We start from the raw sequence: 70198 nt of genomic DNA on the forward strand, positions 1-70198 counted from the left end.
ACACTGTAGTCTTTTAAGAACAGTGATGTTATCAAATTTGATTTTTAAAGCAACGACTCTAACAAGAATGTGGAAAATCTGTTTGGGTGAGTGAGAAATGGTGGTAGAAGGGTCCCTTTGGTTCCTCTGAGAATATGGTAGATAAGGTCTGGGAGTACTATCGGGACCAGGAAAATAGAGGCAAGACACTGGGTCTAAGAGATATATCATAGGCAAACTTTACTCTTCTTGAACCTAATTGGTTCAAAATAAGAGTGGGCAGTAAAGGGTTACATATCGGGCCTGGATTGCTCAAACCCTGCACATTCCAAAGGAAGGCATGTGTTCAGAACTGGCCTTTGGCTAGCTCTTGGAGATAACCTCTGTACCATCGAAATATTCTGCCTGAAAATAGTGTGTTCTTTTCTGTTTTGTTTTGTTTTGTTTTGGTTTGTTTTATTCCTGAAGCCTTATGTTTTTTGTGAGGTTGGACATGGAGGATGATGCTAGAATCTGAGTAACTATACGACTGACCCCCAATAGTAACGCTGGACACCATGGCTTTGATGAGCTTTCTTGATTAACAACACTTTACAGAATATTCTTCTTCTTTGGGGGGAGAATTAAGTGTGTCTTGTGCTCCTTCACTGGGGGAAGAGAATTGGAAATTTGCACTTGATTTCTCCTGGATTTTACCCAATTACATTTTCCCTTTGCTGATTTTATATTATTTTATTGTAATAAACCATAACCATGAAGATAATAACTTTTCTGAGTCCTCTATGTCCTTGCAGTGAATAATTGAGCCCATCTTGGGGACCCTGAACCAGAGGATGACAGAGAGTTCCAAATCATTCCTCCTGAGAAACCAAGAGAAGTGGGCACCACTGAATAAAATAGGAATCATAGGAGAAATAACAAATGTGAATTTCTGAAAACCAGGGTAAATTGCTCAGAGTCAAACACAGTAATTTCAAATTATTAAAGTAGAAGAACATTTCCATTCTAGAAACTTTCCCAAGGCTACTCTCTAGTAGTTACTTTCAACACCACTGGTAGCCACTATTCTGACTTCTGTATCCACAGATTAGTTTAGCCTCGAATTTCATATAAATAAATCATATTCTATATACTCATCTATGACCACCTTTTTTTGTTCAACGTTATGAGTTTCATCTGCATTTTTCTGTATATGGATAACTTATTTCTCTTTATTGCTAAGTGCTAATCCATTGTAAGAATAAATGATAAACAATTGTATATGAGGCTTAATAATGGCATCCCCATGATGTCTGTGTCCTAATACTGGGAACCTACCATTATGTTGCCATACATTCGAAAGGGACTTTGCAGATATGATTAAAGATCTTGAGATGGGGATTATTCTGGATTATCCTGGTAGATCCAATGTAACCTCAGAAATCTTTATAATAAGGAAGTAGGAGGTGAAAACAAGGGAAAAGTTGATGTGACAACAGAAGCAAAGATTGAAGTGACATAGTTATGACCTAACGAATGCCATAGCCTCTAGAAACTGGAAGAGACAAGAAATAGAAAGAACCTTGATTTTAGCCTCAAAGGACTTGTTTCAAACTCCTGACCTCTAGAATTGTAAGAGAATAAAGAAGTGTTGTTTTAAGCCACAAAGTTTATGGTAATTTGTTGTAGCAACATCAAAATATTAATACAAATAGTTTACCCATTTTTCTGTTGATGGACATAAAAGGCTATTCCAAGTTTGGAGTAACTGTGAATAACATTGCTGTGAACATTTTTTTCACAGTGCGTTTGATAGAAAATTTTCACTTATCTGGTGGAGGGTGGAATAAGAATTAAATTTCTGGGTCATAAAATAGTGGGATGACTATATTAATAGAAATCAGTAATTTTCCCAAGTGGTTGTACCATTTTATACTCACCAGTTCCTCCACATCTGTACAAACATTTCATATTTTTAGTTTTTTAAAAATATTACATACTTTGATATGTAGTTTTAATTTGCATTTCTTTGAGTGCTAATGTTTTTGAACACATTTTTATATGTGTATGGACTACTTGGCTATCATTTTGAGATTTGGGGGAAAACCATGGGCATCCTAGAAAAAAAAGTACACATATAATTGAAAAACATCTTCACATGATTTCGGGGGTTTCATGGGAACTTGACACCTTTGGCTAAGGTTTGACCTTGACTGCTGATGTTTTCTCCACATCTTGCCCCATACTTTGTGTTCTAGAGATCTTGATTATCTTGAAGTGTCATATCTCTAGTCCTTTAAAATATGCTGTCTCCTTCAGACCCCATACTCTCCACCATACACATAGCTCGCCAATTTTCTCTTCCAGGAAGTTTACTTGGATAATTCAATCTCTTCTTTGTATGTATCTCTTAATACCCTACCCCTCTTTGGTTATCAAACTTAGTGTAGTCACTATAATTATATGTGTATTTTGAACATCTTGACATCAATGACTCTATAATAGTCATGTTAAAGCTTATGGCTGACATTCAAATATTTGCTGAATGAGTAAATGGAAGACAAAACACGTAATTTGAAAAATCATATCGCCACTAGTGATTTTTCTGTAATTCTGAATTTCCAGAATTCAATGACTCGTGTAGCTAATGCAGTTTAAAAATGTGTTTTATTTGTTTTGTCTTTAAATACCCTAGACAGTTTGAGAGGGCAGGGGGGGATGTCTTATGACAAACTAGTTGCAATGATTTGATTCGATTTTGAATTTGAATCTTTTTTTTTTTTTTTTTTTTGCTTTTTATAGAAGTCTCTTCATAGTTGCATTATGGTCTATATCCCAAAGAAATATAATTTTTGTTTAAGATATATGTTTGTCTCTGAATAATATAAATTCATTAAGTCAGTTTTCACGTTGTTGTTTTTAATGGTGCAAAATAGGTGTTCAGTGAATCCTTGTTAACTGAGACTTTTTGTCAGATCATTGACCAGATAATGCCTGAGTAATATCTAGTCTGACAAATGTTATCGTCTGACATTAAAACTTGAGCCAGCTTTCTTTTGCTCCCTCAAAAGTCAATAGACAAGCTAAAGGCAGAAATACACCAGAAACTAGTCTTCCTAAAGAGCATGGCAACAATTCTGCCGTCAGCTGTTAAGCTTGTGCTAGTTCCACGGAAAGAAAAGGTTACTCCTCACTTGTGGCGAATGTCATGTTCTCCCTCACCAGGGAGAGTGTAGGCTGCTGGGTATTGTTCCTTCCAAGCAAATGCAGTTCTGATTTGAAAAGAAAAATTCCAGCTGGAGTTCAAGCACAGGGCCTCCTTAGGGCTGAACTATTATTGCCATTCTCTGCACCAAGGCACAATGATTCTATCTATTTACTCATTCATCAAATTAAATGTATTGAAGGCTCTACAGCAAATCGTGAGCTGAGCAGAATGGGTAAAGGAAAATGAAAGAAGCATCCATGGTCTTTGAGACCTATACCAATAACTACTAAACAAAGAACTGCTTGCAATAATTTTCTAACCATGCACATGGACTCATTGCTGATAACTTTACGTTGAGAGTCAACAAGAGAAAGTTTTGAAATGAGAGAGATCTAAATTTATCATTTTCTTTTGTTGAAACACATCCTCTTTATTTTTCTCTTCCTTCAAATGTCAGAATACAGTCACTGTATTTTCACATGTTTGCTTCATGAGGAATTCTCTTTTCACCTTTAGTTCTTTCTTGGTGCTTTGACCCATTAGCTCCATCAGCTTGCTTTTTTCTTCTTCTGTCTTGCTCTGAAAGGCTCCCTTCTCTCCTCAAATAGCTCCTTTTCCTACTACTTTAGAACCACCGAGCTAGCTGTATCTGGAGGAAATGCTTTTAAAAGGCTCATTTATCAAATCTATTCTGCCATTTCTAGATGGTAAGTGTGACTGAGCTGAAGAATTTAAAGTAGGCCAGCCAGCAATATTTTTGCCCATCCAAGACAATTTCCCAACATTTCTGACAACAGAATTGAGCTCTAAAAAATAAAAAATAAACCTCTTAAGGCCCAGTGTTGGCAGGGTATGAAAGCTAACTGAGGATATGAGAAACAAGTTGTCATAATTCTCCTACTCAAAATTGTTAGGATGCTAACGTGAACTCCTAGTGTCCTTAATGATAGTTTTCTCTGGATTTTGACTTGACATCATAACTAAGGCAGAATCTTGGTGCATCATAAAAAATTGTAACAAAACATCAAGTTTAAGGTAGAAATACATTTTAACTGTCTTATCAATCATAAACCAATAATATTTATTGCAACATTAACAAAATGTTGGGGGAAGAGAGCTGTTTCTAAATACAAGGGAATATTGAATCACTCACTCTTAGACATTCATCTAGTTTGATAAGTACACATATGACTGTAAAAGTAGCAAAAAATGGACAGTTTCATGTAAGCAGTAGTATATGTGACTCATCTAAATCTCTGTACACAGCTCCAAGAAGAGTTTTTGTAGATTTTCTCCCAAATCGGTGTACCAGTGACATTGAAAAGTGTTGCAGTATGTTTTATTATTTTTGAAGAATTTCATGCTAATAAGCATTATGGTCATTAGTATTCTTGTGTTACTGCATAAACTGCCTATAGAAAGTGTTTTGATTCACAATTATAATTACCAAGTGTAAAATTAACAAATGGTATGTTTTTAAATTATTTTACATGAGTTCCTCTAAAAATCAAACAATATGAAATAATCACATAGGGTCATTTTTCTGGAAAGCCTCAGCATGCAAAACAGGATTTCAATATCTAGACCAAACGCTGGAAAGGGGAGGGGATGGCAGAGGTGTATGTGGATTGGACTCAGCACAGGACTAACGTTGGGTACAGTACAGAACTCCAGCTCACACAAGGCATAATTCTGATGAAAAGGTTCTTTCATAATTGCATACTATGCAGACAAAATACTACTTTTTTGGACACCTAAAATTAGATGTTTACTTATTCCTTAATTAGAAGGCCTGGGTTAAAGTGTGAGAATAGCTATTAGATTAGATCATGGCTTCAATGGAAATGTCAAAAGTTAAATCTTTTGTTACCTGGCTTTCCACCCCTGAAATGAGGAAATCATATTTGACAATCTAAAAAGTCTGGCACAACCTCCAACAAACGAGAAGATACACAAATGTGTACACAGGCATTTCATTATGTGAACAGATTTATGTGGATCGGAACATTTTTGTCTGGCTGTTGCTCAGGTAGGCAACACCGTTCCCGCGTTCCTCTGTTTCATTCATGGATGTGTTACTGCATAACTGAGGAAAGGGAAGCCACTTTTAGGGATAGGCTTTATTCTGAGATAAAGATGAAGAAGCAGAGTTAAAGAGCAGAGCCAGAGTTCTGTCTTCTCCCTCAGGACTAATGTTCAGCGATTGTGTAAAGCCCAAGCACAAGTACGCCAGAGAATATAATGACAAAGTGTGGCACACTCCTCTCTTCTGCTCACAACTTACCACTATTCTGATCCACAGGGCTCCTTTGCTTTGGGAGTATTTTGGAATAGCTAAGACAAGATATTCATCTCAACATGGCTAAAACAATATAGGAAACTGATTGCTTGTGGAATGACTTAAGCCAGGGCAGATAGACTCTGTTTCATATTGTTTCTCAGTCCTGTTTCTTTAGTATTGGCCTCACTTTGGCAGGATCTTTCCCTGTCACTTTAAGATGGCTGGACGCTGAGGACAAGTTCTTGTTGCATAACCAGCATCACAGAAAATCTCTTTCAGTGCTTTCCACAGAAGAAGAAAGAGCCTTTTCTTTCCCAGAGGCCACAGGAAGCATTACCCAGTGTCTCACTGCCTCTGAATGAATTACATGCCGATCTCTGAACCAGTCCCCATGAGCAAGGATTGGGACACACAGATATCATTAAATCAAGAGTTGACTGGGGTCTATACTTGAAGCTTGAAGGTAAAGGGCAAATCCTTTTTGAAGCCTTCTCAATGAAAATGGGGATAGGATGGATTTGCTAAAGTGTAGTTAGGGTAGGATATGAAGAAAGGGAGAACCAGATGCTGTTGACAAAACCAAAAAGTTTCCATTTTAGCTACTTTTATGTAGGTTTTGGTGTTCTTCTGTTATGTAGGTTCTGGTGACAACTAGTAGGTTTCCCCAAACAACATATGGGTAAAGGGAGGCTAGAGAAGGAGAAAAGAAACTCTGTAGCCCATTCATGATGACCCTAGATGATAGAATGGTTTGTGAAAACATTAGAGACAACCATTGTGAACTCCTAGAAGTAAGGAAGAAATCAGTTTAGTGTCTAAATGCTGAATACTATATGGTTAGAAGTTTAAGTCCTCCAGGGGCACCTGGGTGGCTCAGTCGGTTAAGCATCCGACTTCGGCTCAAATCATGATCTCTTGAGAGATCGAGTTCGAGCCCCACGTCAGGCTCTGTGCTGACAGCTCAAAGCCTGGAGCCTGGTTCCGATTCTGTGTCTCCCTCTTTCTCTGCCCCTCCCCGACTCGCGCTCTGGCTCTCTCTCTCTCTCTCTCTCAAAAGTAAATAAACACTAAAAAAAGTTTAAGTCCTCCAAACAGGAGAATGTGGTCTTCAAAAGCAGCAATTATATAGGCAAATTAAATATAACATTTTCCCCACCCCCCATTATCTCCCCAACATCTCTCCTCACTTATGCTCTCCACCAGTGCTGCCCAGTAGAAATACAACACAAATACAAATGCAGTCACATACATAATTAAAAGATTATTTTCAATGTTTATTTTGAGAGGGAGCATGTGAGCAGAGGAAGGGGAGAGAGGAAGGGGGATGGAAGTGGGCTCCATGCTGACAAAAGAGTCCCATGTAGAGCTCAAACTCACTAACGGAACTGTGAGATGATGACCTGAGCCAAAGCCAGTCACTTACCTAACTGAGCCGCCCAGGCGCCCCCATAATTTAAAGTTATTAAGTAGTCACATTAAAAAATAAAAAGATAAAATTAATTTTAATAACATTTTAACTTAATATATTTAAAATATTTTATTTCAATATGCCATTAATTTTAAAACCCACTTGAGATATTTCTTTTGTACTGTCTTTGAAATCCAATGTGTAGCCAAATTATAAGTGCTGAACAGCCACCTGTGGGCCTGCACCTACTGTATGGGACTGTGCAACTCCATGACCTACTCATATTAAACTACTTCTTCTTCCCGATGTTTACATTCTTCTCTAACTTTTTTGTCCATTGGATTGTACTTAGGTATCATTGCATCCAGAAAGCCTTCCCCAAGTCCTATACAGGTTATGTGGCTATTCTATGACCCTGTGCTTACCCAGTCATACACATGGTAATGATCATGACGGAGTTTTACACTCCACAAGCCAAAGATTTAATGACACACACACAAAATTAGAAAGTATTATATACACACACACACACACACACACATATATACACATACATATATAAATATGTATATATATGCATACATATATACATATATATACACACACATATTTACACATATTCATATATATGTATATGTTTTTCTTTATTATTTATATTATGGTTAAATAAACATAAAATTTACCATCTTAACCATTTTTAAGTGTGCAGTTCAGTGGTATTAAATACATTCAGTCTTGTGCAATCATCACTACCATCTATCCCCATAACTCTTTTCATCTTGTATAATTGGAACTCTATACCTTTTAAACACTAACTCCCCGTTCTCCCATCCCTACCTACCCCATCCTGGCAACCACCATTATACTTTCTGTTTCTATGATTTAGGTTACTCTAAGTACCTCATATGAGTGGAATCATACAGCAGTTTTCTTTTTATTGCTGGGTATTTCCACATAGCTTAGGATCCTCAAGTTTCATCCATATTGTAGCATATTACACAATTTCCTTTCTTTTTGAGGCAGAATAATATTCCATTGCATGTATATACCACATTTTGCTTCTCCATTTTCATCAATTGGTGGGTACTTGGATTGTTTCCATGCTTTAGCTATTATGAATGATGCTTCTAAAAACATAGGTGTATAAATATCTCTTTAAGAACCTCCCTTCAAATCTTTTGGATATATGCACTGAAGTGGAATTGCTGAACCATAAGTTAATTCTATTTTTTAAATTTATTTTATACAGTTAGTTGTCATCAAGATATAGTCACATAATTACTAGTTTCATTACTATTAGCTAGTCTTTCATTTATTTTTTTTAATTAAAATATAATTGACACATGGTAATTCTATTTTTAAGTTCTTGAGGAACTATCATACTGTTTTCACAGCACCTGTACCATTTGAATTTCCCACCAACAGTGCACAAGGGTTCCAGTTTCTCCAAATCCTTGCCAAAATTTGTTGTATATTCTATTGTTTTGCTAGTAACCTTCCTAACAGGTGTGAAATAGTATTTCATTGTATTTTGATTTACATTTCTGTAATGATTAGTGTTGTTGAGTATCTTTTCATCTACTTATTGGCCATTTGTATATCTGGGGAAATATCTGTTCAAGTCCTCTGCCCTTTTTTGGACTGGATTGTTTATATTTTTGTTGTTAAGTTTTAGGAGTTCTCTGTATATTCTGGGTATTGATCCTTTATCAGATATATAATTTGTAAATATTTTCTCCCATTTTGTAGGTTGCCTTTTTATTCTGTGGATGGGGTCTTTTGATGTACAAAAAGTTTAAATTTTTATAAAATCCAGTTTATCTACTTTCTTCTTTTTTAACCTATACCTTTGGAGTCATATTTAAAAAAAATCATGGCCAAATTGAAATTCAATGCTGTGAAGCTTTCATCCTATGTTTTGTTTTGAGAGTTTTATTGTTTTACATTTGGATTCTTGATCCATTTTCAGTTAATTTTTATACATGGCATTGGGTGAGTGTCCAACTTCATTCTTTTGCATGTGGATATCCAGTTTTCCTGGCACCATTTGTTGAAAAGACTGTCCCTTTCCCATTAAATGGTCTTGGCATCCTTCTCAGAAATCATTTCATTATATGTGAGAGTTTCTTTCTGGGCTCTGTATTCTATTCCATATTCCTTTATATCTGTCTTTATGTCAATACCACACCAATGTTGCAGTGTTTTAATTACAGTGGAAATCAGGAAGTGTAAATCCTCTAATTTGCTCTTCTTTTTCATGATTGTTTTGGCTATTTGAAGTCCTTTGAGATTTTATGTGAATTTTAGGATGGCTTTTTCTGTTTCTTCAAATAGCTTCATTGGGATTTTTGTAAAGATTTCATTAAATCTGTAAGTTACCTTGGGTGATAACAACATTTTAACAATATTAAGTCTTCCAATCAATGAACATGATGTATGATTCCACTTATTTGTGTCTTCCTCCAAATGAGAAAAATCTGTTGAAGACCATAAACTTGCGGCCAAAGATTTTGTCTTCTTCACTATCGCATGCACAGAAGTAAGTCCATGGAGCAGAGTAAATATACAATATATGAGTGGAATGAAGAGGAAAAGATTACAAGTCTAAACTAGCTTGAACTCATCCAAAGCCAGTAGTATGGCTTTAATAGCATAAAGCTTCTCTATGGGGACATTGTATTCTTTCCTCAATGGCAAACAAATTAAAGTCTGTCAATATCTGTTCTTCCCCAATTCATGAGTGGTTCACAATGAATGTAACACAATTTAGGTAATATTTCTTAATTTCAATATATTTATAAGAGTATTTAAAAATATTCATATCTAGTCATGTGAGGAATAACTAAATCTCAGAGTTTTTTGTTTTGTTTTGTTTTGTTTTTCCATTTATTATAGGCCAGGTGCTGTGCTAAGTGGTCCACATGGCATTATATGACCTGATGTCAACACATACCAAATAACACTTTGTGAACAATTTTTTTTTAACTTCAGTTGAAGTAAAATATACTATAGTGCTAAGAACAGATTAAGATACAAATGACCTGTATTTATATCCCAGGTTTAGTCTTACTAGTAATTTGAGTTTGGCCAACTTTCTTAATGTTACAGGTTATCATTAAGAAATATTAAGTTCCCTCCACCTCCCACTGAAAAGAATGAAATTTTGCCATCACTTGCCTGTAGGCCTGACCAAGTATCTCGCTTTGGCCAACACGATATTAGCAGAGTTGGCACAAGCAGAAGCTTGAGAAACACCTAAGAATTGTTTATATCTTGCAATTGTGCCATTTCCAAAAGAAAAGTATTCCCAGGCTAACCGACTGGACCCTGGAAAATGAAGAGAAACTTACAGAGTAGAGGTTAGTTATTCTGGCCAAACCTACCCGAGCAGACCTTCAGTCACCCAACAGCAGAACCTCCCAGCTTAATCCAGCCAAGATCAGCTACCCCTCAGATGACTGACATAATTAAGAAAATAATATTATTGTAAATTTTAGCAATAGAATTTGGGGGGTATTTTTAATGCAATGCTTTTTTGTGGCAACAGTTATTTCCACATTTGTGAAACAGAGATAATAACCACACACACCTCATGGTCATATTGTGAAAGTTAAATGGGTTGTTTCATATAAAGCCTTAGAAGAATTCCTGGCATCTGGAAAGCACTAAGTATATTAGTTATTATTTTAAAAATTAATAGGTGGCCAGAGACTTTTAAGTAACTTGCTCAAAATTAGTTGATAGTAAATGATGATAAATGATTGAAATATGATTCTGATTTTACTAGGTTACCTCAAATACCTAAAACGTTGAGCTTTCAGAATGTGCTGGAAAACTGGAGAACATCATTAATGAAAACTATTCTTGGGAAGTGGAACAGGTCACAATATAAACAGGATGGGCTTTTGAGTCAGACAGAACTTAAATTCATTTACTGGATAAACATTTAAGTGTTTCTGGGAGGCAACAATTCTGGGCATGACGAATGTGAAGGCAAATTCAAGGTTTCCATCTTAAATAAGAGCAAAGAGGAGATCAGGCCTTTCCTCTGTCCCTTATTATCAGTGTGATCTTGGGTAATTTACTTAATGTTTCTAAGCATTGGTTTCCTGACCTGCAAAATGAGGACAGTATTAATCTGTTCCTGATAGGCTTTTGTGAGGATTAAGTGAAATGACTTATGTAACATGGGCTATTGCATCCTAGGCAATCAGAAAATACTAGTTTTTCTTCTCTCTTTTGTTTTTTTCCCCTTTTCTCACAAGAGTACTTTCCCAGTTCTTTATGTATCTCATGATGAGTAAGTAAAATTAAATTCTCTCACAGCACCTCACAAGAGAACTAATTAAAAAGATGCTTTGGGAGAATTACTTAAGTACACTCAATTGTAATTATGGAATTCAAATCCCAAGTAAATAAAAACAATTTAATCAAAATTAAGTTGTATGATGTGATCACAAGTGGTTCCATCAAACTGTAAGGACAGTTATTTTCATTTAGACTTTATGGTATCGCTCACTGTGTATCTCTCTTCTTGTCTCATCCTATTCTCCAACTCAAAGGACTTGAGAAAGAACATAAGTTTATCACTTCAACAACTCATTTGAAAACTTTTAAATGCTTTTCTCTAGTTCTGCAATTAATGTTACAGTTAGTTCACTCAATATTCATGTTCAACTCCTTTTTCCATGCCTTCCTCTATTCTAGAGGATAGAAATTTACATAAATGTTTCCTAGCCTTTCCTCGTCTCACAGCAAGGACAAGCCATGAAACACAGTCTAGTCCAGTGAGTTATAAAGGGAAGTCTGTGGAAGAATTTTATTGTTCTGTTGAAAATGGACCATCCTTTCTTTTTTCCTGCTTTGAACATAATTCTGATGTCTGGAGTTTCCATAATCATCTTAAGCCAAAAAGAAATGGACAATATAAAGAGAAAGGACTCAGTTCCTTGATGATATCAAGGGATGACATATTCAATATTTAAGAACAATTATGGTCAGTTAATTAAACCTTACAAACCACTGTGCATCAGTCCTGAAATCACTGATAGGTTTTAACAAATTTGGACAGGATTTCTGAACTTCTTAAGAAAATTAGGTGTACTCTTGTTTTCAGCCAAAAACATTCTGAATAGAATCAAATGTACCCACAGAATCTACAGATGATGCATCACTATGGGAAAAGAATTATGTAAATGCTTTACAGCCAGAAAATGTCTTTAAAAATATTATCAGCAGCATCTATTAGACTAATAACTATTAATTAATAATAGACTAATAGCATTAAATTGAAATACCTCAGATGAAAAAGGAAAATTAAATTGATATTTTATTTATTTTTTTTTTAAATTTTTTTTTCAGCGTTTATTTATTTTTGGGACAGAGAGAGACAGAGCATGAACGGGGGAGGGGCAGAGAGACAGGGAGACACAGAATCGGAAACAGGCTCCAGGCTCTGAGCCATCAGCCCAGAGCCCGACGCGGGGCTTGAACTCACGGATCGCGAGATCGTGACCTGGCTGAAGTCGGACGCTTTACCTACTGCGCCACCCAGGCGCCCCTAAATTAATATTTTAAACACCATGGTTTGTAAAACATTTTGAACTTCTAGGGATTTTCAGAATCATGAGTGAAAATGAAGAAAGGATATCAACTTTGCAAGTGTGCATTCTATAGTTAACAATGTTGAACTGTGTATTTCAAAATTGTTGGGAGGGTAGATCTCATGTTATGTTTTTACCACAATAAAAGACAAATGGAGGAGGAGTTTCATTTAAAGAAGCACTTACTGGAGCACCTGGGTGGCTCAGTTGGTTAAGTGGCGAACTTCAGCTCAGGTCATGATCTCGTGATTCATGGGTTCGAGCCCGGCGTCAGGCTCTGTGCTAACAGCTCGGAGCCTGGAGCCTGCTTCAGATTCTGTGTCTCCCTCTTTCTCTCCCCTGCTCCACTTTGTTTCTCTTTCTCTCTCAAAACAAACAAACAAACAAACAAACACACATTAAAAAAAACACTTTTAAAGATGCACTTGCTTGAAGAATGGTAAAATTTAATACATCACCTGAAAAAAATCAAACATCACCAAGTCTTCCTACAATTTGTTTCTCTTTACATCTCAAATCTCTTCAATGTGAATGTGCTGCTTCAGCCAGCAGTCAGCATTAACTGCATATTGCATTGGTCACGCCCTTTTTTAATTGCTAGGACCATTCTGTCTGCACCTTCAAGAGCGGAGATGGTGGGGCCCTGTGAAGAGCAAGACTCTGGTAAAAGACACCCCTGAACTTGACTCCCACCTCTGATTCTTTAGCTGCTACTTATCCTTGGGCATGTTTCTTCAGCTCTTCTAACCCTCACATTTCTTCTCCTGCAGTTTGGAGATGATAAGGTCCACCTCTTTGTTCTCAATAAACATAATTATTTTAAGCACAAAGGACAGTGCCTGCATGGAGAAAGAACTCCCTTAGTCTTGGTTTCATTTCACTCTCAATTTGAATTGCCAGTAACTGCACAGGAATGTCTGATGAATTGACTCCTGCACTTCGAAGTCCAGAGAAGGAGAAAGTTTCTCAAAGCCTTTTCTGATGCCACAATGCCACAAGGAAGTCATCTCTTCTTTACAGCATTTATTAACCATCTTCCTGTACATCACAATAGGCATATAGCCCGTGGTGTACTGTGTATTGCCTTTTACACAGGTGTCCTCTGATGGAGTATAGGCTCTACCAAGTGATTATTACTGCAAGTGATTGTTATTCATCCTCCTGAGGTCCCTATCGTCTCACACCATACTTTTCCTAGAGAACTTAAATATTTTTGACAAAATGTGTCTGCTTGTAGAGACAGACATCATGATTTCAAATATGCCAAAGCCACCTACCTAGATGTTTCAAATAGAAAAGATCTTCCAATTGAAACAACACATTAAAGCCCAAGTGTGTCCCTAAATCTCAGAAGGGAACTAGAGCCTGTTTGAAAATCAGACACCCTATTTTTCTCCTAAAGTAATAAATCTGTAGCTCTACCAAGTATCATCTTCCTGGTTCTATAATAAGGTTCCAACATGAGTTCTTTATTGAAAATTATTATCACCTGGGAAACAAATTTTAAATTATTTGCACATGGGAAATATCTTTGAAAGGAGCTACAATTTAAAATTTCATACATCTTCAAATAAATAATTTCAAAAGAATATTTTTTTAACCCAGAGAAAATGAATCTGATGAGATACTTAAGATTTTTAAATGTTTTTCTGAAAAATACTCACAAAAAAGCATTAATCAAGTTTTTATTTTTATTAACTCATTTCCTACAAAATTTTCTCTCTACTTATGTCAGTTCTGGTATCATATAAAGTTGGAATTTCTGTAGCTCAATATATGAAATAGACATTTTAAGAATTTGACTAGATTATTGTGTTTCTTGATGTACAATGACTACTGTTTATTTAGAAATTAGTAAAAGTCAAACAAGGTGTAAGAATACGATTCTCTAAGTGGCATAATTCTAAGAGGAAGTGGGGGGGAATCATTTTAAAAAGGGTCTAGATTGCAGATCACTCAGAAATATGTTATAAATTAACATATTAATGAATGTATATACTATATATAATTCCAATGTTTACATAAAAGTAGGTCTTGCTGTTAGCTTATGCAAGGTGGTAGCATTTTCCCTAATATTGGCAACCTGTTTTCCTGCCCTCTATAGACTGACTAGCTTACAGCATTCATTACTTAGCACTTTTTAAAAGCATTAAATATCAACAATAGTACACTGCAAACATTATCCTTTTACTTTTTTTTTTATTTTTTAATTTTTATTTATTTATTTTTTTACTTATGTTCTCCCTAACGGGTGCCTCACCCAAAACAGAAGACGATATTCAAGCATTTACTCTGGAACTGATTCCACTTGTCATTCAGCCCACTCCAGACACAAACTGACTGCCCGATTCAATATTATCCCTAACAGGAAGATGATTAGTTGAAGATTGCTGAAGCCACACTATCAAATAAACCACACTCAATTTAGAAAATCATTAACCTTAGCATGAATTTTAAGCAGACTACAAAATAATATACAAATTGAATTAGAGGACATTTGCAGTCTTTCTTCCCTACGGGCTTGGTAAAACCCATACCGTGTGTGGTTAAGCAATTGTTTCTGTTCTGGGTCTATGCACGCTTTCTCTTTATCGCCTGTCACTTGTGTCTGTGCTCTTCTTGGCTCTTCTTCAGGGCTGGTGATTGTCCCTGTGTCAGCCTCTTGGAATTTCTCATTTGAAAAGCTCAGTCATTAAAGTGCAGATTTTCATCCTTTGTGTCTAGCTATCTCTTCACCTGTCTGCTGCTTGTATAATCTGTGTGAATGCCAGAATCACAGATCTACAATTCAGTGCTGGGTCCTCCGTGGGAATGCTTGGCTCTGAAATGTCTTCTTCACTGTGGTCAGGGTTATTTTAAGACTTCTTGTGTTTTGGAAGTGTGAGAACATTGTTGAGTGCATCCCTATTGCTTCCTTTCTGTGATCCATTATGAATTTAACTCCATCATTCATCCAGCAGATATTTATCAAGCACTTACTCTATGTCAGATGCTGCATCAGATTCTAAAATTATAGCATGAAATCAGAGAGAAATCCTTGTTTTTCTACCCACGCCAGAGGCAAATAAATTGACTGCCATGTATGACGTCATGAAGCCCAACTTCTAGTAATGACAAAAGACAATAACAATTAGATAAGTAAAATACCCAGTATAGCAGAGTTTGATGAATACTGTAGACAAAAAAAAAAAAATAGAGAAAAGTGATTGATAGGGCCATGGTGACAGCGGTTGCAAATGTTAACAGAGAAGTGAGGGAAATGCCCTAATCTTGCTGAAGCAGACAAGGGAAGATTTTTTTTTTTTCAACGTTTATTTATTTTGGGGACAGAGAGAGACAGAGCATGAACGGGGGAGGGGCAGAGAGGGAGGGAGACAGAGAATCGGAAACAGGCTCCAGGCTCCAAGCCATCAGCCCAGAGCCTGACGCGGGGCTCGAACTCACGGACCGCGAGATCGTGACCTGGCTGAAGTCGGACGCTCAACCGACTGCGCCACCCAGGCGCCCCGGGAAGATTTTTTATATTGCTAATTACTGCACTGGGTTTTTTCTACTCGTTTCATGTGACATCACCTTCTGCTATATATTAAGAAATAAGCTGTGTGTGCCTCCCTGATTTGAGGAGCAAGACAGGAAACACGCCTTGATTCCTATTATATCCTCACAACACTGACTTCAGAAACAGTGTGTTTACCGTAGTGAAAAGTCACTCGTGGAATCTGATTAACCACCTGTGTAAAAATCATCTGGGATATTTGCTGAAAATTCAGATTTATCAGCTACATTCCAAATCTACATATCAGATCTCTAAGAGTGGTATCTAACATTAGGTAAATGGCTTCTAGCAGCCTTAGGCCCAGTCAGGCAAGGTCCAGCCCAGGCTTTGCACTTCAAGCAGCCTCATCCTGCAGGATAAAGCAGGCTGGTTTCTCTGAGAAACAATCTCTGAGATTTAGCTTCCTTCAGGAGGTTTAGGAGGGAGAGCAAGCCCTTGTGATTAACAACCGTGGAAGGCAGGGAAAGAAAGCAAGATTGGGTAGAGGGAAGGCCAAGTTATAATTCATCGGGTGTGGCAGCCTTGGCTGACCACAAGGGGAGCTCTGGAGTTTAAATCAGTGTTGTCCCACATGGGGAGGAAATGGGAAGACTTTATATCCCCAACTTAATCAGCGTTAAATGAGCTGCTTGGGGAAGGACATGACCTTGGGCTAGCTATCTGTCCATAGGTGAGGCCATCCCAGAAATGTTGCAAGTCTTTCTTTGATGGGAGATCTGCCTGATACATCCTCAGGCCCCACACATGGGACAGGCCCCCTGTCTCTGCCCTGTCTCACACGTTAATACCTGTGGGCTCAAGAGGAGAAGGACACGTAAAGCCTTCAACCATCCCCTTCTTAGACTACACTCTGGATACTCAGGACACTGGAATTTCTTGCTCAAACAGTTCTCAAACCTACATACAGGGCCTGTTTGGGCCCCTTCCTCAGAGCTGACAGTGCCATCAATGTGTGGTCAATGTGCAGCTGCCCACAGGTGTGGACAGAGCTCACACATGCAGCCTAACATTGCTACATGCTTATGTTCTACACTCACGGTGCTGAACTGGGATGGGAAGAAAATGAGGCAGGCCACCAGCCCAGGAGTCCCAAACTATTCGGTTCAAACATGGACTTTCAGGTTGTCCTGCAGAGATATGTGTCCCAGAAGGATGCTAGAGCATATTCTATTAAGAGTTTCTTAGTGTGATTGATAACTTTTTTATTATTTAGGTATACGGTATAAGGTATGTGCCTCTCCGTTTGCACTTTTTCTGCGGCCCCTATGAATATAATTTGCAGGCCTAAACAAAATAATTTAGTGAGAGAAAAATAAAATGTTAGAAATTATTTCTTTTAATCACACCCTTTAAATTATCAGAGATCAGCATGGTTAGGCACTGTGGTAGTGGATTACTCTGAAGAAGTAATCTATTAAGTAGTAGTGGGAACTTCTAGGTCTTTCCTACTAACTTCAAGGAAAGAAATGTTTGTATTCTTTTTTATTTTTAAAAAAAAATTTTTTTTTTCAACGTTTATTTATTTTTGGGACAGGGAGAGACAGAGCATGAACGGGGGAGGGTCAGAGAGAGAGGGAGACAGAGAATCGGAAATAGGCTCCAGGCTCTGAGCCATCAGCCCAGAGCCTGACGCGGGGCTCGAACTCACGGACCGCAAGATCGTGACCTGGCTGAAGTCGGACGCTTAACCGACTGCGCCACCCAGGCGCCCCAGAAATGTTTGTATTCTAAATATTCATTATGCTGATTTCATTTACATTAGGGGCCGAACTAATGCTTGGCAGATTGGAGGATTGTGAATATCCTATTAATACATAATTCCACTTGCCTCCTAAGTGATTTTCTACAGAAGCTCCCTCAAAACCTGTACTTAGTTTAATATTTCAAGATCACTTTTTTTTTTTTTTAAGAGAGAGAGAGAGAGAGAGAGAGAGAGAGAGAGAGAGAGAGAACACGCAGAGCCTGGTCTGGGGCTTGATCTCACAATCATGAGATTATGACCTGAGTGGAAATCAAGAGTGGGATGCTTCACCAACTGGGCTACCCAGGCACCCCTCCAGGGTCACTTTTATCCTTAAGTGAGAAGTGTAGAAACAGCAAGAGTGTATTTCCCCACTTGAGGTTTGTGGTTGAGAAGATGCCACTGCCCCTGCAGAGGAGGCCCTGCTAAAAATGTGGTGACCTCCTTGCAATTTTGTCTTCTCTTCTAAGAATTAAAATAAATGTTTTTGTTTTGTTTTGTTTTTGCTGGTAGCTGGGGAAATAAGTGCCTTAGTCCTGAAAGGGTGATTGGGGTATAGACTTGACCGCATATACTTATTGATCCATCAATCCATTCATACATCCATTGATCCACCCTTTCTTATTCACCCAACATATATTCATTGAGAAGTATGTGTTAGTTACTGTCTTGGAGGTTGGAGATATACACGAGCTGCTCTCATGGAGGCCACATTCCAATAGGGGAACAGATGCTCAATTTCAGGTGGTGATAAATGCTTTGAAGAAGCACAAAGCAAGGTAAAAGGGACAGAAAATGACAGAGAATGCCACTTATATACTGCACTCAGGGATGAGATTTCTACCCAGGTTCTTTTTATTATTATTATTATTATTATTAATTTTTAATTTTCTTATTTTTGACCCTTTTCACCCATTTCTCCATACCCCACCCCCTACCTCTGTCAACCACAAGTGTGTTCTATTTATGAGCTTATTGTTTTCTTCTTCTTTTTTTTTTTTTTGGTAGTTTTTTGTTTTGTTTGCTTTGGGTTTTGAATTCTATATATTATAAAAGAAATATCATATGTTTTTTGTCTTTCTATCCCTGACTTATATCACTAAGCATAAGACCCTTGTGGTTCATTGATGTTGTTGCAAATGGCAGAATTTCATTCTTTTTTATGGCTGTACAATATTCCAGTGTGTGTGCATGTGTGTGTGTGTGTGTGTGTGTGTGTGTGTGTGTGTGTGTGTGCATATACATCACTTCTACCACTTCTTCTTTATCCATTTATCCATTGATAGACATTTAGATTGTTTCAATACCTTGGCTATTGGATATAGTGCTGCTATGAACATAAGATGCCTATAACTCGTTGAGTTAATGTTTTTATTTTCTTCAGATAAATATCCAGAAATGGAATTGGTAAAAAACATGGTTGTTACATTTTTAATTCTTTAAAGAAATCAATACTGTTTCCTGTAGTGACTGCACCAATTTACAGTCCCACCAACAGTGCACAAGGGTTCCCTTTTCTCCACATTCTCACCAACACTTATTATATCTTGTTTTCTTGGTAATAGCCATTCTGACAGCTGTGAAGTGATATCTAATTATGGTTTTGATTTGCATTTCCCTAATGATTAGTGATGGTGAGCATCTTTTCATGTACCTCATGGCCATTTGTATTTTCTCTTTGGAAAAAAAAAAAAAACAACTGTCTCTGCCCAGTTGAATTCGATAGTTTAGTTTTTTGGTTTTGAATTGTATGTGGTCTTTATATATTTTGAATATTTATCTCTAATCAGATATATAATTTGTAATATATTCTCATATATATCAATATATTCTCAATATATATCTCAAAACAGATATATTAATTTGCAATATATTTTATCTTTTTTTTTTTTTTTTTTCTGTGTGGAAGCTTTTTAGTTTGATATAATCCCACCTATTTTTTGTTTGTTTGTTTGGTTTTGGTTTTGTTGCCTTTGTTCTTGGTGCTCCTTACTGGGGTACCTGGGTGGCTCAGTCGGTTAAGCATCTGACTTCAGCTTGGGTCATGATCTAGGGCTTTGTGAGTTCATGCCCTGCGTTGGGCTCTGTGCTCACAGCTCAGAGCCTGGAGCCTGCTTTGGATTCTGTGTCTCCCTCTCTCTGCCACCTGCCCACTCACACTCTGTCTCTCTCTCTCTCTCTCTCAAAACGTTAAAAAAAATTTTTTTTTTAAAAATCATTACGAAGTCTAATGTTAAGGAGCTTACTGCCTGTGTTTTTTTTCTGGGAGGTTCATAGCTGCAGTTCTCATATTCAAGTCTTTCAACCAAATTTAGTTAATTTTTAAGTAAGATCTAAGATAGTTTCATTATTTCACATGTTACTGTCCAATTTTCCCAGCGCCCTTTATTGAAGAGACTGTCCTTACCCCACTGTATATTCTTGGCCCCTTTGTCCTAAATTAAGTCACCATATATGCATGAGTTTTATCAGAGCTCTTTATCCTTGTCCATTGATCTGTGTTTTTATGACAATACCATACTATTTTATTTACTATCGCCTTGTAATAGAGTTTCAAATCAGGGAGCATGATGTCTCCAGCTTTACTCTTATTTCTCAATATTACTTTGGGTATGCAGTGTCTTTTGTGGTTCCATACAAATTTTAGGACTGTTCTATTTTCTTGAAAACTACTATTGGAATTTTGATAGGAATTGTGTTGAATCTGTAGATTGCTCTGGGTAATATGGATATTTTAACAATATTAATTCTTCTATAAGCATGAAATATCTTTCTGTTTATTTGTGTCTTCAATTTGATTCCATAATATCTTGTAGTGTTCAATAGACAGGTCTTTTACTTCCTTAGTTTAAGTTATTCCTAGGTATTTTATTCTTTTTGATACAATCATAAGTGGGGTTCTTTTAAATTTCTGTTTCTAATAGTTTGTTAACAGCATGTAGAAATATATCAGATTTCTGTGTATTGATTTGGTATCCTGCAACATTACTAAATTCATTTATTAGTTTGAGCAGTTTTTGATGGAGTCTTTAGGGTTTTCTATATATTACTATATTATTAATTGTCATCTACAAATAATGACAGTTCCATTTCTTCCTTTCCAGTTTGGCTACTTTTTATTTTTTCTTGCCTAATTGCTCAGGCTTCCAAAACTATGATGAATTAAATTGGCAAGATTGGGCATCCTTATCTTATTCTCCATCTTAAGGAAATACTTTAAACTTTTCACTATTGACTATGATATTAGCTTGTTATATGTGCTTTTTGTTATGTTGAAGTACCTTCTCTTTATCCCACTTTGTTCAGAAACCTATAATTTTATCATAAATCAATGTTGACTTTTATCAAATGCTTTTTCTGCATCTATTGAGATTATCATATAATTTTTATCCTTTATTTTGTTAATGTGGTATATCACATTGAATGATTTATGGATGTTGAACCATTTTTGCATCCCACTTGATCATTTTGTATGATTCTTTTAATGTATTATTGAATTAGGTTTTCTAATATTTTGTTGAGGACTTAACTTTACATTTTAAGGAGATTTAAAAAAAAGAACAAATGTAGCCCAAGGTTAGTAGAAGGAAAGAAATAGTAAAGATTAGAGCAGGAAAAATTAAATACAGATAACAAACAAAAAAGATGATTCAAATAATTAAAATCAGAAAGGAAAAAGAAAATATTACAACTAATACTACAGCAATACAAAGGATCATAAGAAACTACCATTAACAATTACATGCCAACAACTTGGACAACCTACAAGAAATAGATAAATTCCTAGGAACATACAACCACCCAAGACTGAATCATGAAGAAATAGAAAATCTGAGCATGGGTAAGGAGGTTGAATTAATAGTCAAAAACCTCCCAACAAACAAAAGTCCAAGACCTGATGGCTTCATTGGTGAATTTTCCCAAACATTCAACAAATACCAATTTTTCTCAAATACATCTAAAAAATAGAAGAGGAGAAAACTTTTCCAGATCAATTTTGTGGAGCCAGTGTTACCCTGATACCAAAACCAAACAAGCAACACCAAAAATTACAGGTCAGTATTCCTGATGAATATTGATGCAGAAATCCTCATTGCATTTTTTTTAATGATAATGAATTGAGGTTTGTTTGACTTTTTTGTCTTTTTAAACCTTGATTTTTAAGGTAAACCTTCTTATTTTAGGAGACTTAAAAGATTTCTCACCAAATAAAATAATAAAAAGAAAATTTAAATTCCCTAAAAACTCATCACCCCAAGTATCCATAATTAACATTTCAGTGACTGTTCTTTCAGACATACATACACATGTAGAAATATAGAAATATATGCATTTTCCCAAATATTGTGCTCTTTATGTTTTTGTATTTCTTTATTCAAAAATATGGGCATCCTTTCGTAAACACACATTTATACATTATTCTTTCTGTTATATGGTATTTTATTATATAGGGGTAGCTTTTCTTGATTTTTTTCCCCCAAATCCTCTAGAAAATACATTTTTCTGGTCACAAGTATCATTTGCATCGATTCTAGTTAACTACATAAAGGGAAATAAAACAACTAAATATTTGGTTTTCAAAGTGTTGTAATTGGTAATGTGCTGCATGTTATTATTATTTAACCTTATTTTATTATTTGTATATGTTTTAATATGAAAACCCCAAAAATCAATTTTATTTCTAGACTAATGTAATTTCTACATTTATTTTTAGGACTAGCTAAAACAATGAAAAATTTTGCTTTCAATGTGTTACAGTTGGGAACATGTTGAATATTACTATTTTTTAATCTTATTTTTTTTAATATGAAATTTATTGTCAAATTGGTTTCCATACAACACCCAGTGCTCATCCCAACAGGTGCCCTCCTCAATACCCATCACCCACCCTCCCCTCCCTCCCACCCCCCATCAACCCTCAGTTTGTTCAGTTTTTAAGAGTCTCTTATGTTTTGGCTGCCTCCTTCTCTAACCTTTTTTTTTTTTTTCCTTCCCCTCCCCTGTGGTCTTCTGCTAAGTTTCTCAGGGTCCACATAGTAACCTTATTTTATTACTTGTATATGTTTTAATAGAAAAACTCAGAAAAATCAATTTTATTTCTAGACTTGTAATTTCTACATTTATTTTTACCTTACTGACTTGAAATTGTTAATAAAACTTTTTTTTTAAGTGTAAAATTCTGGGCATAAATCTTAGGCTGAAAGAAATTCCTGCTAACTCATCACATTAAATTGTAAAATGAAGAAACCACTTAGACTGAAACAAATTAAGTAATTTTCTGGTGCACTACCATTGATGCTTTATGTTTATAATGAAAAAGAAAACAAGTTTCATAATCAACGGTTTTGCAAGCTATTGCCCTGTGATTAGTCAAGAAAGTACCTCATTATCTAAATCACTTTTTGGAAAAAAAAAGTAAGCTAGATTATGCTGAGATTCAGTAGAAATCCACAAATTACAGCAACTTAGTTGAGTTTAAGTTACTTGTGACTCGGGTTTTTTTTCAATCTATTTTTCCCTAATTATAAAAATAATTTCTCTGAAAAAAAGTTGGATCCTTAACATGAGGTTGCATTTATCAGAAGTTTTAAGGTATTCCTCCCTAGTTACACAGATTTAAATGCCATGTTGTAAGTCATTTTAGCCAATTTATTTATTTCAAATGGAAGGCTGTACAAATGACACCTCCTTCCTCATATAGCATATAAGCCCAAATTTTCTACTACTGATTGGCATACATGCATTGTCCTTTGTGAGAGAAGCAATTCACGAGCTCTTTAGCCAAACAGAAAAAGCAAAGAATCTATGTTCACAACACATTCACTATATAATTTAATCCAGAGTACCTGTGGACTACAGTTTGAGAAACTTTCTGTGGCATTTAGAAATAGTCTTTTAGCTAATTCCTCTGTAGGGCCAGGGATGCCCTCTGGATAGCATAGAGTCTCTCAGTTGCCATATTTCCTATCCTTTCAATCCATGCCTGATAAAATTGGAGGCTTGTTCTGCTCTGCACCTGTGTTGAAGAAGCTCTGACAGTCAGCCTAAGAGTTAATGACTTCTTTGATCCCATTACTGCTGCACTTCATTCCCTGGCTGTGAAATAGATAAAGCACCTGGATCCACAGTGATGACATCTGTCTGACCTATTATATCACCATCTGCCATCTGCGATTGCCCCCGAGCCATGCCTTTTGGATGAGTTTGATGCCCACACTCTGCTGTACATTTTCACGCACCAATCTCAGTCCATCAAGTGATAACCTGAATTTTGCTTGACTTTTGTCTCATCCCCTATTTACTGAAATACTCATTCAGATGAAGCAAGAGTATTGACCCTCTTTTCTACAACTTTTGCCCTGTTAAGTCTCTATTGACAAATATTAATAAATTTATCCCTGAATCCCCTCATGTTATGAAAAATATCTAATCAATAAGAATAATGGATTAATGAAGTGTCTTATTAAATTCACTAATTATCTAGCTAAGAAGAGGATCTTGAAATAAGAGAAGTCATGTGTTTGCTTGCTTGTTTTCAAGAGAAACAATTTCATGAGAACCTTCCCAGAATTGGAAAATACAGGTGACTTGGTAAATTTGAGTGCTTGGGCAATCTGGTGGAGGCCTGAAGTGAGGGGTGTAGAAAAGAGCAGATACACATATGATGTTGGGAAAAAAGAATTGATACAATATCCAACACTAAGTATCTCTTTTTGAGCTCTTTCCCATTGTTTCTGAGACTCTTCTCTCAATAAATCTGGATAAAAAACAATTGTATCCCTCTAAGAAATCTATTCTCTTCACCTTGGCAACTGTGGATCCACTTCTAGAAGACTGGAATTTAATTTCATAGAGAAGGTAAAACAAAGATGCTGTGAACTGAAGGACACAAGTCACAAATGCAAGCAAAATTCCCATACTGAAAGAAAAGAGTTGGAAATAAACAATTGCATATTGAATATTGACACTCTCAATTGTCTTGCCCAACTAGGTTACTAGTTCTCTGCCAGCACATTTCTCCCAAGACCTGGAAGATCTTTCTCTGAAGATTCGGATCAACCAAAGGGAAAATGTTAATTATTCATGTGTGAATATTTGTGAGGCAGAGTAATCTTTGGATTGTATCGGGATTCTCTTTTTTAAATTTCCCTGTATTCTTCTGATCTTATTTTATAAGCACATACATATACTCATCTGTAATAAAAATAAACATTTATTGAGTAAATATGTCTGTGGGACACTGTGCTAAGCAACTTAAATTTTATTAATATTATAGTTATTGTTATTTAAAGTTTGTACCTCTTACTTCCCTTCACCTATTTTGTCAATTCTTCCACTCCCCCTTCTTTTCCACAGGCACTAGTTTATTCTTTGTATTTATGAGTCTGTTTCTGTATTTTGTTTGTTAATTCATTTGTTTTTTAGATTCCACATATAAGTGAAATCATATGGCATTTGTCTTTCTTTAATGGACTTACTTAACTTAGCATAATACCCTCTAGGTCCATCCATGTTGTCACAAATGGCAAGATTTCATTCTTTTTTGTGGCTGAGTAACATTCCAGTGTGTGTGTGTGTGTGTGTGTGTGTGTGTGTGTGTGTAAATACACATCTGTATCCATTCACGTATCAATGGACATTTAAGTTGTTTCCATATCTCAACTATTGTAAATAATGATGCAATAAAATAGGGGTGTATAGGTGTTTTCATTTTCTTTGGTAAATACCCAGTAATGGCATTATTGGATCATGTGGTATTTATATTTTTAATCATTCGAGGACCTCCATACTGTTTTCCACAGGAGTTGCACCAATTTATATTACCACCAACATTGCACAGGGTTTCCATTTCTTCACATCCATGCCAACATTTGTTATTTCTTGTCTTTTTGATAATAGCCATTCTGACTGGTGTGAAGTGATATCCTATTGTGGTTTTGATTTGAATTTCCCTGATGATTAGGGATGTTAACCATCTTTTCAAGTGTTTGTTGGCTGTCTGTATATCTTCTTCAGAAAAATATCTATTCAGTCCTCTTCCCATTTTATAATTGTATTATTTGTGGGGTTTTGGTGTTGTATGAATTCCTTACATATTTCAAATACCCCTTATCTGATATATTATTTGCAAAGTTTTTCTCCCACTCAGTAAGTTGCCTCTTTGTTTTGTTGATGGTTCATGTACTGTGCAAAACCTTTCTATTTTGGTGTAGTCCTAACAGTTTAATTTTGCTTTTGTTTCCACTGCTTGAGGAGACATTTCCATACATATATTGCTAAGGCCAATTTTGAAGAGACATGTTTATGTTAAATTCATCATATTTTTAAATTTTTACAGTAATCTTATAAATTAATCGCTTCTTAATTTTTCACTTAATATTTGAAGAAACAGGGTCTTAGAGGTTAAATTGTTCAACATCAGGTAACTAAGTGATAGAGTGAGGTTTGAACCCAATCTGTCTGGCTCCAAGTTTGCATTCTTAATGCCCCTAAAATGCCTTAGATAATTTTAAAATTTATTGGGGAAAAAAAAGAAGGAGGTAAGCCAAGAAACAGATTCTTCCCTGAGAACAAGCTGATGGTTACCAGAGGGGAGTTGGCAGGGGGATAGGTAAAATAGGTGATGGGGATTAAGGAGTACGCTTGCTATGATGAGCAGTACGGAAGTGTTGAATCACTATCTTGTGCACTGAAACTAACGTTACGCTGTAGGTTAGCTAACTAAAATTTAAATAAAAACTTCAATCAATCCTTAAAAAAATAAATAAATGAAAAGGAGGTGCTTTTAAACCCCTCAATTGTTCCCTCTTTTTATTTTCATATCTCACCTTAATAAATTTCAAAGTATATTCCATAACCACTTTTTATTTCCCCAATTTCCAGTCTCATAATTTGTTTTTGTTGTTTGTTTATGTCCTACTTGATACTTGACTCAGATTTGATTGATTTAATTGGGTAGAAATGCTGTAGGGTGTTGGTGACACCACTTAGGCCCTGTCTGGAGAAAGTCTTGTTAGAATATGGCAAATGTGCTCAGAGAAATGAATGCTCAGAAGGATGCTACAGGTGGTTGTGTCCTTATCTCTTTACCTGATTCACCTATAAAACCACATATTCAATTCATACAATAAAATACTGGAGTCATTAACTATCATATTTCCAAATAATATATGAATAATGTTATAAAATTTTCATAAGATAATGTTACTATAATTACAAGACCTAGAACCATATGATTCCAAGTCTTAAGTAACACCATATATGGTATATATGGGGTGAATGAATATGTGTGTGTGTGTGCTACAACTTTGTTAAAATAACATTTGTTACATAGAATACAAGGTGTCAGGTGGTGAGTCATGGTTCAACAATAGACCACAAGAGAAACTGAAATATGGAAGTTTATTACTCACAGGTCCTAGAGGAAGTACCTGATATGCGTGGAGCAGCCACATGGGAAGTTAAAGGCAGCGTACAGACAAAAAGAGAGGCAGGATCTGGGCCACATGCCTTTATTAAGATCTGTGAGTGGAGTGCTTTGGTATTCCCAGGCTAAAGCTGGATCTATCCATTAAAACCAAAAAAGCGAGGTTTTGGTAAATCCCATAGAGGTCCTATCTACGGGGCACATAAAGGGAAGGTATTGAGAGGCAGAAGAGACTATTGGTGACAGGGCTGTTGGGGAAGTCACATCAGGAATTTATATCACTTGTGACTCTATAGGTTGCTATGTAGGATATGTGTTTGCATGAAGGGGCTCAGTTTAAGATCCCTGTAGGCTGCTTGGTCAAACAAAAGGGATGCCAGGGCAGCAATACCTTGGAATAGCTTTTCTAGACTCTTGACAATGTGTGGAACTGTTGACATTAATCCTGATGCAGGCAGATCACTTCCAAGTAAAGCAAAAAACTAAACTAAACAATAAGCTCCCTACATGTTCAAAATTTCCAACAAGATTTTGGTGCCCTTTGTTTAAAGGTAAACAAACCAGTAAGAGTCCTTGAATATCCAATGAAAAATTTTAATATGACAGATAGGAACAGAACAAACAACCAGAAAAAGCTATTAGAAGGAACAGATGATACTAACCTGGAAGAAGATAATTTGAAAAATGGGGAAAAAACAACAAAACTACCCTTAATATCCTGAGAGAAATAAGAAAAGGTACTGCATCCATTAAAAATAACAGAATATAATTAAAAGGATATATTCAGAGAACAAAAAACCCTTAAACATTAAAACATAATGATAGAAAAAGAAGACTCAATAGGAAGTTGAAGGATAAAGTCAGGGAAAACCACCAGAAAGTAGAACAAAAGATGAAAAGATTTTTAAAAAAGAGAGGGAGAGAAGGTAATTAAAGAACAAACCCAGAAAATCTTTTATTAGGGTATCAGAAATAAAGAGCAGAGGAAAAAACAGCATGAAATTGTCAAAAATATCTCAGGAATACTTTTAAAAACTGCAAAGAATATAAACATTCAGTTTGAAAGAGCACATAAAATGACCACAGACGTGGAGAAAAAATAGACCTAATTCAAGGCACTAGTAACATGTAAAAGAAGAAGAAGAAGAAGAAGAAGAAGAAGAAGAAGAAGAAGAAGAAGAAGAAGAAGAACAACAACAACAACAACAACAACAAGAGATGGGTCTATATGCTTTATAGGAAGAAAGAGTCTAGATGCAAAGCAAAACAACTGGAAGCTAAAGAGAAGCATTAAACACCCGTTGGACAAAGTACAGACATTATCAAAGCAGGTAGATTCTAGAAAAATTTACCTTCCATGTGTCCTTTTGATAAACCCCTTGAGAAAAGCCCCAAGAAAACAAAGGAGGAAATTGAGTAAGTAGGAGACAGATACGGAAAGAAGGAGATACATCAGAAAAGTGAAGGGAATTTGGGGGTTGATGGTGATGAATGAGAGATCCCATGTGGACACTTGTCCTTTATGCATGGAGAGCTATCAATCCAGATAAACACGTCAATAAATAGTCTCTGAGAGGGTTTTCTAAATTACATAAAATCTGAAGAAGATCTGATGCTTTTGAATGTATTAAAAATGTTTCAGCAACTATAGGGAATTTCTAATAAATCAGCATAATAGTGCTTGACTTCAAAGTGTTTAGTATCTAGTAGAAAAGGAGAGAATCTGTATTAAAGACTAAAGGCAATGTATAGTATCAGGTAAAATCATGTTAAAAGAAATAATAAAAACAAATAATTAAATCAAAGTAGCATGGGGATAGGAAAAACAGAACAATAATAAGTTAAACAAGAACACTTATATCCTGTTTGCCATATTTGACTCTGAAAAACTGTGATGCCTTTCAAAAATTCCATTAATTCTCCAAGATTTTCTGTGACTGGAGATTTTCCAAAGAATTTTCTTTGGTCTTTGAAGATATCCCAAAAGAGTGCCAAGCATGCTTTGAATTGTATGAATATTGTAGAGGAGACTGTTCATATGAGGAAAAAACATTTAGATGCATTAGGACAGGTATGTTTGTTTAAGAAATCTCCTCACTATTTTATAATAAATCATATAAAAATAATGGAAGCACAGAATTTTAGAGTCAATATTTAGTATATTAATTTCCTCATTTTGTTGAAGGTGAACTTGATATAATCGCTTTCCATAACTTCCACAATTCACTCAAAACTCTGAAAACAGCACCTGTAGGAGCCTCACCAGAGACAAAAATTCTCCAATTATTTTCCTCCTTCAAATTCAGGAGACAGCAGGGGAATGGGAGTATAACAAAAACTCAGAAAATTAAAAATATATACATACCTATTACACTTAAAAGATTAACTATAGGACAGAAGAGGTTACTAAGTTGTAGAAACCACAGAAGGTGTTTCTGCAAATAAATATACATCAATCATCCAATATAAAGGGATTTCATCACACCGATATTTACCAATCAGGGATATTACAAAATAATAATTAAGACACACTCTCCCTCTAGAGTGGATAAGGTGATGATGAAGTTTTTTGTATCAGTGTATCAGTGAATAGGTGAGAATTTTTTTTTTTTTGGTTCCACATTATGGCCAGAAATGAATACATGAACACATTTAATGAAAAGCTACTATTTAATTAAGGAATTTCTTTCTAGAATGACAGCTCACAATTTTGCCAAAGTCTAAGAATAGTGTTCCTTTTATCCAAGTTAAAATTCAAGTCTAGAGAATTTTTTGCATTTGCCAAGAAAGCACTCAAATTTTGCACATTTTTCCTCAAAAGTTGTCTGCTAACTATAAACATTTTAGACCATAAAGGAAATAGAAGCTCTTACATGAATGACAGCTCTCAGTTACCCTCCTAGGTTTTTTTTTTTTTTTTTTAATTTTTTTTTTCAACGTTTATTTATTTTTGGGACAGAGAGAGACAGAGCATGAACGGGCGAGGGGCAGAGAGAGAGGGAGACACAGAATCGGAAACAGGCTCCAGGCTCTGAGCCATCAGCCCAGAGCCCGATGCGGGGCTCGAACTCACGGACCGTGAGATCGTGACCTGGTTGAAGTCAGACGCTTAACCGACTACGCCACCCAGGCGCCCCACCCTCCTAGGTTTTTAAACAATTGAAGAGCAAATGGAAAGGGCAAAGGCTGAACTCATACCAAATTTTTTCTTCATACCATACTTCTAAAATAATAAGAAAAATAAGGGAAGGGGAGACCATGTATTTTCAAAAGACAGCATATCTGCCAATGACTTTGAGGAAAAGATGCCTATTATTTGTTTTTCTCAAAACGAAGACATTTACAGGGGCACCTGGGTGGTTCAGTCAGTTAAGTATCTGACTCTCAATTCCAGGTCAGGTCATGATCTCACAGTTTGTGACATTGAGCTCTGTTGTGGGCTCTGCACTGACAGTGAAGACCTGCTTGGGATTCTCTCCCTCTCTCTGCTCCTCCCATGTGCATTCTTGCTCTCTCAAAATATAGAAACAAACATGAAAAAAAAATTTTTAAAAGAAGACATTTACAAATACTGGGGATCGAGGCAAAGATCCACAATCATTCTGTTCCCAAGTAACAACCTTGAGGTTTGGACAAGTGGAGAACTGAGTTTCTGAGTTTCAAAGTGCCCCCTGGTGGAAATCAGCAGTCATTGCTATCTCTCATAATTTTGTTTCATTTGCTTACTTGATACCTGGTACCTTAAGATTTATGAAGGTTTCTGATGAAAGCTAGCCAGTGAATCACATCAACAAAATAATTATGATTTATCAGCCACCTGGTTTTATGTGATGGCGCCACTGATACATGCAATCATTTTACTTTCAATCACCGCATCCTTAATATTTAGCATAGTGCCTGGCACAAAGCAGAAGATAGATTTTTTTTTTTTTCAACTACCACAATGATTACACAGTCACCTAAGCTAGAAATCTAAAGACAACATTCATTCTTCTCTTCTTCATACCCAGTATCCAGTAACCTAGTGCCATTAATTGTACTTCTGAAACTTGATTCAATCCAGACCTACTCCATTTTGCTGCCCAGGTTTAAGCCCACATAATCCCATCTCTGGTCATTAGCAATGGCCCCCAATAGTCCAGTCTGACCCATCCTTAACTGCTAGCAGAGGAATATTCAAAGAGAAACTAACTGTCCTCTTGGCCTTAAATATAGATATATATATACACACACACACACACAGATGGACTTTCAGTAGAGCAGAGTGAAGATGTTACCACATCCTCTCCCCAGAAGAAAACTGTAAAACTAGGTAAAATATTTAAAAACAAACATTTAAGAGCTCTAGAAATCAATGAATGCTCATCAGCTTAAATAATACCTTCTCAGTAGCTGTCGGTATTTAACGTTCTAGGTATTCATTTTGGTGAGCATTATTTTTTTAAATATTTTTACTTATTTTTTGAGAGAGAGTGTGAGTGAGGGAGGGGCAGAGAGAGAGAGAGAGAGAGAGAGAGAGAGAGAGACACCAAATTAGAAGCAGACTCCAGGCTGTGAGCTGTCAGCACAGAGCCCGATGCGGGGCTCAAAATCAGGAACCTTGAGATCATGACCTGAGCTGAAGCTGGATACTCAACTGACCAAGCCACCCAGGTGCCCCGGTGAGCATTATTTAAAATAAAAGAATAGCACCATGATTATCACTGTATTGTATCAGGTATTGTACACCTGAAACTAATATAACACTGTGTGTTAATTATACTGGAATTTAAAATAATAAAAAAAAATAGCACGATTGAATTAAATTTGGGGGCTCCTACTAAAAATTTTTAAAATCTTATCAATAGGTACATTTTTTTTTTAATTTTTTTTTTCAACGTTTATTTATTTTTGGGACAGAGAGAGACAGAGCATGAACAGGGGAGGGGCAGAGAGAGAGGGAGACACAGAATCGGAAACAGGCTCCAGGCTCTGAGCCATCAGCCCAGAGCCCGACGCGGGGCTCGAACTCCCGGACCGCGAGATCGTGACCTGGCTGAAGTCGGACGCTTAACTGACTGCGCCACCCAGGCGCCCCTCAATAGGTACATTTTAATGGGGCACCTGAGTGGCTCAGTTGGTTAAGTGTCTGACTTAAATTTAAAAAATAATAAAGTTATGCTTTAAGAAATGTTCACTAAAATAAAAAAAGAAATAACAAGTGTTAACAAGAATGTGAAGAAAAAGAAACCCTCATGTACTGTTGGTAAGAATATAAACTGGTACAACCACTGCGCAAAACAGTGTGGAGGTAGGGCACCTGGTGGCTCATTTGCTTCAGTTCCAACTCCTGATTTCAGTTCAGGTCATGATCTCACAGTGAGATCCAGCCCTGCATCTGGCTGGGCACTGGGCATTGATTCTGCTCAAGATGCTCCCTCTCCCTCTCTTTCTTCCTCCTCCTCTGTCCCTCCCCCACTCGCCCGTACTCACACTCTCACTGTCTCTCTCCAAAAAATTAATTAATTTTAAAAAAGTATGGAGGTTTCTCAGAATATTAAAAATAGAAATACCATACAATCCAGCAATTCCACTACTGGGTATTTGCCCAAAGAAAACAAAAAACACTAATTAAAAAGATATATCCACCTTTATGTTTACTGTACATTATTTACAATAGCCAAGATATGAAAGCAACTTGTGTCCATTAACAAATGAGTGGATAAAGAAAATGTACTATAGATAGATAGATAGATAGATAGATAGATGAAAAAAAGGAATCTTGCCATTTGTGACAACATGGATGGACCTGGAGGGTATTATACTAAGTGAAATAAGTCCGACTGAGAAAGACAAATACCATATGATTTCACTTACATGTAGAATTTAAAACAAAACAGATGAATAAATGGAAAGAATCAGATATATAAATACAGAGGACCGAATGTTGCCAGACAGGAGGGAGGTGGGGGGCAGGCAAAATGGGTGAAGGAGAATGGGAGATAGTGGCTTCCAGTAAGGAATGACTAAGTCATAGGAATAAAAGGTACAGCATAGGGAACATAGTCAATTGTATTAGGATAACACTGCATGGCGAGAGGCGGTAGCTACATTTGTGATGAGCATAGCATAATTATAGAGATGTGGAATCAGTATAATGTACACCTGAAACTAACATTGTGCCAACTATACTAAAAAAAAAAAGGGGGGGGGGGGGGCGGGGTGGCGCAGTCGGTTAAGCGTCTGACTTCAGCCAGGTCACGATCTCGCGGTCCGTGAGTTCGAGCCCCGCGTCAGGCTCTGGGCGGATGGCTCAGAGCCTGGAGCCTGTTTCTGATTCTGTGTCTCCCTCTCTCTCTGCCCCTCCCCTGTTCATGCTCTGTCTCTCTCTGTCCCAAAAAAAATAAATAAACGTTAAAAAAAAATTAAAAAAAAAATTCTATCAGTACTGATTTAATGCATTCAGATTTTATTCATGAAGTAAAGAAGGCCACGTAGGTATTTAACAGGGAAAATTCATGGTAAATATCCTATGAAAGATTCTGTTTTTAAACTTCTTCTTTTAACAAAATTATAAATGGGTTTAAATGTATATGGTGAGAATTGAGAAGTGAATAAAGAAGGAAGGTTTTTCCATGACAATGATACAAAAAAAATAATTCTTATTTTACTTTCCTCTTTTCTGCTCCCTGTTCCCAGTGAATGCATAATATTATACAAAATACTACCTGGCAAATTGGGGTCGGCATCTATGCTGTTATTAAACACATTTTAGCAAGAGTGAGTTTGAAGAGTTCATGTTTTACTTTGAGACCACCGTGTCACAGACATGCCTGTTGTGCAGTGACAGCGAGCTGCTAACACATAGCCCCCTCCCAACTCCAGTAGATATTTAAAAACGGGTCTGACTCTGAATGTGCTTTCTACATTTTGAGTATAGGAATAGTTGCCATCCAGTAAATTGAGTTGTTTTGTGTTCTCTGATTTAAAAAGTTAAGACTTTTTCACTCTGAGCAAAAGTTTAACACGTATGTTTATTTATTTTATTTTTATTTTGATGGGAGTGGGGAGGCAGGCAGAGGGAGAGCATCCCAAGCAGGCTCCATGCCCAGCATGGAGCCCTATTTGGGGCCCAATCTCACAACCCTGGGATCATGGTCTGAGCAGAAATCAAGAGTTAGACTCTTAACTGACTGAGCCACCCAGGTGCCCTAAGTTTAACACATATGTTTAAAGTGTAGATCCCATAAGTCTCAAGGTACTTTTTCATTTCTCTTTTAATAACGTCATTGACTCATTGGTTGTTCAGAAGCATGTCGGTTATTTTCTGCATATCTGTGATGCTACTGATTGTAGCCATCAATACAGAAATATAATTTCTTGTCCAGTAATATATACCTCAAAATATTGATATGAAAAAGAACCATACATGTTGAAGTCTCAAAGAATTGTTTATTGTTGCAACTCCAATCAAAGATACGACTTCAGTGAAAAACAAGTCTTATAATTAACTTCGTGACATACTTTGTGATGATCCTATTGTGTAGATTATAATTCTCACCCTGACGCCTAAATCATATTTTCTTGTTCATCGCCGTGATCTTGCATAAGTACAAACGTGTGATGCCAATAACCCCATCAGGGATACTCTGTTGATTATGGAGAATAATCAGAGCCCTTTGTATTCCCTTGTGACCTCATTCCTGCTTTTTTTTTTTTTCTCCCTAACCAAATAACCTGGCTCTTCCCTTCTCTCAAGTATTAGATCAATAATTGACTCATTCCAGTTACCTAACCAAACCACGTTGCTTCATACCTTTGTGCATTTATTTGAGCTCTTTTCTAATAATACTCCCACCCTGGCTTTATTTAGATTCTCTCACAGGGGCTTGGGCATAGGAACCAAGCACGAACTTGGTTTTTTGGAATTGAGTCTATGAACAGAGTTCCTATGAGGGAGAATGACTTCACGTTAAGAGAGGTAGATAACCTTAAGTATCAAAACCTTGGAAGGCACTGAACTATTCATTTAGCATTGATCATTTCATTTTGTTTCCCAGACTTCAGTCACTGGCATTCTTTAATGTCTTTACCATGTTCACCCAACTTCTATACACACTGTTTACTTGATATTTCTGTTTAAATTGACTCCCATTTTACTCACTAAATTTATCTTAATGGAAACTTTGCATCATTACTATAAATAGAAAATTTAGCATTATGTCCAAATACGCAAATTACACTTAAAAATAAATATAATGGGAGTTTAGCTTTAGCTAATGGCACAGTAGGTAATTAGGACAAATCCTCCCACTGAGAACAACAGGAAAAGCTAAACAAGATATTTTTAAAAGCTTGTTCCAATGCTTTGTAGATCTACCAAGGCATGGAAGATTTTAAAGGCAAGATCTGAAAGAATATGGGAAACTAGAGAGTTGATTCTCACACTTAGAGCCACTTATTTTTCTACAAATACTTGTTCTGAGATGATTAGGGCCCAGCAGAGCTTTCTAAATAGTTGCACATCAAAAGAGGAAAAAAAGAAATACGAATTTCAGGACTCGATAAAGAGGAAGACTAGCAAAAATGCAGACTTTTCGTTTGGACCACAATGCAAATGTAAACCAGAATATGCTAGTCCTCACAAGGACAGAATCCAGTTCTCAGCATCAAACTCTGGATCAGACTAGTGTCTCTCACCTGGGCACCGGCAGGAAGCCAACCTAAATATTTTCTAGAATAAAATATCATCCAGGTCCCCAAAATTATCTCTAACTATTTTCATACAAGTAATAGGTCATGGGGTAATAATCCAGAAGGAAAAAAAAAAAAGGGATCGAAAGAGCCATGGTTATCAAGCATAAACTTAAAAGTACTTATATTTATTTTTTTAATTATGTTTAAATATGAGTTATAAATGAGATTGTGGCTGAGAATTAGAAGATAGATACTATAACCATACCAAAACAAGATAACAGAAAGGATAAAAAAAAAAAACACAGAAATTCTGAATATAAATCTTGGATTAATGAAATTCCCTTTGGTTCCCAATTTACTGAAGTTTTTTGTTATGAATAGATACTATCTTTAATCAAATACCTATTCTTTATCTACTGAAGTTATTCTATGATATTTTCCCTTCATATTATTGGGATTTTCAGATTTTATATTTCTTCTGTCAGTTTTGTAAGCTTTTTTTTTATTAGCAATGTTTTTTTTTTATCTAAATTTTTAAATGTAATGGCTCTTCAAATTCTGTAGGATCTTTTGTAGACTCTGATTTTGGTGACTTGTACTTTCCCTCATTTTTCTTTTCCTCTTTTGCTTCTTTATAATTTCCTTGGGTTAATCTGCATTCTTTTTTCTATTTTCTTATATATATATATATTTTTTTTCTTTTATCACTGTCTGGATTATAAGAAACTTTGAATATTTAAACTACCTTAAGCCTCTTTTAACTAATATTATATACATGAAGGGTATTTTAATTTTCTGTATACTTTAAACCACAAAAGACATTTTTAACTACACTTGGTGGTTATACAGATTTCCATACACATTTACCCTTTCCTCTGCCTTTTATTCACTGTGGCATTTGGAACATTTCACTCTGAGACTCTGCTTTGGTCATGTTCTGCAGGTGGTGAACACAAGAGTTTTCATTTTTCTGAAAAAGCCATTATCTCACTTCTTTTTTGAAGTGAAGTAATTTGTGTTGAGTATATAAGTCTACTTGGTGATTATTTTTTTAATTAAGTTAGTTGGAAAGAGGGAGGTGGAGGGACAGAGAGAGAGAGATGGAGAGAGAGAGAGATGGTGATTATTTTTTAATGAGCCCTTTGAGAACTGGGGGGGGGGGGGGAGGAGAAAAGACGAAAGGAGGGTCATGCATCATGATGTAGAGCAGGAGCAACCTTAGAGAGCCCAGGATTGAACAAGGAGGCGGGATGACTGCAGGGAGCAAAGATGGCAACAATTAGCAGCAAGTGAGACCAGAGAGGCAGTTAGGACCAAATCATGTAAGGATTTAAGGATTTTTACCTTTAAGGTTTTTACTCTAAACAAAGTAGAAAGTCACTAGACAGTTTGGAACAAAGGAGTTTCATAAATTTACTTATAATTTTAGTCCAAATTATCTGTCCTCTATATTCAATGCTCAGCACAGAGAGGGAGTGGGGGTGAAAACTGAGATCCCATTCAGTAGCCCATTGTGACAATCTACATGTAATATGATCAAGACTTAGACTAAGATATCAGTGGAATTGGAAAAAAAATGTTCAGATGAATACCATAAAGATAGAGTCAAGAGTTTCCCTAATGGATTAAAATGTTTGCTGTGAGAGACAGAGAAAAATGAGAATAATTCTAAGTTTTCTACCTAAACAATATAAAGAGGGGATTTATATGGTAAAGGAGTAGGATAAGAGGGAAAAATCAGTGGTTCAGTTTGGATATAGAAAAGATAGAACAAAACTCTACTCTGAGGCTGAACAGATAGTAAAAGGTCAGTCAGGTCACACTTTTATAAAAAGATTTAGGTTGAAAATAAAAATAGCTTTAACCAGACTGATTTATAATAACCAAAGTTTTTACAAAATAGCTTGATTGTTACAACTTTAAATAGTGCTACAAATTATGTGAATCTAGAGAGATATCCTACTCAAATCATTACATGAATTCTAATAAGTACTTTATTTTTGAGGGACTTTTTTAATATCAACAGTGACTATTGTTTTTTAAAGAATGACTCTAAAATATTCTCTAAAACTTCCAACTGACTTTTAGTATTTGAAATCATTATTGAACATTTTTCTATTACAAAAAAACAATTCTCATGTTCCCTAAAACAGAACAAATATACAGAGATGTCGTGAACTTTTTACTTATATTTACATATGTATAATATTTGTGCATATATATATACATACATTTGTATAAAGATTAAATCAAAATGATAAAATCAATTCTATATATACACTATCTTATATATAAATAAGTTGAATCATGAATTAAGGCAAAAAATTAAAACTTGAAATAATATTGTCACTTAACATTGTGCAATGTAGCTATATACTGTGTGAAAATGTATTATACGTATTAAAAAGCAAAAGAAAAAAGTCTTAAATATAATAAGAAGAGAACTGATAGGTTAATGAAAACTGTGACCTTAAAGTATACAGTCACCTTTTCAAATTGGGAAGAGAATTATTGTTGAGCATCTAGTCACTTGTCCCAGAAAATCAAAGCTTATTTTTTCCTTACTTATGTTGTCTTTCAATTCTCATGAGTCTAATTTTGTGTTTTCATGCTGTCTTTTATTTGCTACTAGTTTGTTTTAAAGTAGAGTAATAAGAATTCTTCACTCTAAGAATAACTAGAATTTTCAATGTATCTTATGTTAAACTTTGCAGATTTATCTTAAATATATGTTGTTATGACTAATGGAGGAGCCAACACATCAAAGATTGTTTATGTTTTTGACCAAAATGTTCTGGCAATGCTTTTGAACAATGCCTTTCCTAGTTCTGACCCTAGATTCAGAAAAAAATGAGAGTGTTATGAGATCTTTTAAATTGGTGTTTCTCAAGTAATTAGATTAGTTCCTAAGAGGTAGAAAAAAAGGAGTTCCTAAGTGAGACATTCTTCAGATTTTATTGATTACTGATTTGTTAACTCAAAACAATTTGGAATCTCTGTTGGTTACCAAATACAGGATTTCAAAAAAAAGTACTTTAATCAAACAAGACATCAGCCTTCCTGACTTAATATAGGGTTGGTTTAAAAACTGGCCCCCATACACACAGGGCAAAGAGAGACTAAAGAAAGGGGCACCTGGGTGGCTTAGTCAGCTGAGCAACTGACTTCGGCTCAGGTCATGATCTCTCAGTCCATGAGTTCAAGCTCCACGTGAGGCTCTGTGTTGACAGCTCAGAGTCTGGAGCCTGCTTCGGATTCTGTGTCTCCCTCTCTCTGCCCCCTTCTTGCTCTCACTCTGTCTCTATCTCTCTCTCAAAAGTAAATAATAAACATTAAAAGAGAGAGAGAGAGACCAAAGAAAGAGGCAGACCACTCCAGATTGGTAGGTGTCAGGTTTAATTGGCAAGGGAATTTACATAAGAAGATTGTCTTGGGTGGCCATAAGATGAGTAGATCTCTGCCCCACCTGCCAGAATTTTAAAAGTTTATATAGATATCATGGGGCATTTGGGTGGTTCAGTCAGTAAGCATCCCACTCTTGATTTTGGCTCAGGTCATGATCTCACAGTCATGAGATCGAGCCCCACGTCAGGCTCTGCACTGACCTTGAAGCCTGCTTGGGATCCTCATTTCCCTTCTCTCTGCCCCTCCCTCACTCACTCTCTCTCAAAATAAAAACATAAACATTAAAAAAAATGTTTATATAGAAGTCTTAATGGGTTCAGTCACGTATTTAGTTCAGATGGTCTCAATGACACATTGCTCTCTTCAGTCTGTGCTCTTTTTTTTCATTTATTATTGAGAGACAAAGTGAGACAGAGCATGAGCAGGGGAGGGGCAGAGAGAGGGGGAGACACAGAATCCCAAGCAGGTTCCAGGCTCTGAGCTGTCAGCATGGAGCCCAATGCAGGGATTGAACTCACAAACCGTGAGATCATGACCTGAGCTGAAGGCAGACGCTTAACCAACTGAGCCACCCAGGTGCCCCTCTTAAGTCTGTGTTCTTGAAATGGTTCCCACTGTGGGAATGGTCATCAGAATGTACATCCCAAGCCAAGGGTTTGGGGAGAGGACCTTCTGATTGCCTGGGTCTAGCTTACAGGTCAACTGCTGGTCACATTTTCTCTGTGACGTCCTCCAATAGATATATGTGTTACCAATGTATACACATTTAATCATAATATGCTTTTAAGACTTGAAAAGAGGCATACTCATGCTCACATGCAAAGACTGATACTCTGTCTGTAATTTGATTATAAAAATGGTTTTGTTTCTGTACTTAATTGACTTATAATAATAATGTAATTTATACAAGGAAAGAAAAGAGAGCGCTAGCACTTAGAATGCTAGGGAATGGTGCCAGATTAGAGACTTAGACAATAAAAACACTCTAACATTCCAATATCTTTAAGCCTTTGGATACCTTACTCTAAACTATACAAGACCATCTGGCATTTCAGTCTCCTCGTGTGCAAGCCATTCTTGTGTCCATGTTTCAGTGAACCAGCCAGAGCCTTTTCCAATCCCTCACACTAAAATTTGTAATCCAGAATCTCTTGTAATTGGCTCTGTGTCAGTAAATTTAGCCTGATTCAACTATATATTCTTCCCTCATGATCTCAGAGCCATGTAGTCAATTCTAACACACATTCTCAATATTTCTGTTTGTATAAATTGGGGAAAAAATCCTACAGTTCTTTTGGTGTATACTGAACCTTCTCTTGGGTCAAAATCTCTATCTCAGCCTTTGGGAGGCATCTGTGAATTGAGTTTAATGATAGATTTATAATCAAAGAGGGCAGTAGGTGGTACATACTGAGGAGAATCAGTAGTGCCTTGTCAGGTAACTGCCTCAGGGAGGCCATTATTTTTTATTTTTATTTTTTGGCAAAGATAAAAGAACTGCTCTTCCGGGAAGAGAAGATTTGGCAGATTTTGAGGTTTGATGTACCCAGCGCTATAAGGAACTACTTATATGACCCCATTCCAATTTTTAGGATCTTATCCTTCCTAACCAATGCCCTCACTTTAGCAGAAGATGCCCTGCGTGTTTGGGAATTCAATTTGCATTGTAATTCATTCAGCTACAGGATGAAATTTTGAGCTTGATTTTCAGAAATCTCAGCTGTGCAACTGCAGTAGACAAGAGTTTCTTTCAGGGGAGATGCAAATGCTTTCAAGTGGCTTATGCAGATCTTGTGCTGAGAATTTGAAGCCCTGAGCTCATCCTTTTCTTTTTCTGCTGTTTCCAGCACAGTTAGGGGCAACCAATCAATCCCATGATACTTCTTAGTTTGACTAAAATGTCCTAAGGTAGCAAATACGTCATCACCCAGAAGCTTGTTTTCCACTGACATCTGATTGGAAGTATTCACTGGCAATATTTTACATATCTCTGTTACCACATCAAGTCCTGGACTGTCACTGCTCTCTTTACTACTGGAAATAGTGTCATTAGTGCCTTCAAAACTGTCACCTAGAGAACCATTTTCAGAAAACCCAGACCAATTCAGAAAACTCATCCTTTAGTTTCTTTTCCCCTAAACCCAACAACATTTGTATCAGTCAGGATTCAACCAATGAAAGAGAACCATTAAGAGGTACATAATATTAGATTTATTATAGGGGTTGATTTAGGCAGTTGTCAAGGCTGATAAAGTAAGTCAAAAATCTGTTGGTCACTATGTCCGGAAGGACAACCTGGAAGTCTTTGGCACATGCTGAAGTCACAGTCCATAGGTGGAATTTCTTCTTCTTCAGGGAAACCTCAGCTTTGCTTTTACAGCTTTTAAAAGCTTTTGCTTTTTCAACAGATTGAATCCACCCCCGTCATTTTATCTAGAATAACTCCCCTTTCTTAGAGTCAACCAATATCAACTTTAATCATATCTACAAAATACCTTCAGACCAATACCTGCATTAGTGTTTGACAACTGGGGACTATAGCCTAGCCAAGTTGACACATCAAAAGACCATCTTTTGCTTCTTTATTTTTTTAAAAAGATACAGCAGGTACTACTTTTCTAACTAAAATAATAAGTATATGACTGAAATATTTTCTATTTAAATGACAGTAGATATATTTAGACTGAAGGCTGTTTTCTTCTTTTTACTTACTTAAGCAGTAACATAATTGGATCCCTTTTCCTTCTCTCATTGACCTATTTGACCCATTGTCCCTACATTTGAACTTATCAAACACTGGTGATGAAGCACACATAGCAGTTCTTGGATGGCTTTCTGAATTAATACAGATTTCAAAGAATTTTCTTTCCCTAGAATGATAGGTTACACCCTGAGGGAATTTTACTTTTATGTCCCAGGAATGCCATGATCTTCTGTTACATCAAAGCCACTAGTCATTCCTTAATGTATTTTGATTCCTAAACTTTAAGTGAAAAGGAAGTTCATAATGTATATTGGTTAATGGACTAAATGACACATTAACTGTAAAAATAAAGGGGAGACACCTTGCCCTAGTTTCTGTAACAGCACAGGGATAGCCCAATTCTACACAGTTTGGTATTCAGTCCCTTCGTTGGCATGGGTTATTCCCATGACAGATTCAATTATGTTAAAGGCATAATGTGAGGTCCTTTTAACACATTTTATATCAGTTTTGCTCAGTAATCTTGTTTTGTCTCTGTCATGTTCTAAATAGTTCAGGAGAAAGACTTTAAACCACTATTCCCATTCACATTGTTTCATTTTCCAGGAAATCTCTAGGCTGTCTCTTTTCATTAGAAAAGAATTGACAAACCAGTCAACTAGCAATTTTAGTGTCCTTGGCAACAAACCAGGGTGGCTTCTTTTTAATAAAGACCCTAGAGAAAGTCATCTGTGTCCTGAAAACATTTATCTCAATTAATTTTTTTGAAAAAAAAAAATGCCAGTCTCATAATTGAATCACACTGGACAGAAATCTGATAAAAGCATAATGAGAACCAAATCACATTTAAAAGAATACATAATTTTAAAATATGGGGAAGACATTGCATAGGAATTAACAGAGAGGACCAACTTCTTTATTAGTGATTTATTAAATAGATAACAGATCTTTTTTTTTTCCTTAACCCGATAACTAGCTTTTTAGGTAATTCATATGTTTTTTTCTTTTATCATCTTCATCAAAAACTAAGAATAAGTTCTGAGGATCTATAGTTAGTAACATATTAATTATTATTGAATAATTAGTACTTATTAATCATTACTAACTCATACTTAATAATATGGTATAATATACTTGAAATCTACTGATAGTAGATCTTAAGAACTCTCACCACAAAAGAAACAAATTAACTATGTGAAGTGTTGGGTATGTTAATTATCTTGATCTTCGTAATCATTCTATAATAAGTATGTATATAGAATCAACACGGTATAGACTTTAAATATGTACAATTATATTTGTCAATTACTGCTCAATAAAGTTAAAAAAACTGAATGAGAAAGTTGTTCTGTATAGAATTACTTCCTTAGAATTATTGGATTAAAAACAAAATCTTGCATACACTTGACTTCAAAGTAATTATGGAAGGGAATTGTTTATATGCAGTTGGAGTATTTGTCCTCTCAGTCTGAAGCACTTGGGTGGAGCTTCCTGCCTATGAATGGTCTGAAGAGGTCTGAGCTAGTGTCTGTAAGGAGATATTATTCTTGTCTCTCTGAAACAGAAGATTCCCAGGCTGGGTGGAGTAAACCAGTATATTTATATAATTTTTTACAGTTTACAAACCATTTCCTTAAATTATCTTATTCATTTAAATCTCACAAAAATCCAATAAATTAGGTTTTATTACCTCTATTTTTAAAAAGAAGAATTTGAAACATTGAATGAATAATTGAGTCCCTTGCCCAACTTCACACAGCATTTAGCTACATTTCCGACTCTGAGTCTTATATATTTTTCTGTTAAAATGGCCTTAAACTCCCTGATGCTGTATCATGTGCAGTGCTTCTGTGTTAGGTGACTAGGGTTGCCATAACAAAATACTATACATTGGAAGGTTTAAATATCAGAAATTTACTTCTTACACAGTTCTGGAGGCTGAAAGTCCAAGATCAAGAAGTCATCATGGTTAGTTTCTGGTGATACCTCTCCTCCTGACTTGGAATAGGCCAACTTCTCACTATGTGTGTTCACACAGCCTTATTCTCTGAGCACTTGCAGAGAGAAAATGAGTTTCTTCTTATAAAAGCACCAGTCCTTTAGGATTAAGGCCATATTCATATTATCTCACTTAACCTGTATTGCCTCCCTCTAGGCCCAGTCTCCAAAAATAGTCACACTGGAGGCAGGGGGGCGGGGAGGGGGTAGGATTTCAACATATGAACTGTGGGAAGGAGCCCGATTCAGTCCCTAACAGAATCCTTCCAGAGAGATAAGAATCTATGTGTTTCATTTTATAGAAATTCATTTTATAGAAAAAGAAAGGGAGGTCCAAAGAGATAATTAACCCATTGATGTAAACAATCAAGTGCTGGTAGATTTGGGAATAAAGCTCTGTCTTCTTATTTTCATAACAGTGCTCTTCCCATTAAATAACCCATGTCTTATAATAGTGTCATTCATACGCAGTTCTACGGTACACACAAGGCAGAAGACGGTAGATTCACAATCATCACTTTGGAAGGGAATTCCAAGGAAACCAGCAAATTGGTCTAAGTTGTAAATTGATCTAAGCCAGTACGGGCCCTCATAACTTCCAGCTGCATTTTGGTATCATAGCATCTAATTTTTGTAGGTGGGAGCTAAGTGCCTTCTTTCAGACACACGCCAGGTATCAATGCAATCATTAGAATGAATTTTGTACACGTACAAATGTTTATTAGCAAATGGGAACTAAGAAAGTTATACAACCTGTTCCCTTAAGCTCAATAAAATCCCAGCTGTTTGTCCTTTTAAATGCTTAGCATGAGAGCTCCTCTGGAAGAAAATGTACCAATATGCTAGAAACAGGGGTCTGTTTCTCTGCTTGTAAGCAACAGACAACAAGAATCTTTTAAATTACTGACTGAATACCAGACTCTTTGGGAATAAAAAATCAGGAGCCATTGGAGCCACACAGACTGCTGACTTGCTATCCATGTGACAGCCAGTCCTTCTGTAGTGTTTCTAATTCACAAGCCTCGGCCCGTACTCACTTTTTAGTGAAGTCATTTTTGAAACAACTGTTAAGCTAACTAAATATCCTCTAATGTTGATTAGAGATAAATAAAGTTCAAGTCCCCTGACTATATGCAATCTTGAAAATCTCTTTCTTCATCACTCTGTTTTTAGCCCCACTAGCTTACTTACTCTTCCTTGAATATACCAATGGCATTTGAATGTATATAATTGGTAATGTTTTTCAGGAGAACCCTAACACATCCATATGTGTCCCAAGACTTTAGAAAACTGTAAAATGAAACAAATTTATATTACTCTTATACATCTACGATTGCACTAGGGCTCTTAAGGGAATCACTTTGTGACAACCCCCAGGTATATTATGTTATGAAGGGCTAGACACAAAAGAGAAACCCAAAAGCCAGTCACTTGGTTTAAGAAAAAGGCTATAATGATGATTTTTGGTCACCAGAGGGCACCACTCGCTCAGCAACTAGGTCTTTGATGCTAAGGCATTTTATTATTTGATACATTAAGATTCCTTCACTTATTCAGAAAACTTTCACTGAGCACTTACTATGGACAGAGCAAATTTCTAGGCTCTAGGGGATACCATAATGAATAAGAGAAATAAGGTCTCTACCACTGATCTTGTTTAGATGTCACTCAAAAACGATGAGTTGAAACAGCCTAAATCTGGTTAGAATTAAGACACAGATGGAAAGAAATCCCATGTTCATGGATTAGAAAACTTAATATTGTTAAAATGTCCATACTACCCAAAGCCATTGGATTGATTTCATGCGATCCCTATCAAAATTCTGATGACATGTTTTACAGAAATAGAAAAAATATTTCTAAAGTCCATATAGAACCACAAGGGACCAGGACAGGTAGATCAATCTTGAGAAAGAAGAACAAGTCCACAACTGCTCTTCAAAGGTGACGTCAAGAATACACAATGGAAAAAAAAAATAGTATCCTCAAGAAACGCTGCCAGGAAAACTGAATATCCAAAGTCAAAAGAATAAAATTGGACCTGTATTGTACACCACACGCACAAAAATAAACTCAAGATGGATTAAAGACTTAAACATAAGACCTGAAAATTTAAAATTTCCAGAAGAAAATATAAGGGGAATCTTCATGGTGTTGGTCTTGACAGTGATTTCACTGATGCAACCCTAAAAACACAGGCAGCGGGGCACCTGGGTGGCTCAGTAGGTCAAGTGTGTAACTTTGGCTCAGGTCATGATCTCACGGTTCGTGGGTTCAACCCCCATGTCAGGCTCTGTGCTGACAGCCTGGAACCTGGAGCCTGCTTCGTATTCAGTGTCTCCCTCTCTCTCTCTGCCCCTCTCCTGCTCACTCTCTGTCTCTCAAAAATGAATAAACGTTAAAAACAATTAAAAAAAAAAACCTTAAAAACAGAAGTACCATGTGATTGATCCAGCAATCTCACTTCTGGGTATATATCCAAAGCAACTGAAATCAGAATCTCAAGTAGATATTAGCACTCCTATGTTCATTGCAGCTCTGTTCATAGTCAAGATGTAGAAACAACCTAAATGTCCATCATTAGATTGATTAATGGGTAAGGAAAACGTGGCATATACATATAATGGAATACTGTGCAGCCTTAAAAAGGAAGAAAATTCTGCAGTATGTAACAGCATGGGCATACCTTGAGGACAGTATGCTAAGTGAATTAAGCCAGTCACAGAAACACAAATACTGCATGATTCCACATATATGAAGTATCTAAAGTAGTCAAATTCAAAGAATCAAAAAGTGAAATGTTTGTTGCCAGAGGTTTGAAAGAGGGAGAAATGGGAAATTACTATAAAACAGGCATAAGTTTCGGACAAGCAAGATGAATTAGCTCAGAGATCTGCTATACAACATTGTACCAATAGTCAATAATCACATATTGTCCACTTAAAATTTATTAAATGGGCAAATCTCTTATTAAATGTTCTTACCACAAGAAAATAAAATCAAACAGAAATAATTAAATCCTGGGGAGTAAGAAGTCTACCGTGTGCCATATATGGGTTGGGGAGTCAGTAGTAGCCAAGACAAGGTGAGAAGGTGGTCTTATGTTTCATTAAATTTGCACTATAGTAGGGAACAAAAAAATATAATTTTTATGTCTGATTATGATCAGTGATAAAATGGTAAATAAAATACAAAGTGATGTCACAGTACACAGTAGGGTAAAAATTATTTTTTAGAGTCTAGGAAAAAGTTTTCTGAGGAAGGAGAATGTAAAGATGAATAGACATCACTTGGGGAAAAAAAATCTCTAGAAGACACTCTAGAGAAAAGTAACTGGGAAAAAAACAAAATCAAAGCAAAGAAACAAACAAAAACTCACTTGAAGATGGCATGATATAGGAATGAAAAACTGTTTAATCACAAAGATGAACTGGTATAGGAAAGTGACTGCATAAGAAGCTATACTAATTTTCTTTTCTTTGTGGTGTTCTGGAATGTATCTGCTAACCTGATGCCTGATCCAGAGCAACCTCAAACTTACAACAGCCCCAGGACCAGGCTAGAGCCATAAAACTTTGGGATAAGACTTGAAATGTCGCTTGCTAAAACATAGTAAACATCACTGGGTTTAATTAGAGTGAGACTAGCTTAGGACCTGTAATAAGTAAATAACAATACATGTGACTCATAAACTGCCAATAAATTAGAAAATATGCTAAAATTCCAGAACAAAAGATGCATCACAACACTACAAAATCAAAATTACTTCCGTTTTAAGTAAGAATGACAATTTGTAACCTCAGAGTACTGGAGATTAGGGGGGAAAGCCAATAGGAAACCAAGGTATTCTCATGAACTTCAGAAAATGAGAGATCAGAGACGTTAGGTATATTTGAGAGTGCTTCATGAACAAAACAATTAAATTTGCTATATTTTTACTTCTTTTTATTGCCCTGAGAAATCACCCCCTCTCAAACATGAAAGTGTTTATTATAAATAAAATATATTATTAAACTTATGTATATATTTTCACCTGGCTTCCTAGAAAAATGATTTGAGAACTAGATGAAATGAAAAGAAAAAATTAAAGAAAATACAACAAAAAAGGACTTATGAGGGCTCACTAAGAAGATAAAAGAATGCCAAAACAGAGACAGGGAAAATAGAATAGTAGTACATGTAATTGTTTACTGTAATTAGTAACCATCTATTGAAGAGCTACGAAGTACCAAACATTGGATTAGACTCCAAAAATGAAATAATGAAAATATATACTTTGTAAAGTAATAATATTGGCATCTTATGTTTAGGATGTCCTGGGCTTGATTGGGGCAAGAAATATAAAAATAATTGCAATGCAACATGGTAAATTCTATAATCTAGGAGAACACAATCTAAAGTCAAGTGTGAGAAAAGACTAAAACAGAATAATAAGCAGTTTGATAGCTGCCATTGTTTTTATTTTTTCAGTATTTCTTCTCCCTCCTTTTTCTGGTGACGGGGGCCCCCCCCCCCCAGCTCCTGCCCTTTTTTCTGGGAAAAACTATTACATGTGATTCTGTGGAGCCATAGGGACATTCCTGTGACCTAGTTCTGGCTCTGTGGAGCCTGGACCAGAGTAGTTTGTTCTAAATATCACGTGATCCAAGTCAAACAAATATGCCTTTTGTGGACCTTTCTTTAAGGAGTATTTGGAAAGATTATCCCTCCACTGTGGTTAGTAAGTTTGAAAGATATGAATGCAGGCTTTCTGGTAGCCAGTTTACAAACCACCAGAACAGAAGAGATAACAAAAGATATAGAATCTGAAGGAGACCCAGGATCTAGCCACCCCTCCCACTTGCAAGTAAAGATAATTCTGAATTATACAGAGGATGTAAAAAATGTTACAATTGGTATATACATTAGATACACATTTTATACATTAGAAAAAGAAAAATCATCTTGAATTACAATCTTGAATATTTATAAAGGAATAATGAGGTCATAATTTCTTCATGCAAAAGCAGACTTGTCTAACAAATGTTGATTATTTTTGCCTTCTTGATTATCTTAGATGTAAAATAGCTCAGAAACATGGAAGAGAAAAGCAAGTTTATGAGATATTAGATTACAGGACTTCGGAGATGATTCAAACAACATAATGGCTTGTGTTGGATTCTGAGCTCATGAATTGGTCAGGAAGACAAAAATACACACAGGAAATGAGGTGGATTAGTGAGTAAGGAAAGAGAATCTAATTTAAAACTGATTGTAAAATTTACTTATTAACAATTTAAGACACTACACATTCACTTATAAGTATCTTAATAGACTACAAAATGAAAGAGAATTTATGAAGTGTTTAGCTCACAGCATAAAGCTGCTGGAGTTGACAAGTTCATTTTTAATATTTGATTTGAAAATCATGGGCACAGCAGTAGCAAGTTAAAATGCAAATTAAATTTTTCAGGAAACAGGAGAGATGCACATTTTAATTGAATTTCCCATGAATAAAAGGTTATAAAGTCCCCACTGGAGGGAAAGCATCATTGTTTCACAGCCTGAATTTTACTTTGGTTTGGGAGGAAGTCAATGTTCTTCTCTCTCTCTCTCTTTTTTTTTTTTTTTTTTATTTTGTGCTCCAGTTTGCATTAAGAATGCCCCCTGCTGTCTCAGGGTATTGTCAGAAGAACTAGCAGGACATAAGTTTTATTTTAAAAGCAGTCAGTTAGTGACAAAGGAGGCTAAGTAAATGAGTTCCAAGTGATGGGATAGAAAGTGAATACCTTTGTAAAAGCAGTTTGCTCAAGGACACTGGCCCAGGTAACACTGGGCTTGGGTTTGCATAGCAATGCAGTGTGCATATGGTTTTTTTTTTTTTTTTTTTTTTTTTCCCTGAGAGATCTCAGGGAGCCTAAACTAAAATTTAAATCCCTTGTTTCTTGGCCAGCCAAAAGTAACTAGCCTTTTCTCCTGACATACATGCAGCTCTTCACAGCTTCATATTCAACCTTAAGACAAATAAAGAAGGTAAAAAAAAAAAAAAAATGCTATTCCCAGTTCTAGTAATGTTTTAATGAACTACCATATTCTCTCCATAAGAGACCTAGAGGCTCTTGTGTTACAGGCTCTCATGTAATTTCTGATGCTGTGTCTATTATCACAGTAAACATACAGATGCATAAGTTTGTTAAGAAAAGAGCAGTAGAAGGGGAAAAAAAGGCATCAGGGATTAAATTTTGAAAAGGAACAGATTGCCATGCTCTTTTATTGATGACAGTGATGAGATTTCAGAGTTAATGTCCCAAAGCAATGTCAACAGAGCAGCCCACAGGATAGGCGACAGGGGAGTGGTGTGGCTTCGGTCCAGGGTGCAGGGCTGTCATGTTGCATCTGTGTGAAGTCACTCCAGGTCCTTGCAAAGCTGGTCACTACAGTGGCAGCTGGAACAAGAAATAAGTGAGGCTGAGAGACTCTGAAGCAATGCAGAAGAGATGTCTGATACACAGTGACTGATGGAAAATTCAGATCCAAATTCGTAGGTAACCAGTGCGGAGAAATATGCCACGCATTTTGTATATTAACTCCATCTGTTTTTAATTTATTTTTTTGTACCTTTGCACAAACTTGCTCAATTTTTTGTTTGTCCTTGAGGCAAGCAGTGGTCTGCAACTAAAACTAGACGTATAACACCAAGAAAGGAAAGGAAAGAAAAACACTACTGATAAATACTATACTGTATTATAGTATGTAAAGGGCAGGCAAAATTCAGTGTTGTATATGGTAAACAAAGAGAAAATTTTACATTTTGATATATTTGAGATATTTGGAATTCTCCCCACACAAACTTCTGTCATCAGGAGCTTCCTTCCCCTCTTATAGTCAAGGATATTAATATACTGAAAACACCTTTCAGCTTTTACCTTTATATTTCTATTTTAGAAACTGAATCATTTTACTACTTGTGAAATATTATTGAAGTTTTTATTATATGTGTATATGAGGATATGAGTATAAAACTTATGGATACAAATAACATATCCACAGGGAAGGAGATTACATAAACTTTATTCCTTACTACTCTGATAAAACATGAAGTTGATGTTTGTATCATTTATTCTAATTGGCCTAATGCATATCTTAATGTATTACATTAAATAGAAAACCAGTTGCACTTAAATAATGGAACTGTCCTCATTAACAATGATCCAGAGAAGAAATTACATTTCATCAATTAGTTCTGCAGTTATTCCTAGGAAATGTAAGCTATTGCTGTGTGGGATTTTTTGCATATTTAAATATTTATGATTGGTTTATAAATATTTATACTACAATAATTTTGTGGATTAAAAGCAAATGAAAACCTACTATAAATGGATACTAGGATTGACAATTAAGTGAACGGATGGTGGGTGGTAGGTGCCAGGTTTCTTGCTGTTGTAGTAGAAGGTAACAGATAAGCAAGGAGAAAGGGCTAGAATGATCCATGTAGTACTGTATTAGAGTTGGACACAGTAGAATGAACCTATTTAGCTGAACATAGATTCAAATGGTTACATATGGAAATATGTATAGATATGTGTATATACATAGGATAGTATATACACACGTTGTGTCCTTTCTCCCTCAGCTAGAAGCAACTCAATAGCACTGAGCACAACTGGTGACCTATCCTGGTTGCTAAAAGCATTCTCAAGGAAAGGATCCAGGGCTCCTGGAGTTCTTGGAGAAAGGGTTGATAATCACACTGGGGCAGGAATTATACAAGATGAGACTGGAGCATTTTGTGGTGTCAGAGAGTGTAAGGAAATGCTAATTTCTTTAAAGTTTTTTTAATGTTTTTTTTTTTTTTTATTTTGAGAGAGAGAAAGAGAGAGAGAGAGAGGGAGAGAGCATGAGTGGGGGAGGGGCAGAGAGAGAGAGAAAGAAAATCCCAAGCAGGCTCCATGCTGCCAGTGTGGAGCCCAATGCAGGGCTTGAACCTGGGAACTGTGAGATCATAATCTGAGCTGAAATCAAGAGTCAGATGCTTAACCGACCTAGCCACCCAGGCACCCAAGGAAATGCTAATTTTTTTTAATAAAAAGCAAAACCTTTGATGGGAGTATGTTAAAGGGACATAGGAGTCAAATGAAAAAGCTTCAAATGGCAAAAGCTGAGCAACAAAACACAGTCGTATTCGATTATAACCCTAAGTACAAAGTAGGTATCCATGAGTTCCATACTAATATAAATAAATAAGACTATAATTCCACACTTTAAGTGTTATGGGTTGAATTGTGTCCCCAAAACTTCGTATGGTAAGGTGCTAGCTCCCAATACCTCAGAATTTGACTTTATTTGGGAGTAGAGTCGTTGTAAATGTAATTAAGATGAGATTCTACTGGAGTAGGGTGGGCTTCTAATCTAACATGACTAGTGTCCTTTCAAAATCAGGAAAATTGGACAAGATACAAACACAGGAGAAAACTGAACATGAAGGAAGACATGTGGACAATAATCATAGAGCAAATTCTCCTTCATCGCCCTCAAAGGAGGACACCTTGCTTAATCTTGGACTTTCTTTCCTCCAGAACTTTGAAACATTATATTTATGATATTTAAGCCAACCAGTTAGTGGTAGTTTGTTATAACAGCCCTAGCAACCTAATACAGTGACTTCCATTCAAAGTGTAAGAGTATGGAAAGAGAAAAAAGAGTAACTTTACAGTGGAGAACCCTGACAAACACTGTCTCAGCCAGGTGATGAGGGTTGCCATCAACAGTTTTAAGTCACACTGATCATATTTACCCTTAATATGATGTGATGAAAAGTACACTTAGTCATCCTCACAAAATCCTATAACCCCACTCTACTCCTAAGAAAAATGTCAGACAAGTCCCAATTAGGGACATTCTACAAAATACCTACGGGCGCCTGGATGGCTAAGTCTGTTGGCGACCAATTTCGGCTCAGGTTATGATCTCACAGCTCCTGAATTCGAGCCTTGCATCGGGCTCTGTGCTGACAGCTCAGAGCCTGGAACCTTCTTCAGATTCTGTGTCCCTCTCTCTGCCCTCCCCTGCTCACATTCTGTCTCTCTCTCTCTATCTCAAAAGCAAATAAACATTAAAGAAAAAAAAAAAAAACCTAACCAGTATTTTCCCAGATTATCAAAGTCATCAAAATCAGGGAAAGTTGGAGGGACTGTCAAAGCCAAGAGGAGCCTGAGCAGACATGATGACTAAATATAATGTGGTGTTCTGAATGGAATCCAAGAACAAAAAAAGGGCATCAGGTTGAAAGTAAGGAAGTTTGAATAACTTATGCACTTTAGTTAATAATATATCAATATGAATTATAACAAGTCTATCATATAAGATGTTGATAATAGGGAAAAACTGGGTATGGGTTATATAAGAAATCTCTGTATTCTCAACTTTTATATAAATCCAAAACTGTTCAAAAATAAAATGTTTATTTAAAAAATAAATGAAAGAAATGGATCAGTCTCACATCTGGTAACATCCTTAAAATGCATAAAACAAAGTAATGTGAAATACAGGTATATTTTACATGAAATTCAGTTCGCAATAATTCCCAACATGGTTATAAAAGCTAAAATGCACATTAAATAAAAAATAGTGTGATCATAAATTATTGACATAAATTGTTCAGTTCAGTGATGCAGAATGTATATTTCAAGCACAATCTCCAACAGTTTTTAATCCTTTCAAAACTATACCTAATAAATTGTTTTCCCTGTCAGTTTATGAGGAATCATAATATTCTTTGATGTATTATTCTCAGACAGTCACATAAACAACTTGTGGTTCATTTCAGTTGAACAATTTTTTTTATGTTCTGCAGTAATGACTTAAAGGAGCAGAGTCAAGATTTATCAGTAATCTTTTTATCTTTTGTATTATAAGCAAAATCAAACGTGTCTAGGGATTTGGGGCAGACTTGCTCTGTCATTCCTTTCCTTGTCAATTTCAAGTTATCACTTCTTAAAATGAACAGAAGTCAAGTAGACCATTTGGAAAAACATCTGAGGCAATGAAATACTGAGTCGTGTGTGGCATATTAATTTTCCCAATAGGACAGCACTTCTTTTTTTCTTTCATTTTTAGCTTCTCCTCTATGTGTGGAGACATTAAGATCTACTCTTGGGGCACTTGGATGGCTCAGTCGGTTAAGCATCTCCAACTGTTGATTTCAACTCAGGTCGTTATCTCATGGTTCATGAGATCAAGCCCTGCATCAGGCTGCAGGCTGATGGTGTGGAGTCTGATTGGGGTTTTCTCCCTCCTTCTCTCTTTGTCCCTCCCCCCGCTTGTGCTTTCTCTCAAAATAAATAAACATTAAAAAAAAAAAAAAAGATCTACTCTCTCTTAGCAACTTTCAAGTATATAATATAATCACTATGTTGTACGTTACATCCCCAAACCTTATTTATCTTATAAGTGAAAGTTCATATCCTCTCACCGACATTCTCTCCATTTCCTCCACTGCCAATCCTTGGCAACCACCATTCAACTCTCCATTTCTAAGTTCAGCTTTTATCCCCTGCTTTTTGTAAGTTCATGTTATGTCACTTCAGATTTACAAAAGACCTACATTAGTACCTGTTTTCACTAACTGCAAGAAATATGAAGAGGATTTTCGTTTTTACCAAAAAAAAGTGAAAAGCAAAACCTGGGTTCAGTATTTGTTTTGCAAGGAGCCACATTGGGGGCTTGGCTGAGCAGTGAGAGGGATCCACCAAGCTCCTTCCTGGGAACCTCAGTCAACATCTCAGCATCAAGCCACCATAGCTTTGAACTGTGTCTGTGAGCATCTGTGCTTTATCTCAGTTTATTTTGTGCATCTATTTGCAGGATTTATCTGAAGGTATCAGGAAAGCCTAAGAGAGATTAGTTTTTAGGTCTGGGAATGCTCAAAATTTTTCCATATGAATTAATGATAATCACTTCTTCACTTTATGCTGCTTTAGTTTATGAATGTATCATAAGAATACATTCGGATGGCAGGGGAAACCTATATAAGTTAGATCATGTAATATTTGTCTTTTGCTGTCTGCCTCATTTCACTTAGCATGATGCCCTCAAGACCCATCTGTTTTGTCACAAATGGCAGGATTTCCTTCTTTTTTAATGCTGAATCGTATTCCATTATACACAAATGAACACACATACAAAATACACATACACACTACATTTTCTTTATCCATTCAGGTTGCTTTCATGTCTTGGCTATTGTGAACAAGGCTGTAGTGAATGGGGACGGTACAGATATCTCTTCAAGATAGGGACAATAATTCTTAAAAAGAGATTATAAATACTTTTACTGAAAATTCTGTGGGAATAAATAATTGCCGTCTTCTTCCCACTTTATTCATAATCAGCGTTCTTTTTTTTTAAGTTTATTTATTTTGAGAGAGAGAGCGGTGTGAGCAGGGGAGGGGCAGAGAGAGAGAGGAGAGATTGAATCCCAAGTGGGTTCTGTGCTGTTAGCACAGAACCCAAAGTGGGACTGGATCTCACAAACCCTGAGATCATGGCCACCCAGGTGCCCCAGCATTCATTTCTTGTTGATGAATCAACCCAAGTTAAACCAGTGGAAAATGTGTCAATTTGAATGTTTTGGAATAAGAGAGTTATTATAGGAAGTAGACCTTAGACAATTGTTGGAAAATATAGATCCAGAAAAGGGGTTGGATCAGAGGTTGAGTCACCAACCAGTAAATCAGAGAAACTACGTACTACCAGTGATAGATTAGAACCATAAAAGGTGAGCTTGTGGAGAAGCCTATGAGAAGCCATTGCTTCTAAATAGCTATTGAATCAATGAGTCCACGGCCAAGTGCCTGGGGAGAGCCAAGGTCACTGTTGGCCTTGGCCAGGAGTCTGGAGACCTCATTGGATAAAGAGCAAGCACCTAAGTGAATGCCTGTCACCATATATGATTGGGAACAGACCTTCAGAGAATAATAGATGCTGCTTTATTTCTGCATTCCAAGTGCACATATGTCATTTTGATGAACTCTAATTTGAAAGAATATAAGGAAATATAGCTCCTGGCCTAATGAAGTTCACTACAGTAAATGTCATATGTATACTCTGTCCCTGTAAAAAATTAGATAAAGCTATGAAGTGTGTCTGTGCTTAAAATATTAGTTTATGTATGTTCAGGATATTAGAACACATCTTTGGCTTTTTTAAAAGGTTTTGGATTCTAGTTAGTTAACATACTGTGTTATATTAGTTTCAGGTGTATCATATAGTAATTCAACAATTCCATACATTACCCTGTGCTCATTATGACAAGTGCAGTCCTTAATCTTCATCATCTATTTAACTCTTCCCCCCACCCCCTTTCCCTGTGGTAACCATCAGTTTATTCTTTATAATTAAGAGTCTGTTTTTTTTTTTGTCTCTTTGTCTCTTATTTTTTTCCTTTTGCTTATTTGTTTTGTTTCTTAAATTCCATATATGAGTGGAATCATATGGTATTTGTCTTACTCTGACTGACTTATTTTGCTGAGTATTGTATTCTCTAGCTCCATCCATGTTGTTTCAAATAGCAAGATTTTATTCTTTTTATGGCTTAATAATATTCCATTATATATATAAATATATAAAACTTCTTATCCATTCATCTATCAATGGATACTTGAGCTTTTCCATATCTTGGACATTGAAAATAATGCTGCTATAAACATAAAGGTGCATGTATCCCTTTTAATTAGTGTTCTTGTATTCTCTGGATAAACACTCAGTAGTGTGATTGATTGTTGGATCATAAGGTAGTTCTATTTTCAATTTTTTGAGGAATCTCCCTACTGTTTTCCAAAGTGGCTGCACCAATTTGCATTCCCACCAACAGTGTAAGAGGTTTCCCCTTTCTCCACATCTTTGTCAGTACCTCTTGTTTCTTGTGTTGTTGATTTTAGCCATTCTGACAGGTGCGAGGTGATATATCATTGTAGTTTCGATTTGCATTTTCCTGATGATAAGTGATGATGAGCATCTTTTCATGTGTCTGTTGGCCATCCAGATATCTTCTTTGGACAAAGATGGCACAAAGAAATCAGATGTTCCATGCTCATGGATTGGAAGGACAAATATAGTTAAAATGTCTATATTACCTGAAGCAATCTACACATTTAATGCAATCTCTATCAAAACACCAATAGCATTTTTCACAGAAGTAGAACAAACAATCCTAAAATTTGTGTGGAACTACAAAAGACCCCAAATTGCCAAAGAAAACTTGAAAAAGAAATGCAAAGCATCATATTCTGGACTTCAAGTCATATTACAAAGCTATAGTAATCAAAACAATATGGTCCTGGCAAAAAAATAGACACATAGATCAATGAAACAGAATAGAAAATCCAGAAATAAACCCATAATTATATGGTCAATTAGTTTTTGACAAAGCAGGAAAGAATATCCTGTGGAAAAAAGAGAGTCCCTTCAACAAATGGTGTTGGGAAAACCAGACAGCAACATGCAGAAGAATGAAACTAGACCATTTTCTTACACCATACACAAAAATAAGCTCAAAATGGACTAAAGGCCAAAATGTGAGGCAATAAAAATCCTAGAAAAGAACACAGGTAGTAATTTTCCTGACATTGGCTATAGCCAACTTCTTTCTAGGTACATCTCCTGGGGCAAGGAAGAAAATAAAAAATAAATTATTAGGACTACATCAAAATAAAAAGCTTCTTGTTGGAATGAGCACTGGGTTTTATACATAAGTGATGAATCACTAAATTCTATTCCTGAAACCATTACTACAGTATATGTTAACTAACTTGGATTTAAATTTAAATAAATAAATAAAGTTAGTAAATAAAAAAAATAAAAATAAATAAAAAGCTTCTGTAAAGTGAAGGAAACAATCAACAAAACTAAAAGGCAAACTATGGAATGGGAGAAGATATTTGAAAATGACATATCTGATTAAATATACATCTAAAATATATGCAAACTATATAAACAAAATATGCAGTATATAAATATATAAAAATATCAACACTCAAAAACAAATAATCCAATTTTAAAATGGGCAGAACACATAAACAGACATCTTTGGCCTTTTAAGTACCAGAATACATCCTCTTTTAGACAACTGAATGGACCTAGATAATGTTATGTTTAGTGAGGATCATACACGTTGAGATCTCACAATACTGCCGTTTCATGAATGTTCTCATCAAAAAGGTAAGAAAGAAAATAAGAAACACTACTGGAACTTCTATGACCATGTGAATGAGTGAAATCAGCAGATATACCTGTGGACAAAATACTATTATGTAGTGGAAATGTCTATGGATAGATCAGAGGACACGAAGGCAAATTAGTAGCCTGCAGTTAGCAGTGGAGGGCTGAGGAAGTCCCAGAACACAAACTGGTATCGTCGGAGACAACATCAACAGTGTGTAAATGCTATGACTATGTTGATCATCATAGACTTCAGATAGGCTGTGACTGCAGCTTAGCTCCTTTACTTCCTGGTTACGGGACCCTGATCAGTCCTGCTAATCCTTACTTTTTTCATTCTAGAATTGTATAAAACTTGCCAAAAGAGAAACTATCTCAAAAGTTGTTATTAAGAAGAATAATAAATGTTTGTAAAACCCCAGCACACGATGTCCAGCACGGAGTAAGTCCTCCATAAACATAAGCTCAGTGCAGGCAGGAATTTTTATCTGCTTTGTTCATTAGTAAATCCTCAGCATCAGGCACTTAGTCAGCCTTTAAGATACTTAATTAATTAATGGCATCTGCTTGTATTGCTGTTTTGTATTTGTTGTGAATGTGAGGTGATGAGGTGGACAATATTCCTAAGGACAGATATCACATGTTTTTAAATCTTCAACCCACCTAGGTGTTTAAAGGAGTTTAGAGGAGATAGATTTGCTGTTGGATTTTCGATATAACGGGGTCTCTACATTCTGAGTGGAGTCAGTCTTTCTTTTAACATTCTTATTCCTCAAGAGCACTCCCCACCAAAAACCCTTCACATGAATGCTCTCTTAAAGGCTTGTGGTGGTCACTTTAGATTTTTACTTCTGACCTCGGGCACTGTAGCATCTCTTTGCTGAACAAAATGCTGTTATTTCCCAGCTCTCAGAAGCTATTTTATAACACTTGCAGTCATGTGTCATGCTGCCTTCTTTTTTTTTCCTGTTAGCTCCTAGGAATAGCAAATGCCATCGTTGTTTCATGTTACCCTTGCAATATCTTGCATATAAAGTGGGGACAGAGTGTGCCATTCTAAAGGCTACAGCCATTTCTACAGTCTGGGGTGAATGTCAACATCCTCCCTTTGCCCTTATAGGGAGTGGCGAACTGAAAATGCACATGATTCTGATAGAGCTGTTGCTGTGTATGTAATCACGCAAAAGGCTCTGCTTAGTTTGAATTGAGTTAGTCTTTGCAGACATTTTTCTGCTTTTAAGATACATGGATTCTCTCTGGTAAGGACAAGTAGTGAGGGTGAAATTAAAAGCTGAGAGAAAAATGAATTCACCCCAAAGAGAGAGTCAAGCCCCAAGTTGTTCCAAGTAATATGGAAATAAGCCAGCACCTGAGAAAGATGTGACTCATAGAAGAACTTGAATCAAAGAGAACAGCCAATACATTAGAGAAAGAACATTATCAGAAAGCCAATTTTTAACCTTTTCTTTTCTACATTACAGTTTCCTTCCATTTAAGACAAACTCCCTGGTCAAACTGCCTGTTACTAAAGCCTGAATTAATCACTTATTAATTACATGTCTTTGGGGAGTTCATATATCCTCTCAATGCTTCAGTGTTTTATCTAGAAAATGGGGATAATAATGGCTATGTCATAGGATTGGTGGGATAATTAAGTGACTACACACACACACACACACACACACACACACACACTAGTGTCTTGTCCTAGCAAGTGCTGGCTATGAGGTTGTTATTATTACCAGCAATGTGATTATCCCCAAGAGCTAATAAATTCTTAAACATGAGAGCATTGCTCTAGCTGTGTTTAGGCACCTTCGTCCATGTTTTGGGGTGAAGCATGCTCAGGAATAAAAAAGTAGTGAGAGACAGCTGGAGGTATTCTGTAAGGGAGAAAAAGCAGTGACAAGCAAGACAGGGTGGCTTTTGAGGACACGTAAGGAGTGATCTCAAAAAAACTTGGGAAGAGAATTAGACTTTCTAGAATTAGACTCCTATATTCAGTATGGGAGTTCACATATTGTTGTATGTATATTTAAAGTAACAAATACACTAGAGGCCTAGAGAACTTGGGACACTAAGGTTTTATTATTTTAATTAAGATTTATTTATGTCACAAACATTATTTATTGACCACCTGTGTGAGCCTGACACTTTAGTAAGTGTTGCACATACAGCTACAACTTAGATTTGTTGGGGAGAAACATAATGAGCAAGTAAACAGATGTATACAAGATATTTACAAATCATGATAAGGTCAGTGAAAGTGCATAATGATAGAGAGTAATTTCTGAGTACATATTAAGGTTATCAGGAAAGGATTTTCCTTTTTTTTAAAACTTTTGTTCATTTTTGAGAGGGGGAGGGGCAGACCGAGGGGGACAGAGGATCCAAAGTAGGCTCCACTTTGACAGCAGAGAGCCCAATGCAGGGCTCAAACTCAGGAACCATGAGATCATGACCTGAGCCAAAGTCAGATCCACCAGGTGCCCCTATCAGGAAAGGATTTTCTGGAAGGAAAAAAAAAAGACTTTAGCTGAAATGTAAAATATGTAAAAGAGAAAGTCAATAAAAAGCCAAGAAAATAGTTAACCAGGCAGAAGGAATAGCAGTGCAAGTTCCTGAAGCACAAGAAAAGCTTGATTTCAGGATGCAGAAAGGAAGCCAGTCTGGTTGGAGTTCGGTGTGGCAGGAAGGGTGGTAGGAGATGATGCAGCCAAGAAAGACAGAATCCAAGTCAGATTCAACCTGGAATATACGGGTAAGGATTGTGGATTGTGTTCTAAAATAAAGAGAAATCATTCATAGGTTTTAAGTGGGAAAATGAAATAATAGGCTTTATGATGTAAAAATACTGTAGATGAATTTTACATATTTCTAAAGCAAATCTCTCCACCTTTGCCTTCGATCAAGATGTCAAGTTTTCCTCTCTAGTGGATTTTTCCAAGCAACACACAGATACACTGATTTTTTCCCCTTCCATCTTTAAAAAACAAACAAAAAAACTATCAACCCTTCTTCCTACTTCAGTTATCATCTTATTTCCCTCATTTACTTTACATTATAAAGAAGGAAAATGACTGAATGGGAGAATATATTTGCAAATAATATATCTGCTAAAGGGTTAGTATCCAAAATATATTTTAAAAAACTTATGTAACTCAACACCAAGAAAAACAAAATCCCACTAAATTATGGGCAGTAGACATGAACAGACATTTCTCCAAAGACAGAGATGGCCAACAGACACATGAAAAGATGTTCAACATCACTTACCATTAGGGAAACACAAATGCAAACTATAATGAGATATATCACCTCACAACAGTCAAATGGCTAAAATAAAAAAAAATACAAGAAATACATGTTGGTGATGATGTGGAGAAAAAGGAACAATCTGTCATTGTTGGTGGGAATGCAAACTGGTGCAGCCACTGTGGAAAATATTAGGGAGGTTCCTCATAAAGTTAAAAATATAAATACCATATGATCTAATAATTCCACTACTGGATATTTAGCCAAAGAATATGAAAACACTAATTTGAGAAGATACATGCACCCCTATGTTTATAGCAGCATTATTTACAATAGCCAAATTATGGAAGCAGCCCAAGGGTCCATTGACAGATCAATGATAAAGAAGATGTGGTATATATACATATATATATGTGTGTGTACACACACACACACACACACACACACAATGGAATATTACTCAGCCAAAAAAGAATGAAATCTTGCCATTTGTAATATCATTGATGGATCTAGAGGATATAATGCTAAATGAAATAAGTCAGAGAAAGAAAAATACCATATGGTTTCACTTATATGTAGAATTTAAGAAACAAAACAAAGAAAGAAGAGACAAACCAAAAAACACTCTTAATTATAGAGAACAAACTGATGGTAACCAGAGGGAAGGTGGGTGGGGATGAAATAGGTGATGGGAATTAAGATTGCCCTTTTCATGATAAGCACTGAGTAATGAATTGCTGAATCAGTATATTGTATGCATGAAACTAATGTAACACTGTATGTTAACATGATAACTATACTACAATTAAAAATAAAAAGAAAATGACTTGAAAGTTGTCTGTACTCTCTGCAGTTTAGCTACTTCCATTCTCTCTCTCTTTTTTAACTGAATCATGCATCACTGACACACAATGTTATATTGGCTTCAGGTATATAACATAATGATCCAACAGTTCTAGGAGTGCCTGGGTGGCTCAGTAAGTTAAGCATTTGACCTTTGATTTCAGTTCAGGTCATGATCTCATGGTTCCGGAGATTTTGCCCCATCGGGCTCTGTGCTCTGTCAGTATAGAGCCCGCTTGGATTCTCTCTCTCTTCCTCTCTCTCTGCCCCTACCCTATTCTTTCTCTCTCAAAATAAATAAGCTTAAGAAAATAATGACACAACAATTCTATACGTTACTCAGTGCTCACTATGTTAAGTATAGTCACCATACAACATTATTGCAATATTATTGACTATATTCTTTATGCTGTACTTTCCATTCCTGTGACTTACTTATTTTATAACTGATAGTTTAAACCTCTTAGTCCCCTTCACTCACCTTCTCTCAATCTCAATCTGAGTAGATTTTCAACTGCACCACTCTGCTCTTTGTCATGGTCGTCAATGACATCACTGAAGCTACTTTGTCTGTTCTCAGGCTTTGTCTCAGTTGACCTATTAGCATCCTTTGCCATTGTTTATGCCATCTCCTTCTAGAAACCTCTTCATCATTGGCTCCCAGGATACCGCACTCTCCTGGTATCCATCCCACTTTTCTGGATCTTCAGCCACTTTTGATGGTTCCTTCTCATTCTCTAAATGTTGGCATCTCCTGTACCGTTTCTGTATTCTATGTAGAGAATATATTCTCTATTCTGTTCTATATATTCTACCTTTTCTATTCAACACTCATTTCATTATTTGATCCATTCTCATGGTTTTTAAATATCATCTGTATTCTGAGGTCTCTCACATTTATATCTCCATCTTGGACCTCTAACCCTGAACTTTAGACCCTCATATATAACTGTCTACTTCACAACTGTGATGTCTAATAGGCATCTGAAACTTAATATGTTACAAACATTGCTCCTACTGTCCATCCCCCTCAAAAGAAACAGCCTCATTATTTCAGTTGTGTGAGCCAAAAACTCGAGGTCATTTTTGATACCTTTTCTCTTTCTTCATCCAATTTATTGGCAAAATATATTCACGGTTTCACTAGTTATTACCTACACTGCTACTACCCTAAAAAAATCACCATCATCTATTTCTTGCCTGCTTACAACTAGCTCCTAACAGATATCTCTAGTTTTGTTTGTGTCCTCCTAAATATATTCCAAATACAGCAGCCACAGTGGTACTTTTTACACAAAATTCATGTCATATCAATCCTCTCGTGACTTTACTGGCTTCAGTGGCTTCCCTTAGCACTAAAAAGCCAAAGTTCTTTGTTTTCCTGTAAGTTAGAATGCCATGCGTGATCTGACCTTTTTGGAAATCTCTAAATACTTGTTCCTCATTTACTTTTCTCCAACCATTATGAGTCCCTTGCAGTTTTTCAAATATTCCAGGCAATGTTTATACTTTAAGGGCTTTGTACCCACTCTTTGCACTGAGTGGACAGTTCTTCAAGACATTCACATGGATAGTTCACTAGCTTGATACAGACAGTTATCAGTCAGAAAACATTAAGAATATTAAATGAAATGTCTTGATGAAAGACATTAAGCCTTTTAACAGAGAATATTCAATGTAGAATTGGTGAAGCAGGTGTTGAAGGACAGGAACAGCCAAAGGCAACAGTTAGGTTAACACTAGATATAAAGGCAGGAGGCAGCTAATACCTCTACAACTAGAAGAAACAAATGCAAGGGTGCAGAGTTCTCAGAATCTAATAGCTCAGGGGAGTGGACATGGAGTCAAGGCTCAGACATCTGAAGAGGGGACACAGATCAGTTGGCTTGGGGACCTTGGGAGTTCAGAGGAGTCCTATAAGGCTTGGTCTCGTATCTCAGAGGAAGAACTGTTGCCTATCTGCATTGATGCCTCAGAGAATCGATCCAATGAAGTACCTGGAGAACTGAGACCTGGTTCTCTGAGATGGGAACTCTCAGGAATCAGAATGAGACTGATTCTAAAAGTGCCAATAAAAGTTAAGGACTGGAATCAACTATTTCTTCCAGGGTGAAAGGGCCATTTCTAGAGTGATGCTGACAGGAACAGAAAGCAACTAGGAAAAAAAGAAATCCCCCTTTCCTACTGCCACATTTCAGTCTCTTCCTAGTGAACTCTACTGGAAGAAATGGTAAGAAACCAGCTGACAATGGAAAAAAAAATATAGCTTGCAGAGTCCCAAACATCATATGCAGCATATAGAATCAGAATCACTTATTTCTGGACTCTGTGGAATGTCTGATTCAGTGGACCTCAAATAAACACCAAAAATCTATGTTTTTAAGGCATCCAATTGAAGTTCAGCTAGATTTGGAAAACACCGATCGGGAACAAACATTTCGTTTTGTAATGAGGAAACTGAGCAGGAGAAACGGGTCTTATGGTCTATGATGTTTATTTTATGTGTCAGTCTCACCGGGCTATGGGGTTCCCAGATATTTCTGGATGTTTCTGTGAGGATGTTTTGGGATGAGTTTAATATTGAAATTGGTAGCCTGAGTGAAGCAGACGGGCCTCAGCAATGTGGACATGCCACGTCCAATCAGTTGTTCTATTCAGGCCCAGATATAACAGAAAGGCTGACCTCTCCTCAAATAAGAGGAAAATCCTCCTTCCTGAGTGCCTTTGAGTGGGGACATTGGCTTTTTCCTGCCTTTAAAACATAACTGAAACAACAGCTCTTCCTGAGTCTCAAGCCTGAAGGGTTTGGGACTAAGTCTATTCCATTGGCTCTCCTAGCTGTCGGTTCTTTATACTTGGACTAGAACTACACAATGAGCTCTCTTGCAGCTCCAGCTAGCTAAATGCAGATATTGGAACATGAATTGGATCTTGAAGAGAAAGGTAATAGTAAACTGCTAAACTATGGGAATGATGTAAAGCTTATAAATAATGTAGCTGACAGCAAAGGGGAAAAATGGATTAAACATAATCTGCAGGGAGGTGGGGTGGGAATTTATTCAGAACGAACAATGTAGGATTCAATATGAAAAAAAGTCCCATATGAATGTAGTATTAAATGAAGAAAAAAAATTCAGTAAGATATGAGCAACCTTAGACCAGGAAGTGACTGTCCTTTTCCATGTGTCTGTGGAAAAGCTTCTCTTTCTGAAGTTTTGTTGGGGAATAATAGCATTTCTTCTGTATAAACCACATGTCATAAATCATATGATTTATTTTTTTAAATACCCAGACCATTAATCAAAGAAACAAAATCGATGCCAATGAAAGCCATCCTAAATTTATCCTGTCCTCCATACATAGCATACTTACTAAACTATAAAGGCTAGCATACCAATGGAGAATAATTAGAACAACTATATTTTAAGGTTAAGATACAAATCTAGGAATATCTGTTTACTTCTCTTCCTGATTGCTTCTCTTCTCCCAAAGGTATTGTATATCTGATCCCTTCTCTTTCCCTTGAGTATATTAAAATATTAACTATTTTTATTAAACTTGTTATTTCTTAAAAAAAATGGAGATGCTTCTTAGTGTTATAAGCCTTTGGGAATTTTTCTTTGAGTTTCATACACTATTGTTATTCTACTGACAACAATAAGCAGAAAACACATGCACAGGACTTTGCATGACATCTGCTGGTTAAGAGTGTACATGATACAAATGTTCATTTTTTTTTTCCAAATACATCAGTGAATAACTTCCCCAAGGCTACCCATGTAAGGACAATTCTCACAGGACTGGGAGGCTCCCTTTCACCCAAAGTGTGCCATAGACACATTCTTTATTTTTTTTAAGTTTCTTTCTTTTTCTTTTTTCTTTCTTTTTTTTTTTTTTTAGAGGGAGAGAGCACAAGCAGGGAGGGCACAGAGAGAGAGAGAGAGAGAGAGAGAGAGAGAGAGAAATCCCAAGGTCTGTACTGGCAGAACCCAAAGAGGCTCAATCTCAAGAACTGTGAGATCATGACCTGAGCTGAAATCAAGAGTTGAACGCTTAACTGACTAAGCCACCTAGGCACCCCCACGTAGATCCAGTCTTTATACCACAGTTTCATTTTACACAAATAAATATTAATAAATAAGGAAAGAGAGTTTGATTGGGACATCCTAATGGCACTTCTTATCTCATTATTTTCTGAACACTATGGCATTTCTTCTGAAATATTAACCTATCTAACTGGCAAATGAAGCTGGCTTAAAAGTTAGTGAAGGACCTGGGTACCTGGGTGGCTCAGTTGGTCAACTGTCTGATTTTGGCTCAGGTCATGATTTCATGGCTGGTGGATTCGAGCCCCACATCAGGCTCTGTGCTGACAGCTTAGAGCCTGGAGGCTGCTCCAGATTCTGTATCTGCACCCCCCCCCCCCTCCCGCCGCCCCTTCCCCGCTCGCACTCTGTCTCTCTGTATCTTAAAAGTAAACATTAAAAAAATTTTAAATAAAAAAAGTTACTGAATGACTGAATGCAGGCAGTGAGTTCTAGTAACACAGGAATGTGGGAGGGTTGACAACTTGTAAGAGATCAACAGTGATCTGTAGCCCTCATCAGCCCAATGTGTTTAACATTACCTTTCATTTTATTACTAGAAGATTATATCTTCCCTCTATTAATATGTAAATAATATAATGGATACATTTGCAACATAATTTGAATTATTTTTATGATGGTAACTCTCCATTTGCCTCAGATCCAGTCCCTGAACTCTGCAGTCCCAGGTATTGATCACAGCAGTCTGTATCAGTCAGGCTCCCTTGCTGGCTGGCTTCTTAGTCTGGCCAATGGGAGGCACCAGCATGAGAACAGGTGACAGGAGGAGGTAGATTATCATGGTCTTTTTCCTTACTGCCTCCCTGCTTGGGTTCTGGGTCTTTGGCAGGAGCTGCGTCTCTCCATGAGCATAGTTCCTTATCCAAAGCCTCTTCCTTTAGGATTCAGGAACTTGTCATTGTTAGTTCTGAATTCCCCCACCATCCTTGGTTATGCCCGTAGCTTTAATCATGCCTCTTTAAGTAGTGGCTTCAATAACGGCTGTTTATTTAAAAATTTTTTTTTAACGTTTATTTATTTTTTTGGGACAGAGAGAGACAGAGCATGAACGGGGGAGGGGCAGAGAGAGAGGGGGACACAGAATCAGAAACAGGCTCCAGGCTCTGAGCCATCAGCCCAGAGCCCGACGCGGGGCTCGAACTCCCGGACCGCGAGATCGTGACCTGGCTGAAGTCGGACGCTCAACCGACTGCGCCACCCAGGCGCCCCAACGGCTGTTTATTTAAACCCTATCTTTATTTGCCTGGACCTTGAATAATCTCTTTTTAAAAGAGACCCACTTTACATAAAGGGGAAGAAGCATAAGAACGATAAGAGGAATATAAGAAGGAAGAAGGGCAATAAAAGGTCAAGAGGCTACAAAGGTGGACACAATACTGATTTTATTTGGCCATGGGCTTTCCCAAAATGGCGACATTTGGTTATGTGAAAGTCTCTACCCTTCAAATTAATGTTTTGTGCCTGGAATAATTTTTCTGTATTGCTCTATTAGCACTTAAGCTCTAGGAGAGCCTGGTAGTTTTAGGGTTTTTTTGTTGTTGCTTTTTGATTGTTTTGTCCACTAATAACCAACTGTCTAGAGCTGAGCTCATAGTAGCTCATCAGTATGTATTTATTAAATTGAAGAAGTAACTATTGTTTTTTGAATGCATAAATTAATAAATGGATGGATGGATGAATAATCACTGACTGACTCTCTATTTTCTTCAAATGGCCTGCATATCCTTGGATACTATCCTACTTCTTGAGGACACAGTGGTATACGCTAAGGTCGTGCTGAAGAAAAACAGGGGACTCTGAAGAAATGAGCTGTAATAAGCAAGGGTTCTACATAAATACATTTAACCTAGTAAATACATTACACAGCAATAAAGCAATAAATTAAACTTCCTGGTTACTGCAAAGATTAAAAACATGCTTATTTATTAATTACAATGGAAAGTTTTATGAAGATAATTGAATCTCCTGTCTTTTGGTTAAGTTACTTCTCTATGTTTCTATTCATGTATTTAACAGGATACAGCAGAATATAATGGTTATGAACAGTGATGTGCTAATAACTGTTTAACACAGTCTCTCCAAGAGCAAAACACGAAAGCCAATTTATTCCATTTACTGATTTCTGTAGTGTGAATACTGCCACTAACCTCTTACTTTTACATTGCTGCCATAGCAATTTCTTTCCCATACTGCATCTCATTGGCCCTACTTTTGTTTTTACTTCTCTTTCTTTGACTACAGGTGGGAAAGATTCTTCACTTTTAAAGATTCACACAATTAGATAATTTGCCTGGATAAACTAGGATAATCTCCCCAGTGTCCTTAACTTTAATGACATCTACAAATTCCACTTTGCCATGTAAAGTAATGCATTTACAAATTTCAGGGATTGGGATATGGACAACTTTGGGAGACCATTATTCTGTCTAAAACACCCATCATAGCCAGATTCAAGTTACCAATTGGCTCACAAAATTCCTGGTAATCTAACAATGAGCTTGTAAGCCAAAAAGAACTAGTTTTTGCTATCAGAACTTTATTATCAGAGCATGAGTTCTAGAGTCAAATGCCTGGATTTGAATCTTGATCCTGCAGTATACCAACTATGTAACTGAGCAAGTTACTTCTACATATCTCAATCCCTATCTGCATAATTACAATAAAAAGGTAGTATTTTATTGCATATTTGTGAGAATTTATAACAACAAAGATAATACATGTAAAGTATGTAAATAGAAAATTTAAGTACAGTACTTGATATATGTTAACTATTATTGTTGTATTTGTCTAATTTTTTTTCATTTCATCATTGAGATTAAGAGAATAAATATTCCTTATTGCAGTATACTAAAATAGTAAAGCCCCATATATATAGTGATCAAAAAATTGGAGACTCAAAGCACTTGTTTTCTTCCCCAAGAACATGTAATTTATGTCCATAATAATTATTCTAAAATTTATCAAGAGGTGCATGGACCTTCTGAAATTTCAAAGAAAGATGCAATCAATTTGGCAGTGTTGAGTTCCTTCCACTTTATGCTAGACAAGTTCTTGGATACACCATTATTAAAATTTTCTAGTAACTACACTATCAAGACTCAAGAAGAAAAAAGGACCTTAAAGTAGATAGTAAAATTAGAGTAAAATGGTAGTTTAGCTAGTTTCTTCCTTGGAAGAAAGAACTAGTTCAAAATACTAGAGTTTATTCCTCTCAGTTTAGACATGGTGAAATAGGAGGGAGAGGCTGAAGGAGGCAGGGAAGAATACTCTTCCAGGCTCTACAAAATTCTGACAAAACATTATCTTGAGCAAAAGCTAAATTACAACATTTTGCATATTTGACAAGAGGTGAGGGAAATCACCCTCTGTTTCTTGCAAGACTTCTGACCAAATAAAGGTTCCTTAAGGATTTTCCTCAAATATCCAAAATATTTTGTGTCTTTGGAGCCATCACAAGACTTCCAGATGGGGTAAAATTCATTTATTTAGTTGTTTAACAAGTACATATTATTAAGATGCAGAAATTATTCATTAAAAAAGCCAGAATAGGACAAGGGATGTATGAGGCTCAGATGGAATATGCAAGTGTGCTTATATTCCAGCTGGATCCTAAATCTATTTGACCTAAATGTGGAGAGTAGTTTCTCAGTTACCCAAGGTCATGGAGCGGCATTTATTCTCTGTTCATTCCATGTGACAGATATAGAAATATGTGGAAGAGCTCTCTCTCTCTCTACCCCTCCCCCACCCATGCGCTCTCTCTCTCTCTCTCTCTCTCTCTCTCTCTGTCTGTCAAAAATAAATAAACATTAAAAAAGGGGGGGGGGGGCGCC

General features: G+C 36.3%; 2 long non-coding RNA genes across 2 annotated transcripts; one reads left to right on the plus strand and one right to left on the minus strand.

Moving 5' to 3' along the window:
* The first annotated feature begins 32615 nt into the window (after window positions 1-32615).
* Window positions 32616-56361, plus strand: LOC121033069 (uncharacterized). The gene is made up of 3 exons (XR_005791692.1): window positions 32616-32627; window positions 50244-50248; window positions 56169-56361. It is a non-coding gene; the product is annotated as an uncharacterized LOC121033069 (long non-coding RNA).
* On the minus strand, window positions 50180-56903 carry LOC121033023 (uncharacterized). Its single transcript, XR_005791661.1, has 2 exons — window positions 56855-56903; window positions 50180-50390 (listed from the first exon to the last, which is right to left on the minus strand). It is a non-coding gene; the product is annotated as an uncharacterized LOC121033023 (long non-coding RNA).
* Window positions 56904-70198: the final 13295 nt, after the last annotated feature.

This window comes from Herpailurus yagouaroundi, unplaced genomic scaffold, assembly GCF_014898765.1.
Source record: "Herpailurus yagouaroundi ecotype Mexico unplaced genomic scaffold, PumYag 28, whole genome shotgun sequence".
Classification (NCBI taxonomy): domain Eukaryota; kingdom Metazoa; phylum Chordata; class Mammalia; order Carnivora; family Felidae; genus Herpailurus; species Herpailurus yagouaroundi.